This window comes from Gastrolobium bilobum, unplaced genomic scaffold, assembly GCF_033153095.1.
Source record: "Gastrolobium bilobum isolate Gb01-03AN ecotype WA unplaced genomic scaffold, APGP_CSIRO_Gbil_v1 utg26223, whole genome shotgun sequence".
Lineage (NCBI taxonomy): Eukaryota > Viridiplantae > Streptophyta > Magnoliopsida > Fabales > Fabaceae > Gastrolobium > Gastrolobium bilobum.
Genome location: NW_026895900.1, coordinates 34,254 through 103,838, shown reverse-complemented (window position 1 = coordinate 103,838; position 69,585 = coordinate 34,254). Strand labels below are relative to the sequence as shown.

General features: G+C 36.6%; 2 protein-coding genes across 2 annotated transcripts; both read right to left on the bottom strand.

Annotated features, from left to right (window-relative positions):
* Positions 1-15,684: 15,684 nt before the first annotated feature.
* Positions 15,685-38,030, bottom strand: LOC133296752 (nuclear pore complex protein NUP62). Its single transcript, XM_061495813.1, has 6 exons — positions 36,423-38,030; positions 32,219-32,315; positions 31,367-31,445; positions 29,936-30,058; positions 29,752-29,829; positions 15,685-15,792 (listed from the first exon to the last, which is right to left on the bottom strand). The coding sequence occupies exons 1-6, from the start codon at positions 37,942-37,944 to the stop codon at positions 15,685-15,687; spliced, it is 2,007 nt and encodes a 668-aa protein (XP_061351797.1). The 5' UTR covers positions 37,945-38,030.
* Positions 38,031-54,139: 16,109 nt separating this feature from the next.
* On the bottom strand, positions 54,140-64,157 carry LOC133296753 (carotenoid cleavage dioxygenase 7, chloroplastic). The gene is made up of 7 exons (XM_061495814.1): positions 63,401-64,157; positions 61,142-61,270; positions 60,891-61,022; positions 59,157-59,432; positions 58,844-58,926; positions 58,153-58,467; positions 54,140-54,283 (listed from the first exon to the last, which is right to left on the bottom strand). The coding sequence occupies exons 1-7, from the start codon at positions 64,155-64,157 to the stop codon at positions 54,140-54,142; spliced, it is 1,836 nt and encodes a 611-aa protein (XP_061351798.1).
* Between the last annotated feature and the right edge of the window lie 5,428 nt (positions 64,158-69,585).

The window sequence follows — 69,585 nt, the reverse complement described above, 5'->3', positions numbered from 1 at the left end:
AATTCGCTGAAATCGATCGGAAAGCCTATATCAGTTGGAGCACACTGAAACTATTCTTGAAGGCTTACCCATCAGAATATACTCCGTTTGTTATGATGATACACGGACGTGAGTGTGATTGCTCTGTTGCATATCAACAGTGGAGCTAATGGCTCATGAACAACTTCTAGTCAAGCAAAATGATAATCTCCTAACTGAAGGAATAACTGTGAACCTCACCCAACGTTCACCAAGTTCGCTCCAGGAAGTTACTAACGAAGAAGACGACTCTGTTTCTGAAATCAGAAAACAGAGTCGAACAGAGCAATTTTCACAGCCTGCTTTTCCTTCCTCCAATGCTTACACTGATCAAAACAAAGGTCGTGGACGCTCTTTTTACACGCTACAATCGAGGAAGAGGACGTGGAAACAGAGATAATGTTCACTGCCAGTTATGTTTCAAGTTTGGCCATGATGTCACTAACTGTTGGCACCGGTTTGATGAAAACTTTGTGCGTAGCTTTTGCCACCTCCATAACATGTGCCATCCTCAGTTCTTTCAACAGCAGCAACCTCAAAATACACGATCATTTCAGTATGTCAGGCCTTCAAATCAGCAACATGCCTTTGTTACTGCACAACAAGGACTGTTACCTACTCCAAATACCATACCACTGATGGAGTGGTTGCCAGACTCTGGTGCATCTAGCCATGTAACTGGAGGAGCACAAAACATCTCTCACAGCCAACAGCTAATGGGTTCAGACCAAGTTTTGATAGGAAACGGTCAAGGTTTGCCTATTACAGCCATAGGATCCTCTTCTTTTCTTTCTCCTCTTGATGCTACCACTTGTTTACATCTAAACAATTTATTGTTGGTTCCTTCTATAACTAATAATTTGATCAGTGTGAGTAAATTTGCTAGAGACAACTCAGTCTTCTTTGAATTTCATCCTAATGTCTGTTATTGTCCTCCAATTTCGTGCCTGTCTACAGTTACTAATTCTTGTAATTCTCAGTCTGATCATGCTCCAGTTTACAGTAGTGTTGATTGTAAAAATAGTTGTGTCAACACTGAAAATAGGACATTGTGGCACTGTCGTTTAGGACATCCACACTTTGATTCTCTCAAAAATGTATTGAAAACTTGCAATATTCCTTTAAGTAATAAAGTAGCTGGAGAATTATGCTCTTCTTGTTGTGTTGCAAAGGCTCATAGACTACCCTCATCACCTTCTACCTCTCACTATAAATTTCCTTTTGAATTGGTGTTCAGTGACTTATGGGGACCATCACCCTTCAAATCTACTCTTGGTAATAACTACTATATATCATTTGTTGATGTCTGCACACGGTATACTTAGATCTATCCACTTAAACAAAAATCTGATGCTATTTCCATTTTTAAACAGTTCCATGCAATGATTAAAAACCAATTTCAAACACCCCTTAAGTCATTTCAATCAGATTGGGGTGGGGAATTCAAAATTTTTACCCAATATCTAAAACTTCACGGCATCCATCATAGAGTCACTTGTCCTCATACTCATCACCAAAATGGTGTTGTTGAAAGAAAGCATAGGCATATTGTTGAAACAGGTCTTGCATTACTTGCACACTCTTCCCTTCCCATGATCTATTGGGACTATGCCTTTACCACAGCCACATATCTCATAAATAGATTGCCCTCTTCTTTTATTGATTTTACTTTTCCATACACTAAACTGTTCCATAAAAATCCAGATTATACCTCCCTAAAAGTTTTTGGGTGTACATGTTTTCCTTTCCTTCGGCCTTATAATAAGTATAAACTGGAATATCGATTAAAGGAATGTGTGTTTCTTGGTTATTCTTCAAACCATAAAGGTTACTTGTGTCTTAGTCGTGATGGCAGAATTTACATATCCAAGGATGTACTCTTCAATGAACATAGATTTCCTTTTACCTCTTGGAAAAACAATACATCCTCTCCCACTTTACAACCCACCTCTACCTCTGTTCCCCTTACTATTCTTTCACCACATTTATCCTCTCCACCAAATGCCCCATTTCTGCCTCAGCCCTCTTCCCCATTACCCATACAGTCACTGCACACCAATGATTCTCCTCCTTCAAGTCAGCATACACCCCCTCTCCTATTATTGGAGATCAATCCCCTGTTAGACAGCCCGTTGATGTCAGTCTGATTCCTTCTCCATCCTCTCCAGTTCACACTTCATCTAGTTCTTTATCTTCCACATCCTCACCTTCTGAGTATGTCCCATCTGGTTCCCTTCACACCTCTTCTCCTCCTCGTTCTATTATTACCAGGTCCAAAACTATGGCTAGAAATTTGGCTCTTCTCACTCATCTTGAACCAACTTCAGTCAAACAGGCTCTCAATAGTCCTCGTTGGTTAAAGGCTATGGAAATTGAATATGATGCTTTACAATCTAACAAAACTTGGTCTCTTGTTCCTTTACCTGTTGGCAGAGAAGCTGTTGGGTGCAAATGGGTTTTTAAAGTAAAGGAAAATTCAGATGGCAGCCTTAACAAATATAAAGCAAGGTTGGTTGCTAAAGGGTTTCATCAAAGACCTGGTTTGGACTATACAGAAACTTATTCCCCTGTCATCAAGTCTGTAACTGTTCGGACTATGCTCACAATTGCTCTTACCTATGGCTAGACACTAAGACAGCTAGACATCAACAATGCTTTCTTAATTGGAACTCTACAAGAAGAGGTGTACATGCAACAACCTCCTGGGTTTGAAAGTGATGACAAGTCCTTAGTTTGCAGACTACATAAATCCCTCTATGGTCTCAAACAAGCCCCAAGGGCTTGGTTTGACAAACTCCAGGATACTTTGCTCTCATTTGGTTTTCAAGGCAGTAGATGTGATTCTTCTCTCTTCATTTATAATTCTGGTCCTCAACGCATTTATATGCTTGTTTATGTTGATGATATAATCATCACTGGGAATGATGACAACTTCATACAGTCCCTAATCTCTCGGCTCCATTCCATTTTCTCTCTCAAAGATTTGGGTTCCCTGGACTACTTTTTGGGAATTGAAGTCAGAAGACAGTCCCCTTGATCTCTCTTCCTTACTCAAACAAAATACATTAGAGAACTTCTTCACAAAACTAATATGTTTGAAGCTAAGGCTATCTCCAGCCTCATGCCCTCTAGCTGCAAATTATCCAAGTTCGGCTCCAATTACTTTGAGGATCCTGGCTTATATCGATCAGTGGTAGGAGCTCTCCAATATGCTACCATTACAAGACCTGAAATCAGTTTCTCAGTTAATAAAGTGTGCCAGTTCATGAGCCAACCTCTTGTGGATCATTGGAAAATAGTCAAAAGAATTCTCAGATATCTCCAAGGTACTATATCCTTTGGTCTCTCTCTGACTGCAGCTCAAACACCTCACTCTGATGCTCTATTTCACTTGGCAGCCTTTTGTGATGCTGATTGGGGTAGTGATCCTGATGATAGGAGGTCTATCTCTGGTGCTTGTGTATTTCTAGGTCCAAATCTCATCTCTCGGTGGTCTAAGAAGCAGCCTCTTGTAGCAAGATCCACGGCTGAAGCTGAATACCGCAGCATGGCTTTAGTTTTCTCTGAAATTCTGTGGCTGCAATCATTATTCCAAGAATTGAATCTGCCTCTTTCTGTCCCTCAGGTTTACTGTGACAACCTGAGTGCTGTAGCACTTGCTCATAATCCCATTCTTCATGCTCGCACCAAGCATCTTGAGTTGGATCTTCATTTTGTACGTGAGAAGGTTTTACTCAAACAGATCACTGTTGCTCATGTCCCTGCTTCAAACCAGATAGCTGACATATTTACTAAGCCACTCTCTCCAGATCCCTTTGCTCTTTTTCGTGCCAAACTCACAGTCCTGGATTCTGCCTTGCAGCTCCAGCCCTGATGAGTTTGTGGGGGAGTATTAGCGTAGCTTTCTGCTATAGGTCTCATTGTATTAGACTCTAGCTTATATAAATGTGTTAGTGTACTTCTGAGTTAGTTAGAGTGTGACAGCTGTAAGCTAAGTGTGTGACAGTTGTAAGCTTCAATGTTGAGTCATCAGTTTGTAGTTTGTATATATATCATCTTGTATCTGAAACGTATTGTAACTTTTTATTCTTCAATAATACAAATGGGTTCTTTTTCAGATTACTCTCTCTCTCTCTCTCTCTCTCTCAGATCTTCTTCTCTCTTCTTCATGCAACTCTCCGATTTCTAATAGTATCGAATACTAAATCCAAAAAAGGGAAACTACTATTGGACCAAGGAAAAAAGAGTGAGAGAGAGAATATATTTTCAATGAGCCATAAAGATAGAAACTAACAAAGGAGATGACTTTTCATACATCATTATACACAAATTTGAAATCTTATCCCTTTCTATTCTTTATTATTATTATTATTATTATTATTATTATTTAAATTTAAATTTTGTTTTCAATTAAATTTAAATTTTGTTTTCAATGAAATTCAAATTTTATTTTCACTATTTTTCTATATTTTTATTTGAATTAAGAGGTAATTTTTATATAATTAATAAAAATTAATTCTTAAATACATTATTCATAATAATTTGAAGTTTTTAATTAAATTTAATAGTGATTTATATATATATATATATATATATACACTAGAAAAGAAGATTTGTATATTATTGAATCATATAATATTTGTACAAGAGCTCTCTATTTAAAGAGTAGACCTAATGGGCTAAGCCCAAAATACACTTATAGATTATTCTAGCTAATATAAATAAATGAATAAAATTTTAATATTTACAACACTCCCCCTCAAGCTGAGAAATGGATATTTATCATTCACAGCTTGCTAGTAAGCTCTTGAAACCTATCATTACGTAGACCATTAGTCAAGACATCACCCAATTGACGACCAGAAGTTATATATGGAGTAGTAATCAGGCCACTATTGAGTTTCTCTTTGATGAAGTGGCAATCAATCTCAATATGCTTGGTTCGATCATGTTGGACTGGATTGTGGGCTATACAGATGGCTGACTTGTTATCACAGACTAATTTCATAGATCCTTCATATCTCACCTTGAGAACATCAAGAATGATTTTACCATAATAACTCACAGATCCCTTGAGCCATGGCCCGAAATTCCGCTTCAGCACTTGATCTAGCAACCACATTTTGCTTATTACTTCTCCATGTTATTAAATTTCCACAGAGAAACATATAATAGCCCGAAGTAGATCGTCTGTCAGTCACAGATCCAACATAATCAGCATCTGTATAAACCTCTAAGGAGAGATTTCCTCCTCTCTGAAGCAATAGTCCTCTTCCTGGCGTGCCTTTCAGGTATTGGAGAATCCTGTCCACAGCTCGCAAGTGTTTCTCCCTTGGATCATGCATGAATTGACTAACAATACTAACTACATAAGCTAGATCAAGTCTAGTATGAGCTAGATATATCAATATTCTCACTATTCGTTGATATTGTCCTTTGTCAACTGGAAGGCTCTCATTTTCACTTCCTAGTATGTGATTTTGCTCAATTGGAGTATTGAAAGGTTTGCATCCGAGTTTTCTTGCTTCTTTAAGGAGGTCAAGAACATAATTCCATTGACAAATAAAAATGCCTTGTTTTGAATGAGCAACTTTTATCCCAAGGAAATATCTCAGTTTTCCAAGATCTTTAACTTAAAATTCAGCAGTCAGTCTTTTTCTAAAGCACATTTCTCATCTATATCATCTCCTGTTATAATCATATCGTCAACATAAACTAGAGGGATAATGGTCTTACCTTACTGAGAATGTTTAAAGAAAAGGGTATGATATCCTTGACTTTGCTTTTATCCCATTGAAAGCATAACTTTGGCAAATCTTCCAAACCAAGCACGCGGGGATTGTTTCAAGTCATACAACGCCTTTTTCAATCTGCAAACTTTATTATCTCCATTTGTAGAGTTAAATCCTGGTGGGATCTCCATGTAAACTTCTTCTTCTAATTCGTTGTTGAGAAAGGCATTTTTGACATCAAATAGTTTCAAATCCCAATTAAAATGAGCAGCAAAAGATAATAAAATTCTTACAATATTCATTTTGGCCACTGGAGCAAATGTTTCTTCATAGTCAATACCATTGATCAAATAAGCTGCAGTTAATACAGCTTCTCCCCAGTAAGAGTTGGGTACATATGTCTGAAACAATAATGCTCTGGTGACTTCAAGCAAATATCGATTTTTCTTTTCATCAACCTCATTCTGTTGAGGTGTGGACATGTGAGCTCATGAGTCATTCCTTTGTCTTTAATAAACTGGGAAAGACGCTGATTGACATATTTTGTACCATTATCTGATCTCAAGCATTTGATACTTTTACCAAATTGGGTTTCAATCATATAATAAAACTGAATAAACAATTGTGTCACTTCTGCCTTATCTTTCATAAAAAATATCCATGTTATCCGAGTATAATCATCAATAAAAGAGACAAACCATTTAGCACCAGAAACATTAGGGACTTTGGAAGGTCACCAAACATCAGAATGAATAATCGTAAAATGTTTAATACTTTTTATTTCACTAGAAGGAAAGGATACACGATGATGTTTTGCAAACTGGCAGACATCACAATTAAAAGACTCAACAGACTGAGACACGAACAAAGACGAAAACATAGACTTAAGTAAACTAAAAGGAGGATGACCCAAGCGCTTGTGATGAAGCCACTTGAATATAAAATAATATGTTGTGTATTGATCTAATTCAGAGAGTTACAATATATAGAGACTCTAATGGGCTTATAGGAAAGGCCCAGACCTAATACAATCAGAATAATTATAGACTAATCATATCTAATCAGACTAATCATATTTAATCATATCTAACACTCCCCCTCAAGCTGGTGCGTATATATTGTGAGCACCAAGCTTCTTACAAATGGATTGAACCCGAGGACCTCTAAGAGCTTTAGTGAAGAAATCCGCGAGTTGATCAGAGGAGTTGACGAAAGCAGTCTTGATTTCTCCTGATTGAATCTTTTCTCGAATGAAGTGACAATCAATCTCTATATGTTTGGTCCTCTCATGAAAGACAGGATTAGAGGATATATGTAGCGCATCATAATTATCACAGATGAGTGTCATGGGTTGTTTCTGTTCACAAAGATGAAGTTCCTGAATCAACTGCTTTAACCAGATTAACTCACAGGTAGTATTTGTCATTGCACGATACTCAGCTTCTGCACTAAACCGAGCAACTACAGGTTGTTTCTTGCTCTTCCACGAAACTAAGTTTCCTCCAAAGAATACACAATAGCCGGAAGTAGAGCGCCTATACGAGGGTTATCCTGCCCAATCAACATTTGAATAACCACAAATTTCTGTATTTCCCTGATCTGAATACAACAAACCTTTTCCTGGTGCTCCTTTGATGTATCGGAGGATCCTCACAGCAGTATCCCAATGTGAATCACAAGGGGAATCAAGGAACTGACTAGCCGTAGTAACAGCGAAAGAAATATCTGGCCTAGTCATAGTAAGATAATTGAGCTTCCCAATTAGCCTCAGATAACGTCCAGGATCAGATAACGGCTCCCCCTGTCCGGGCAATAACTTGACATTAGGATCCATGGGTGTATCAACTGGTTTACTCCCCAACATACTAGTTTCTTCGAGGATATCCAAGGCATACTTCCTTTGACAAATAGAAATGCCCTGTCTAGATTGCGCCACCTCAATTCCCAAGAAGTAACGCAGCTTCCCAAGGCCCTTTGTTTGAAATGCACTGAATAAATGTTGTTTTAACTGACGAATTCCGTCTTGATCACTTCCGGTGAGAATGATGTCATCAACATAGACTAACAAATAGATGCACTTGTCAGGAGATGTAATCCTATAAAATACAGAATGATCAACTTTACTCGGATTAAGCAAAACGCCTGAACGGCAGAACTGAAGCGACTAAACCATGCTCGAGGAGACTGCTTGAGACCATATAAGGATTTTTGAAAACGACACACTTGTCCAGACGCCCCGAGCAACAAAACCAGGTGGTTGCTCCATGTAAACTTCTTGCAAATCACCATGAAGAAAGGCATTTTTGATGTCAAGTTGAAGGAGTGGCCAGTGACGAACAGCAGCAAGGGCAAGAAATAGGCAGACGGATGCCATCTTGGCAACAGGAGAAAAAGTATCCCTATAGTCAAGACCAAATATCTGAGTGTAACCTTTGGCCACCAAACGAGCCTTGAGGCGATCAACAGTGCCATCAGGACCAAATTTGACAGTGAATACCCATCGACAGCCGAATACTGACTTTCCGGGAGGAGCAAGAACAAGATCCCAGGTGCCATTGGAGTGAAGTGCTTGCATTTCATCAATCATCGCCTGAAGCCAACCCGGATGAGATAGTGCTTCACCTGTGGTTTTAGGAATAGAAACAGACGAAATACTAGAAACAAAAGTAAAATATGGTGAAGAAAGTCTATCATAACTCAAGAAACTATAAAGTGGATGAGGGTTGCGAGTGGATCAAATACCTTTGCGAAGGGCAATGAGAGTAATCTCTGATGGAGGATCCGAAAGGGAAGAGTCGACTGGAGTAGGCGGTGAGTCAGTAAGAGTCAAATCTGCTGGAGGCGCAGGCTGACGACGCTGATAGGTGAGAAAAGGACGGTCCTCAGGGATGGAGGCAAGGGGTAGTTCCTCCGGGATAGAGTCACCTGCAACTGGTCAAGACAAGGAACAGGAAGAATATGATCAACCTGTGTTATCTGAGACGGGATAGAATGAAAAGGTTGTTGATCAAGGAAAGTGACATCAGCAGAAACAATATAACGCTTGAGATCAGGAGAGTAGCAACGATACCCCTTTTGAAAACGAGTGTATCCAACGAAAACACACTTGAAAGCTTTGGATGTTAACTTATCTTTACCTGGAGTAAGATCATGAACAAAGCACGTACATCCAAATACATGTGGAGGTAGAGGATAGGAAGATGCTCCTGGAAATAAAACACTATGGGGAACTTCATTATTAAGTACGGAAGAGGGCATGCGATTGATGAGAAAGCAAGAGGTAATTATAGCATCTGCCCAAAAACGGAGTGGAACATTCATGTGAAATAGTAGGGTACGTGCAGTTTCAACCAGATGTCTATTTTTACGTTCGGCCACTCCATTTTGTTGTGTAGTGTGTGGGCAAGTGGTCTGGTGTATCGTTCCACGTTTCTCCAAAAAATTAGAAAATTCAAAAGACACATTCTCTTGCATTATCACTGCGCAAGATTTGAATAGAAGCACCAAATTGAGTAGTTATTTCAACACAAAATTTTTGATAAATTGAAAATAATTCAGAACGAATTTTCATTAAATAAACCCAAGTACAACGAGAGAAATCATCAATAAAGGTGACAAAATACTGAAAACCCAAAACAGACATTGTTCGACTCGGACCCCAAATGTCAGAATGAACAATAGAAAAAAGAGCATCAGCTCGTTTATTGACTCTATTAGCAAAGGAGGAGCGAGTGTGCTTTCCTTGCTGACAAGACTGACAATTTAAAGACTCAAGACTAGACAAAAAAAGAACCATATGCTGAATCTTGGAGAGGCTTGGATGACCCAAACAACTGTGAATTAGCTCAGGAGACTCTGTGAGAGAACATGCTACTGGAGAAGGTGGTGCAATCAGATAGTAAAGACCTCGTGACTCAATGCCCGCTCCAATCGTCTTCCCCGTACCCGGATCCTGCATAGAGAAGGATTGTTTAGAGAAGGTAACAGTACATGAAAGAGACTGAATCAACTGGCTAACAGAGATTAAATTAAAAAAAATGCCGGGTATATAATAAACAGAGGTCAAAGCTAAAAAGGGAGTTTGGTTGGCTTCCCCAATTCCACGAGCAGGAGCCTTAGTACCATCAGCAAGAGTAACAAAGGGTAAATTATTAGAATAAGAAAGGGAAGTGAAAAGATCCTTATTATCACAAAGGTGATGAGTAGCACTTGAATCTATTATCCAGGGTCCAAGAGATGATTGAGAAAGGCAAGCAACATGATTACCAGTGTCTTGAGTAAGATGCTGAGAGGAAACCTTCTTGAGAAGTGCCTCATATTCGGCACGGGAAAGAGTTACTGATCCAGTAGGAGGTGGTGTAACATCAGTCTGAGCAAAGTTGACAGTCGGTGGTTTCAAGTGAGGGTACTTCCTGTAGCAGCGTTCTTCAAAATGTCCAAGATTCTGGCAATAATTGCAACGAGGCCTCTGTCCGCGGCCACCCTGTCCACGGCCACGTCCGCGACCGCGTTCACTATTCCAAGAATCATTGGAGCGAGAAAAGAATGCAGTGAAATCAGTAGCTAGCACATGTGTGGGAGCTGTTGGTTTGTCCTTAAGATTCAGAAGGCGTTGGAAAGTGTGTGACAGGCTAGGAGTCTCAGCACTGGTTAGAATATTCTCACGAACACTTTCTAACTCCTCAGAAAGACCGGAGAGTTATGACCATAAAGAAGCGCTCCACCTGCTTCTTGTACGCAAAGGCATCTGCAGCATGAGGTAACATAGCCAAGAATTCTTGCATCAAAGAACGTATCTTACCAATATAAGTTTCCATTCGAGACTCTAGAGATTTGCGCAATTCCATTATCTGAGACACAATTGAATAAAACTGTTGAATGTCATTGGTGTAGAGGTTTTTAGCTTCCTCCTATACGTCATAGCAGGTCTCAAAGGAGATGAAAATGTCTATAATCGTCCGATCAATGGACTGCCAAAGGATACTTAGCAGTTAAGCATCAATCTTGTCCCATTCAGATGTCTGGTCTTTTGAAATATCGGCAGACTTAGTTGCGACATATGGACCGTGCCCCTGACCAGTAAACCAGATCTTAACTGAGGTAGACCAGGTCTTGTAAGTAGCAGATCCGGTCAGTTTTTTCATTGTTGTAATGGATGGGGTAGTACTGGAGATGACTCCAGTACTATTTTTGGATGTGCCCCCCATCAAAAACTTAAATAAAGATGACCAGAAACAAATAAAAGGACCAAATAAACACAGATTACCAAATAAAAAATAAAACAGACTCAAATAGAAAATTCCAGCACTATGAACAATGACGATGAACAGTGGGTTATCACTGATATCAAAAAATAAGAATGCACAGCACTTGAAACAATGACCGGAAAGCAAAGAATCACTGATATCTTCTGAACGGACGAGACCCACAACGAATGAAGACCAGATCGGAGAAGAGGGGAGGAAGCCGAGTTGTTCTGTCTTGGAGTGGCCGGAAAAAGCCACCGGAACAGTGCTCACGCGCTGGTGAGAGGCGGTGCTTGAGGACCACGCGGAGAGAAGCTCAGCCGCGCGTGAGGGCGCGTGACTTGGCCACCGGTGATGGGCCTTCTGCAGAGTAGGTCGCCGGAGGAAGGGGGTTCTGATCACGTGCTGACCGAGCTGAAAACTCGCCGAAAAAGTGCTGCGGCGGCCTGAACAGTGGCTGACGGTGGCGGATGGTGGTTCAGGTGACCGTCGGAGGTGCTGACGCGTTTGGAAATTGCTCGGAAGGGACTTACGGTCCTTGATGTCTTGCCGGAAGGATGCACGACAAAGAAAGGATGACTCCTAAGCAGTGGGCTTAGGTTTTAAGGCGAAAACAAGGTTTCTAAGCGGAAGCGAGGGTCCCCAGAACGAAAGAGCTCTGGTACCAACTTGAATATAAAATAAGATGTTGTGTATTGATCTAATTCAGAGAGTTACAATATATAGAGACTCTAATGGGCTTATAGGAAAGGCCCAGACCTAATACAATCAGAATATAATCAGAATAATTATAGACTAATCATATCTAATCATATCTAATCATATCTAACAAAGCCAAATAAGAGAATCTGAAGTAGACTGACGAGTCATCAAAGTATGATCCCTGGTACCTTCTGCTGCAAAGTCTAGAACCAGATAATACAACTCACCCTGCTCCTTAGCAACTCCAATCGTCTTCCCAGTGGTGAGATCCTGAAAAACACAATGAGTAGGGAAAAAGGCTACAGTGCAATTCAAATCTGTAGTAAGCTTATGAGTAGAAAGAAGATTGGTAGAAAGTTGGGGAACATGGAGAGCATTCTTGAGACACAAGGAGGGTTGGATCTTAATGTTACCAGAAACTGCAACTGATGTGTGTGATCGATCAGCTACGACTATAGTACGGATACCAACAGTAGGATTATAAGAAAGAAAAAGGTCAGTGCAGCAAGTCATATGATCAGTAGCACCAGAATCCACAATCAATGAAATTTTGAAATCAGTACAAGAAGCAACAAAAGAATGAGTGCATGTGTTCTTACCACTCATAGACCAAGTAGCAGTACCAGAAGGCTTATTGACAGATTCAAATACGGACCTAAGCCGTTCCATTTCCTCACGACAAATAGTAGTAAACTCACCAGGCATCTGTGAGGTCTCATTCACAAGAGAAATGTCCGAGGGGGCAAAGAAGGACTGACCACGTGAGGTTGACTTACCAAGCTTCTCATGAACCTGTTGCTTTCCATGAAGACGGTAACAAACATCTTTTGCGTGACTTGGTCTTTTACAATAGTTAGACCAGTGCCTCTCTTTACTAGGCTTAGGAGGAAAAGACCTTGGAGGTGGCTTAGCTGAGACAATAGCAGACACATCAATGGGCACAAAATCAGAAGGAGTTGGAGCAGTAACTTCAGATGAGAGCATAATAGTCCTTCGAACACTTTGGTATTCATCATGACAAGCCTGCGACTTTATTCCCCCCCTGACAGTGTGAAAAACTTCAAAAAGAGAAGGTAATTTTTTTTGACCAAGAATTTGAACTCGAATAGGGTCATATTCTGAGTTGAGAAAGAGAAAGTCAAAAATCCTATTGCGTTCAATGGAGGTGGTCAGAGTGGCAACATCCTTGCTACACTCCATCTTCAAACTCTGGTACTAATCAAGCTCAATCCATAACCCAATTCATTATACCATAATACTCTGTTATAGAAAGAGAGCCTTGCTTGGTATAAAAAATCCTACCCTCAGATCATAGCAGGTGGCAACATCTTGCTTCATTGAGTAAGTCTGTCTATGAACATCCCAGGTCTTAAGAGCGGTAGGTAAGAACATGCAATGTTGACTAACCTCAGAAGTCATAGAGTTCCATAGCCATGTCATAATAAGAGTGTCTTCATCATCCCAGTAAGCAAATTTTGCATATATTTTGGCAAGAACAAGTCCTTCAAGATGAGTAATTTTACGACGCCCTTTAAGGATGGTACAAACAAGCTAGGACCATTGCAAATAATTCTTCCCATTACGATGGGAATTCTGATGAAGAGGAGGGACGTCATTTGGAGAAAGAATAACCATCGAGCGTGTACCAGATGATTGACAGGTTGGAATATCTTCAACGTCCGACATAATAAGGGCTGGAGAAATTTTCCGATGGCTGGTGGCGATGAACAGTAAATAAAATAAATTTCTCTTATGTTCTATTTTTTTATGAACAGTACGATCTTTTTTTTGAGTTGTTCCGGTCGTCTAATGAAAAAGAAACCTATGTAAAATGACAGATCTGAGAAAACAGAGTGAAACAGGGGTCCTCACCATGGTTGTCAAACTCGCGAGTAAACTCGCAAACTCGGACGAGTTTACGCTTCTGGTCACCATCAACGTTCCCGTTTCCATGCGAACTCGCTTTTGGCACTCAAATGGTAGAAACGCTGTTTTTTTTTTGGCAAACTCTTAAGCTCGTACGAGTTCAAGGAAATGGAGAGTGACCCATGAACCCGAAAATTTGACCCAAAACCCATCTTATAAATGGGTTTTTTAAACACAAAAAACCCTAATACCTGGTTTCAGCCGCCACGTACTGCTCATTGAGGTCGCGCTACTCTGTCTGCTTCGTCCGATGTGCTTTGTCATGCTGGATCGTCTTCTCCGACGTGCTTCCTCATCGTCTGCAGCTTCTCCGACGTGCTTCATCGTCGTTTGCAGCTTCTCCGAGTATCTTCTCTCTCTGTCGCCGTCGCGATTGGTGTTCTCTGCCTCAGTCTCTTCTCTGTTTCGTTTCTTTCTTCTTCTTTGTTTGCCTCTGTTTCGTTTATTTTTATTTTTCTATGCCTCTGTCTCTCATTTGTTTATAAATTTTTTTTCTATTTTTAATTTTCACCAATCCCTATTTGCCTCTATTTTTTTCTCGTTTCTTTTTTTTTTTTGCTTCCTCTATTTCTCTATTTCTTTGCCTCAATACCTTTTTTAAAAACAAAATTCTTTTTAATTTTTTGCCTCTGTTTCGTACATTTGCTGCCACACGCCACGCCACACCACATGTATATTTGATAAACCAAATGTGGGATAAACAAAATTACATTTTTTTGATAAATCAAATTACCTTTTTTTTCCTCATGTTTGCCTCTTTTGTTTTATATTTATTGGGACAAATAAAATTAGTCGAATAACAATTATTTTGCTTGTTGTTTGAATTAAACTTGCTTATTATATTACTTTATATGCATATATAAATATACATAAATATAATTTATATCCTTTGTTACGATTTTACGATCCGTGTTACGATTCTGCGATTTACGATTTTGGTTCACCCTTCCGAGTTTGTGTAAACTCTCGAGTTTGACAACCTTAGTCCTCACAGTCCAAAAAGTACTCGGAAAAAATTTTCCAGTAGCTGTGGGTTTTGTGGCGGCGAAAGGCAAATAGGGTTTGGTTTTTAAAGGCGAAGATTTGCAGAAGCAGAACCCTCAGAGTCGAGAGCTCTGATACCAACTACAAAAGAAGATTTGCATACTATTGAATCATATAATATCTGTACAAGAGCTCTCTATTTAAAGAGTACTGAAAGACCTAATGGGCTAAAGCCCAAAATACACTTATAGAGTATTCTAGCTAATACAAATAAATAGATAAAATTCCAATATTTACAACACATATATATATGTATACTATAATTTTCTTTAGTATGTAGTAAACTCTTACGTTTCACGATTTTACGTTTCTTCTCACCCATACCGTTTCTACGTAGACTCTACATTTTAACAACATTGATAAAAACAGTTTAACGCTAATTAGATTAACTAACGCAAATTAGATTAACTAATGCAACTTAAATCAATTGACAGTAAGACCACAAAATCTGCCGAGTTAGTGATGTACACTTCCATCACTCAATAAATTCTTACAGAAAATGATTTGATAAATCTGACCATTGACTTGACTTAATTCATCATATTGATCTTGCATGTAAAATTCCATAAAACTTAAACAACTACAAAGCACATGATCAAGCAATTGATATTTTTATTTACAGATGAATCTTAAGACAATTTGTTGGTGTAGCATAAAATGTTCAATCATGACCATATACTTTGTAGTTGTACTGTCGTAGTTGTTTAAGTTATTATATAAAAGATTAACACGAGAACAAAGTATAAAATAATTCAACAGCTGCATATATCAAAATCACTTCCAGCTGCACAGAGAAACCAGATTGAACTTGGAGACTGGACTCAATATCACAAAGATTGGGTTAAGGGCTTAAAATATAGAATATAGAAAATTCAACCACCCCTAAAGGAAAAAAGAAAATAAAATAATCAGCAATAGCATTACAGCAATTCATATTACACAGACTTGGACTAACAACAGGTAGCCTTCAGAGGATCCAGATAATAATCAATCAAAAGAATTTGACGATTCAAAACTTACATTGCATCTCTTGTTGATGCAGCTTCATCATCAAGAAGTATTCCACGCTCATCCTTGTAAATACGTTCAGCTTCTCCCTCCATGCTTTGCAACGCCTTATCAACCTAACACATGGGTGGCAATAAAGAGCTTCAGTCACAACACCAAACACATTTTTTATCAGCAATAGCAAACTGATTAATTCATAAATCATTGTGATGATTTTGATAATGATAGCCTTCATTTATTTATGAAAAATTGTAATTTTTCTATCTGATACTGAAAAACCAAATTTTTTACAGCACAAACGAAAAGTTAGATGAAATGACTATAATCATCTAGTGCATAAATTAGATGTTAGAATAGAACCACAGTAGTAAAAATAGTGATTCAGATCATAGAATGGCATGATTCTATCTGTTCCCGACTCTTGTGATCCCATTCCTACCTATGAATACTTTTTGGTGGGATCGCTCATGAATTGCATGTTAGCATGTAAAATCATCATGAATATGTGTTTCCCAGCTAGTTTCAAGCTTCTGCTGAAATGTGGGTAGATGCCTAAATAACCCAGTTCAGCCCAAAAATTCACCCACTCACAATTACACGACGGCACTTTACATTCACCCACCCATTTGAACCTTGTCCTGTCAAACCCTAATATTCTGTTGCTGCAACCTCATCTGTGCAACAGCTAGGCTACATTACCTCAGCTGTGAAACCTTGTATGGGCTCAAACTGTTATCCGTGGGCTTTACAACTTCACAGTTTCTAGTATGTGCGGGATCCTCTTGAGCTCTGTGAAATCTGGCTGTGGTGTTGTTCTCATTTTCGAGTTTCGGGTGTTACTTCTGATTGTTTAGTGTTGAGAGAATGCCATCTAGTGTTCCTACAGGTTCTAGTACTCTGATAGAACTGGACCGGAAATAAGGGAATAATAGAAAGAAAATGTGGGAATTTTTTTGAATATCCTCCTCTGTTATGGCTTTGGTTATTTAGTGATAGGAGTTGATATTGCAAAAAGGTAGAAGGAAAGAAAAGAATGGGAATGAAAGGGAAAATCTGTTTATTAACAAGAAAATGAAATGAACACACAAGATACACTTCTCTTGCCAAGGGGCATTCTGATACGAATCAAAGCAAAAAACAACACAAATATACTGAATAACCCTTCTAATTAATATTTCTTCAATCACACCAGAACATAGTAGTTAATTGCGCCGCGAGCCGCACTATATGGGCGTTGTGGTGCCTCGCCGCAAAAAACCGTGTCGCGCCGCACTAGAACGCAATAGCGGCTATTGCGATTGTATTTGCGGCCATATTGCTGTCATAAGGCAAAATGTCAATTTTGTCCTAAATTTAAATGTGTAACAGAAAAAATTTAAGGGTTTTTTAGTCTATCCGCGTCTCTTTCTCTCACTTCTGTTATCTCTGCCTTTAAAAAATGTTTCATTATTTCTGTCATATATCTATTCCTCTATTTCCGCAACCGCAACCCGCTATAACGCTATAGCGTTTTTCGGGGTTAGCCGCGACATGCCGCAATCCGCATTTGATAACTATGCACCAAAAAACAGATGGTTCTCCATAGTACTGCTATGGCTCAGAGTGTTTAAAGAAAAATAACAAACAGAAAACAACAATTCAGGGACCTTCTAGACGCCCTGCAAATCTCCTAAGAACTTCCCCCCACAATTCTGACCGCCTTGGTGCCTTTTCTCCTCATGCCTCCCCCCTAATTATAATCCCATCCTAACTAACTTGCAATGCGTATGGCCTCCTCTTCCTCTAACAAAATGTCTGACTCAGCAATAACAGATTGAGTGGGAACAGATTGGGTGGAATCATACCAGTGTTTCCTACCTTTATCTCTCACATACACCTTACTATCTTGGACCTTGCGTAGTTGGTCCCTATCACATTCCCCTTCAACTGAGCGCTCTTAGCCTAACTCAATATTTGTTAAAAACTCCCACTAAAGGAGAGCCAACTCCCTTATATACAGTATCTGATCTGTCAAAAGCAAAAAACCATCTAACTACCTAACTAACAAGTTTATCATAGGCCCTAATTAATGTTGCCCCCCTTTATTCCAAATACAAGTCGTAACAATGCCGCCCCTTTTGAAACAACCTTGTCCTCAAGGTTGAACCATCCAAGTTTTAGCCTTCTCGATATCTTTGTGTGTGACAATACCCGAACTTGAGCAGAAGGTGAGAAGAACGATTGCCGAGGATAACAGCAACAATGCAACGTCAATAGTAATTCGAGGATGACCAAAGAGTAAAATAGCACAGATGTGGAGACATGAGATATTCACTTGTTGTAGAAAATTCTCAACATCGTGCATGGTTATAACAATGATATCTTGTACGATATTTCATAATGGCTGGTCAAATATTGTAACTTCATCAAAAGACCTTAGGAGGCCATGCTCATCACCCTTACTGCCCCTAAATGTCAGCATTCCAACTCCCCAAGTGGATGAATTCCATGATCCACCCTTTCAACTTTGAGCAAGGATAAATTGAAATAACAGTTCCAAAAGGTGAAGATGCTAAAAGACTAACCTTTGCCCTCTCTTCCTGTAATCCATCATATGTCACATCCAAACTAATGGCTCTCTCCTCTCCCATTAGGTCAGCAATGGAATCAATGTATAAAATTTCCTCCTCTAAAAGTTGGAGAAACTTTAGAATTTGATATGATCTTTGTTCTTCACATACTTTGACAATCCATTACTGTAAGTCTCCTACAAGTTCACGAAAATGCCAACAAAGGGACATGGTTGTGCACCTCGTCGCTCTGGAACTTCCAATTGAGAACCATTGGCATCCGTCCACATGTACAATTTTCTTTTATTTGTCACGGCTGCTGATGAACAATACCCACCAGAAATATATACGAAGTGCTCATGAGTTAAAGCCTAAACTACAGCGAGAAGCTCTTGGTTCTTGATTGACCCATAACCCAACCGACATGGTGCAATATGGCCCACTTAAAAAAAAGAACTTGAACAGTAGGATGGTATTATGTGAAAATTGTTAATTACAAATGTACAAGAGCTCTTTATTTATAGAGACTGAATGACCTAATGAGCTAAACCCAAAGAAGATTCTAGAATGAAAAATAAATAAAAATAAATAATTACAATACAATTATTTACAACACTCCTCCTCAAGCTGAGGAATAGATATTTACCATTCTCAGCTTGCTAGTAAGCTCTTAAAATCTATCTGAGGAAAGTCTCTTCGTCAGAATATCAGCTAATTGAGCGATCAACCCGCTATCCAGTTTCTCTTTGATGAAATGATGGTCGACCTCAATATGCTTAGTCCGATCATGTTGAACTAGATTATGAGCTATACAAATGGCTGACTTATTATCACAAAATAGCTTCATAGGTTGTAAAGAACCAATTCAACTCAAAAGCTTAAGCTATTGGGTGAGGCTACATTAATGGTTTTTATATATCTCAACACGCCCCCTCACACGAAAGCCCACTGAGCTTGAAGGGTGGACAATGCACAGGCTCACCTACCTGTACGAAGAAAGAAATTCCACTTGAAAGAAAGTAGGAGACGGTGAGGATCGAACCCGATACACCGAGGCTCTGATACCATGTAAAGAACCAATTCAACCCAAAAGCTTAAGCTATTGGGTGAGGCTACATTAATGGTATTTATATATCTCAACATAGGTCCTTCATATCTTATTTTAAGATCATCAAGTATAATCTTCAACCACAATAATTCACAAATGCCTTGAGCCATAGCTCGAAATTCAGCCTCTACACTTGACCTGGCAACCACATCATGTTTCTTACTCTTCCATGTCACTAAGTTACCACAAAGGAACATACAATAACCAGTAGTAGATCGACGGTCAGTCACGGATCCAGCATAATCGGCATCAATATAAACTTCTAAAGAGAGATTGTCATCTCGCCGAAATAACAATCCTTTACTAGGAGTGGCTTTAAGGTATTGAAGAATTCTCTCTACTGCTTGCATGTGTCTTTCTTTTGGATTATGCATGAACTAACTCACAATACTAACAGCATAAGCTAGGTCTGGTCTAGTATGAGCTAAATATATCAATCTCCTAACTAGCAGCTGATATTGTCCTTTATCAACTGAAGGGCTCTCATCTTCATAACCAATCTTGTGATTCTGCTCAATAGGAGTACTAGATGGTTTACACCCAAGTTTTCCTACTTCTTTAAGAAGATCCAGGACATATTTCCTTTGAATTATAAAAATTCCTTCCTTTGAATGAGCTACCTCTATCCCTAGGAAATATTTCAATCTCCCAAGGTCTTTAATTTCAAATTCAGAGGCTAGTCGTGCTTGTAGAACATGTCTCTCCACAATATCATCCCCTATTATAATAATGTCATCAACATACACAAGGAGCACAATAAAATTCCCATCTTGGAAGTGCTTAAAGAAAAGTGTGGGATCTCCTTGACTCAGTTTGTATCCTAAGGTCATCATAACCTTAGTAAACCTCCCAAACCAAGCACGAGGAGACTGCTTCAATCCATACAAGGCCTTCTTGAATATACAAACTTTATTTTCTCCATCCATAGAGTCAAAACTAGGCGGGATTTTCATGTAAACTTCTTCTAATTCACCATTAAGGAAAGCATTCTTCACATCAAATTGATTTATATCCCAGTTGTTATGGGCAGCAAGGGATAACAAAGCTCTCACAGTATTCATCTCTGCAACTGGGGCAAAAGTTTCTTCATAATACTGGCCATAGGTCTAAGTGTAACCTTTGGCGACTAATCGAGCCTTATATCTCTTAAGAGTACCATCAGAATTGTACTTTAGGGCATAAACTCATATGCACCCTACTGATTTCTTTCCATTGGGTTTATCAACAACCTCCCATGTTTTATTCTTCTCCGAGGCATTCATCTCCTCTTGCATGGCCTCAACCCAATTCTTATTTTTTAATGCATCATGCACTTATTTTGGGATGGAAATGGAATCTAGTGCTGGCATAAAGCTTTTGTGCTGCATAGAAAGGTTAGTACATCAACATCAACCACCTTTATTCCAAATTAATTGGGGTTGGTGGTAGATGAACCCAAATGAGAGATACAAAATGGTTGAAAAAAAAAAGGAAACATAAAGGTAAAAATAAAAATAAATAAATAGAATAGTAATAATATATATATATATATATATATATAAAGAAAAGTAAAAAAGAAGGGGAAAAGAAGAAGAGGGGGAAATGAAGGGAAAAAGACTAAAAAGGAACCATCTAGAACATAGGAATAACAACGAGTCTAACCCTCCACCACGCTTATAGCTTTTCTCCATTCCGTTCTAAGGCATATCGTTCGTCAATCTATATCCCACTCCATTAAATCTTGTTTTACTACCTTCCCCCAAGTAAATTTCGGTCTACCTCTACCTCTTATTGTGTTGAGCTCTTGGTAACAAACTTTTGTTCTTACGGGAGCATCCAGGGGCCTTCTCATTACATGCCCAAACCACCTCAACCTATGTTCTCTCATCTTCTCAGCCACCGCCTACTTTTCGTTGAATATCTTCATTTCTTATCTTATCCATCCTCGTACAACCACACATCCACCTTAACATCCTCATCTCTGCTACTCCCATTTTAGGCTCATGTTGCCTATGTGCTGGCCAGCATTCAGTTCCATATAGCATTGCAGGTCTTACTGTTGTTTTATAGAATTTTCCTTTTAACTTAAGGGGGATTTTGCGGTCACACAAAAACCCAGATGCACTGCGCCATGTCATCCACCCTGCTTTGATTCTATGATTTACATCCTCATCAATCTCTCCACCTCTTTGCAAAATGGAGCCCAGGTATTTAAAAGCGTCTTTCTTGGGTACCTCTTGACCACTTAGATGCACGGGATCTTGGTCTACTTCTCTTACCAGAGAAAACTCACACTTCAGATACTCAGTCTTGCTTCGACTTAATGTGAATCCTTTAGATTCCAACGTGCTTCTCCATAAATCAAGTTTTCTATTAACACCATCCTTGCTCTCATCAATAAGCACAATATCGTCTGCAAAAAGCATACACCATGGCACTTCCTCTTGAATATCTTTTGTGAGTTCATCCATAACTAAGGCAAAGAGATAAGAACTTAGAGCCGACCCTTGGTGTACACCTACCGTGATAGGGAAATAACTTGATGTTCCGTTACAAGCTTTCACACATGTAGTAGCCCCATCATACATATCCTTCATTGCCTTTAAATACTTTGAAGGTACCTTTTTCTTCTCCAGAACCCACCATAGAACTTTCCTTGGAACACTATCGTATGATAGAAAGGTTAGTAGAAGAAACAAATTGAGAGATAGGGTATTGGGTGCAAGATCTTTTTCCTTTACTTACGGCAATGGGTAAGTCATCAGAAGCAATGGGTAAGTCATCAGAGCCAATAATATCATGTTCAGAAACGAGAGATTCAGGACTTACCAATGATTTAGACAATTGAGGTTGTTGGTGAAGCAGTATGGGTTGTTTTCTCCTATGATACCAATCTATGAAGCACCGATACGTGAAAAAAAAAATTCCAACGTATCGGACACGCGTTCCAGACGTAAACGCTTCCGATACCTATTTTGCAGTATCGGATGGGTCAATAGCATTCGATACGGTCAACCGAAATAAATTGGGTTTTTCCCCCAAAAAATCTCTAAATTTGCTGCTCCAAGCTCCTGCTCCACCGTCACGTTCTGAGTTGCTCCACTGTCCTGACCCTCGACCTTTCGGGTTCTGAGGCGCTTTGACCGTCGGGTTCCGAGGTGGTCCACCGTCACGTTCTAAGTTGCTCGCCTGCTCCATCGTCACGTTCTTAGCAGCAGCTTCGAGTCTGTCTCTGGTTTGTCTTCCACTCTTCCTTGTTAGCTGTGAGAAAGAGAGAGGAGAGGAGAGAATACTGTGTGTGAGAGAAAGAGAGAGGGAGAAAGCATTGTGACGGCTAATGAAGAGGTGAAGGGGAAGAAAACTTGGCTTTTTTTACTTTATATTAACCTAATCTGATTATGGGGTTTTCTTTGGGAATGAATTGGGCTTGGGCTACCAAAATTAGACTTGGACTAATATAGTTCATATATATGGATTAAATTTAGGTTCAAAAAAACTTATTATTTTAATGAAAATACAATTTTAATAACTATTATCCATTAATATATTTTAACATATTTTTTATCTAATTATAAACAAAAAAAAAGTAAAGGGTAAAAGTAATATTAATAATTGTATTAAAAATATTTATTTAATATTAAGAATATCGAAACGTATCGAAATATTGGTATTTTCAAGGTAACGTATCGAGGTACCGTATCGGGAACGTATCGGAAATGCCGTATCTGAATCGCTGCTTCATAGATACCAATTCAGGTGTCAAAATTTTCCGTATCTCAGGTCCACTTGAAGGTTTTGACACATCACGAGTAGACACAGGAGGGAGAGGTGTAGGAGTAGACAAGGACGACCCAAACTCAAAGAAGGAAGGGGACGAGTCTTCTGAAGAACTACTCTCCCCCTAAAGATGAGGACCCTGAAAAAAGGACTCAAATTCATGAAAGGTGACATCCATAGAAACAAAAAAAATTCGACTCAGAGGATGATAACACTTGTAACCTTTTTTTATCAGGGGGGCATAACAAAGGAAGACACACTTAAGAGCCCTAGGATCCAACTTACTACAATGTTGTTTATGAACATGGACAAAGGCAACACAACCAAACACTCGTGGCGGAAAACTCTGCAAAATGGGAACAAAAGGAAAGAAGGAAGTCATGAAATGAATAGGACGGTTATTGTTAAGGACCCATGAAGGTAAGCGGTTGATCAAAAAGGCTGCAGCTAACACGACTTCTCCCAAAAAAAACTAGGAACAGATGTCTGGAAAGTAGCGCTCTAGCGGCTTCAAGGATTTTTTCTTTCAGAAACCCTGTTTTGTTGAGGGGTATGAACACATGTGAGCTCATGAATCATACCTCTGTCTAAAACGAATTGCGACAGACGTTGGTTGACATACTCAGTACCATTATTAGATCTTAATCTTTTAATATTCTTACCAATCTGAGTCTCGACCATGTGATAAAATCGGATAAATATAACTGGTACTTCATACTCGTCTTTCATCAAGAATATCCATGTCACCCAAGTACAGTCGTCAATAAAAGAAATAAACCATTTTGCACCTGAAACACTGCAATTTAGAAGGGCCCCAAACATCATAATGAATCAGAGAAAAAGGTTCAATGCTTTTGATAGCACTAGAAGGAAAGGACACTCGATGTTTTGCAAATTCACAAACATCGCAATGAAAGGTCTCAACTGACTGATTTAGAAACAGAGAAGGAAACATTGACTTCAATAAACTAAATGGTGGGTGCTCCAGACGCTTGTGATGGAGCCAAATCATAGACTCTGCCGTAGAAGGATGACGTGTCATCAATAGCTGATTTTTGGTATCATTTGTAGCATGTTCTGGAAGGAGATAAAACAACCCACTTTGCTCCTCAGCAACTCCAATTGTCTTCCTCGTGGTAAGATCTTGAATAACACAATGAGAAGGAAAAAAGGTGATAGAAGAATTTAAATCAGTTGTAAGCTTTTGAGTGGAGATAAGATTAATGGAAAGCTAAGGAACATAGAGAACGTTTTTAAGAAACAAGGAAGGTTGAATTTGAATGTTACCAGAACCAATAACTGATTTATGGGATCCATCAGCTACGGCTATAGTATGACTACCAACAGTAGGATGATAAGAAAGAAAAGACTCAGCAAGACAAGTCATATGACCAGTTGCACCAGAATCCAAAATACATGAGGTTTTAAAATCAATGCAAGAAGCAAGAAGAGATTTAGAACATGTGTTCTTACCCGACAAGATCAAAGAATTGCCATAAGGCTTACGCAAAGTGTCAATAGCAACCTTAAGGTGCTCCAACTCCTCTTGCCGAATATTCACATATGGAGTAACATCATCACACTTCCCATTGAAGCGAAAACACATGTCTCTTGTGCGTCCAGCACTCTTACAATAGGTGCACCAACGACCCATGGACAAATAAAACAAATCAAAGAGAACAACCCAAAAGAAATGGATAATTATCAATGAAGTCAAAAAAAGTCTTCAGGAAGCCCAAACAGCAGAACTACTTCAAGTTTAAGTCCAAACAGAAGCAAAATTATTAGATCTGCGAAAAGAGGAACCAGAAAAGACCAAAAAATACTACTTGAGGCAAAAAAACACACAAACGCACAACCAGACAATGTTGTAGAAGCTCTGAACATCCCAAACATCAACAAAAAAATCAGATCGGATCAAAGGAGGCACGAGTGGCCAAAAAGATCCAATTTTTACGCAAGTAAAGGTCTTTGAACGTCCCAAACAGCAACAACAAAAATCAGATCTAATCAAAGGAGGCACGAGTGGCCAAAAAGTTCCAATTTTTATGACAAATAGAGGTCTTTGAACGTCCCAAACAGCAACAAAAAAATCAGATCTGATCATAGGGGGCGCGAGTGGCCAAAAAGATCCGATTTTTATGACAAGATCAAAGACCCATTGCTGGAAACGTCCGTAGCTTTATAGATCTGGAAAAACGGAGTCAAACAGTGGTCCAAAAGATCCCCGGAAAAAATTTCCAGTGGCAGCGAGAGGCTAACAAATAGGATTCCGCTCTAAAGGCGGCAGTTGCGAAAGCAAAGCCCTCAAAATCGAGAGCTCTGATACCAACTTGAAAAGTAGGATTGTATTATGTGAAAATTGTTAATTACAAATGTACAAGAGCTCTTTATTTATGGAGACTGAATGACCTAATAGGCTAAGGCCCAAAGAAGATTCTAAAATGAAAAATAAATAAAAATAAATAATTACAATACAATTATTTACAACAGGCCCCATGAACGCACTCTACCATTAGAAACTAATGCAAGGGAGTGATATCCTCCACTTGTTGTTTGCATGATTCGAACCTTCGCAAGACTGGGTATCGATCTTGCCTTCCCAGCACTAATCTTATCACCACTCCCATGTTCAAAGTAAGAAATGGCTCCCTAGTTCCACGATCATCCATCCTTTGTCCAAATCATTATGAAAAATCCCCACGAAAAACGGCTATAATGGGGAAAGGTAAAAAAGTTTCTTTAGAAGGAATACTAAATCCACTTGCATAATCTAGGCTTAAACCAGGACCAGGGCCCAACTGACCAATTTCTTAATCTCGACCCCAGCCCTCTTTAACAACCCAAAGAAAAGTTATTGCTCTAGATGCTTCACCACAAACCTAGTAGTTAGAGCAAAGTATTGATAAGCGCAAATTAATGACTACATTAAAGGACCGATGGTGTGCTCCCATTTGTATCCCAACCTTTAAGGCCCGACCCATTAGGTCAAGAAAGCAGCCCCATAATGGTAATTTCGGCGAAACCATCTTCTCAGTCTATTCTTGGTATGCTCCCATTTGTATCCCACCTTTAAGGCCCTGACTGTAACCACAACCTTATGCGCTCGCCTCTTGACACTCAATCTCTTGTCGGTCGTTGGACAAAGGCCTAGATCTAGTGACTTTGGTGGAAGTTCTCTTCAGTCATTGGTATAAATTAGAGAAAATAGTTGGTCGTTTTGGAACCACAACCCCCACTCCCCTTCTCTGAAAAATCTCTGGATACGGAGGTTGTCTGCCTCCCTTGATACTCCATGGAAAATAATTCCAAACCCTAAACTTAGGCACTTGGATCGTGGGTGATCTATCCAAACCTGAACCGCTTCGAGATACGAAGATTCCTCTTGAGATGTGTCTACTGCTTGCGATTTGATAATGGCAAGATGCAACATAAACTTGACGACGGTTGTCGAATTGGGAATGGATAACGAACTCAGTACTATATCTAGTGACCTGATGCTTCTCTTACATTGCGCCTAAGTTTGTTCCATTCAGCGATTTTGCGATTCCACCTACCCCGACAAATAAGTTTGGGCCATCTTCCATCATCCCTTCATCCCACATGCAACTTTGAAAATTGTCGTATGGGTACACATTTTGAATCTCCTCTCCACCTTCCTCATCAATACTAATTTTGAATATACGTGCACCTTTTTGCACGTTCTCGATCCTTCTTCTTTCTCTCTGTTGTACTCTTTTATCAACCCAACAACCAAAATGTGAGGCACATTGTCATCTTCTGATTCCTTCATTCTTGTATCAGTTTCTAGCTTTGAAATTACCTTCGCTTGCATTTTCTCCTCCAAAACAGCGCTATAGAGATCGTGCCCCTTTTTTATTTCGAAGGTTGATGTCTCCTTCTCTAATAGTGCATCTAGGATCTTTAATATTTTCTGCATCATTTCTTTGACTTCTAAAATGCTGGTCCTATTCTTGAGATGCTTTCCCGAATTCTCCAGAGCACCAAGACATACTCCCATGGTGCTTACCCCTTTAAAGATCCAACGGGTCGAACCACTCTTACGGCTCTAGTTATTTAGTGATAGGAGTTGATATTGTAGGAAGGTAGAATGAAAGAAAAGAATGGGAATGAAAAGGAAAATTCGTTTATTAACAAGAAAATGAAATGAACACACAAGAGACACTTCTCTTGCCAAGGGGCATTCCCCTTCAATTGAGCACTCTCAACCTAACTCAAATATTTGTCAAAAGCTCCTACTAAAGGAGAGTCAACTCCCTTATATACAGTATCTTAGCTGTCAAAAGCCAAAAACCATCTAACTACCTAACTAACAAGTTTAACTGCCAACCTATCATAGGCCCTAATTAATGTTGCCCCTTTATTCCAAATACAAGTAGTAACATCCTCCAACTCTAGATCAATGAGTATCCAAAGACTACAAGAGCAGGAATGGTGTACAAAAGAAAACTTCCCCGGGAACTCAAGAGCCTGGTCTCTCCTTCCAAAACAAACTGACCATCTGAATTCATTTACATTCTCTCCCTCTATTTATATCCTACCTCTGCTACGGCAGTTAGAGGTCTAAAAACTAACTCTAACAACGTCTCTGACAACTTTAACTAATAAGGCTACTTAACACAGGTTGCCCCACCTGGCAGCCATCCTTATTTTCTGTGACATATATTTACCTACATCCTTATTTCTGCATATACTTTCCTAATTGGGGGTCTGTTGCTAACATACTAAAAATGGTTCTAGTAGCAATGCTAGTACTAGTGCTCCTACCTATTCTGGTAGTGCAGAAGTGTTAAGCAAGAATGTAATATTTAGACGTTAGTTGTGACTCTGATTTTATTGCTATCATGCCTTTTTGTTTTATTTTATATGAGTAATATATATTGTTGAGTATAATTTAACAAAATAGGTAGGATCTTCCGTCTCATGTTACGATCTCACATTTTATGTTTCTATCTCCCTTGTCAGATTCAAGGTAGGATATACAATTTTGACAAACTTGAATAGAACTAATTAATTCCTGAATATCTTAATCTATAAATTCAATTTTGAGTTTTATCCCTTGTGATTTATTTTCATTTCTGAATTCTAAATTAATGATATTGTTTAACTAGCTAACTACCCCGGTTTCGTATAACTTGTGAGCAGTGGTGCAATTGAATTCAATTGCTGCTGCCCGAGTACCCGCTTTTAAAGTCTATGCAAATCTGCATTTAATATTTGATTATGTTTAGTAGTATAATTTACCAAAAGTAACCATATTATTTTACAAAGTACATTTATACTGGAGTATGTTATTCGGTTTAGATTAACATTTAGGGAAAAACCACTTTTATTTAGAGCAGTCTCTAAGATTTTCATTATAAGTTGTTTCGAACACAAAATAAGCTAATCAAAACACACTTGCAGTCTTAGCAGAGATTGTGGAGATTGTGTTTGTACACCCTTAACTAGTTTATTGTGATACAAGAGTTTGATGGCTGATAGGATACCATTGAGGGTGTAAGCTAGGAAGAAGTGTAGGGGATTATTGGAGTATAACAAGTCTGTTAGTCAGTATATTCTAGAAGAATTTATGAGGTGGCAATGTTGTTAGCAGGAATAAAAGGGGTGGAGTGGTGTGGAGAAGAGGGAGGAAAAGAATTGGGACTTGGGATGGGAAACCAATTTGGGAGAGAATCAGTACCTCTTCAATTGTACTGAACCTGTATCTCAGGGTGCAGGTAGCTTGATTAATCTGTTCTTAGTAGTTGTCATTTATCTTTGTGTATTTCCTTTCTGTAATAGCTGAGACTGTAGTGATGTACTTTCCTTTCCATATTAATACAGAAAATCCAATTTACTGGGCCAAATAGTGTGTTAATCCTTTTATTATTGAGATCTGAAAACCAGTTCCTAACAATGGCAAAAGACAAGTATGAAACTATCTCATTATATGATAAGAAAGGAATGATATTAAGTTCGCAAAGAAGCAACTTTCTAACCCCAATGGCAGAGAACATTATGATACAGACCAATTCAAACTAGTAAAATTAATACACAAAGAGAACTCACACAGTTAAGAAAGGAAGCAATGATGTTAAGTTGGCAAAGAAGCAACTTTCTAACCCCAATGGCAGAGTACATTATGATACAGACCAATTCAAACTAGTAAAATTAACACAGAGAACTCACACATCAACAATACAAGAGATCAGATTACAGATACTGGAAAATGAAAATGAAATGGAATACAGAGAAAATGATAGTGTAGAGCAATTAGAGAGGCTCTACTCTCTCCCAAATCCCATGACCCAATTAAGATTCAAGATACCCTCACACACTTCACATTCCCATCTTATACTCAGCCTAACCTAGAATATTCTATTCTTCCTCCAAAAGCTAGCTATGCCACCTCATTGGTAGAACATAATCCCCTACTACCCACCTTACATACACCTCCATGAGTATATTCCTATCACATTACCATTAGAACAAAGCAGGATTTGTAGGTAGATAACAAGACAAAAACTTTTATATAAATAGAATACAAGCATAATTTTTTTAACACCCCATCATAACAACAGAGAAATTATCTCCTAAAAAAAGCATGAAAAAGAATCGTACACCAAACTAGTCAGACAAAAAACTGGTTCTCGAAATACCTCCAGTTGATGAGTCTCTATCAACTCCAATTGCCGCTCCAAATTTGACTGTGTCTCAACTACTTTTGCCACTTCAATCTAAGTTTATAACACCATAAATAAGCTATAGAAAAGTAATTGCTAAATTTAAGCTGTTTACACGTAGAAAATCATTAAAAAGGATCATTAGTAGTCATAGAGAAACCTCAAGCCTCAATAGAACATCACGATTCTGCAAAATCCTACGATCCCATTCAGCTATTGCATTAGCTTGTTTTCTAAACTTTCCAGTTCGCTCTTGCAACTCAGCATTCCACTCCTTGATAATCTACACAATGAGAAGATTACAAGATTAGGACGGGGGAGAGAGAAACAGAGGAATGTCTTAATTCGGAATTCTGTAAACAATGTCGGCATTAGCAATACCAACCTCTCATCTTTCATTACCTTCGTAAATTAAATTAGAGATTTGAAAGTGATTAAATCTTAGTGTGCTTTATCATAAAAATGACGCATGTTAATCTTATCTTCTTTTAAATTTAAAATTCAAATTCTTTAGAATTAATTATGCATACATTCTTTACAATGTTAAATATTTTTCTCTTTTAATTTATACTTGCTTACATTCTACTTGAATTAATTATGTATATCACTTTATGAATTTCAAAAAAAAGAAATGAACTTCTGCATACTGGAAAGTGGATACAATGGCTATTAAGGGTGTGTGTGCTTTAAAGCATGTTTTGTTTAGCTTAATTTTTGGAGATTTTTTTTTTTCTTTTTTCGAAAAGCGCTCTCAGTAAACTTTTGATCATAAGCAATTTTGAATACAATACGCTAAGCCAAACACACTTACGCTATTTTACTTAAAAAAAACACTTATGCTATGGGTTTGAATATGTAAACATTTTTATAGAAAAACAAAATCTAATATGTTTAAAATGAGTTTATATAATGTTTGCACTTATATTCTATTCTATGAGCCTGTTTGGCACATCTTCTTTTCAGCTAAAGGTTACTTTTAAGTCAAACAAATAATAATAATAATAATATCCAAAAAAAAAAAAAATTAGAGCTTAAAAAGTAAAGCTAAAAGTTGTTTGGTAATTATATAAAGTTGTTCTTATGGATTTGAAGGAGGGAAAATGAAATAATTTGTTATTAGGATGAATTACTAGGGTAAAGGAAAAAATTTATAAATACAAGTTTAGAATAAGGGTAAAACTGTAAAATAAATATGATCACTCCAAAAAACTAGCATACATCTTAAAAAAAAAAAACTTCTCCTTGGAGCTTTTAGCCTTTTTCTTCATTATAAAAAAAAGCTCTTTTTATAATAAGAGCTTTTATAAAATTATGTTTGGTTAAGTTTATGCTATTAAAGAGAAAAGAAGCTAAAATAATACATGTCAAACAGGCACTATATATTCCATTAAGTCAAGTGCTCATCACTAGGTTGTAGGAGCAGTCATTTCTTTAGTATCATTCAATGTAAGAACAGTTCAAGTCCTAACCATGCAAATAAACTTAATTTTCTAAGACAAATGCACTAATCAATAATAACTATAATTTGCTTACAGAAAAAATAAAATATGGAATGTATTACGCATAAAAGAATAAGGAACACATCAAGTACCTCAACCACAGTCTTCCCTGTGATTTCAGATGGCAATTTTGGTGCGGTAGCAACTGAAGTGCTGACAGTTGAAGTAGTTCTATAGGACAAGCAGAAAAAGAAAGTATCAAAAGTACCATTCTATGTTTTAGTAAGCGTAGGAATGATATAAATTGAGGAAATCATTATGATTTAACAACCAAAACGCAGGAAACTAAAAGCAATGCAAAGTGAAATAAGTGCGATTAGTTCTATGAGTAGTAAACTAACAATCAATTATATGATGGTGCAACTTAGGGCACCAAAGTACAAAATATAATGCCAGACTAACTCCTACTAGTGAAAACTATGAGAGAAAAAAACAGAAACACTTGGAAGTTGGAACGCAAATAAGTGTTCTTTATTCATTTAATTATTTTTGGGTACATTAAGTTCTTCATCTTTTGACATAAAAGTATAAGGGATTTAAGTTTCTCCTTTAACATAAGAATAGAATCATTCCTACACTAACATCGAATCTTGTGCCAAATCTTTATACTTTTATATTTTTTTTCAAAACAGGTGGGACCCATCAATTATGTTTCACTCACATGAGATATCAATTCTCCTTTTAAAGGAGAAATGTTTAACCCAAAGTATAATGCATATAATAAGTTGGAATGAAATTAGTATCAATTAACTATTAATATATCATAATCCAGATGCAGAAATTTAAGACAGAAAATCCAGAGTGAGACACAGAAAAGAAGTGAACACAAAAACATAATAAAGAAATACTTTTTTTTTTTGGTAAACATAAAGAAATACTTTAACTACATTTACCAATGGAACAAAAAATTGCTTTAACTTCAACCATATAAAATGAATACATACCCACTTGTGGAAGTCACAACACGTGCAGATGATATCTGAGTTGCACTAGTGCTGGAACTGGAAATTGCAGGAGCAGTAGATGTAGAAGTGCTCACCCCTACAAAATCAGTTTTGCAAAGAACAATCAAACATCAGGTTTGGAAAATGTTTTGTATATTTTTGAAACAGAAAGAATTTACTAGAGAGAAAAGAATTAAGTTTACAAGAACGAGCGCAAGTAATCTTCGAAAATGAAATAAGAAAAAGAAAAAAATTACAAAGATGAATCCCAGCTCTATAATAAATACAAGGACAAGCATCATTAAAATTTGCAATTGATGGATCCCAAAATGATAACACTGAAATCATAGAAAAATGGAGGCACAGCCTCTTTTTACAAACACTAAAGCAATAATAAAACTCCAAAAGACCTCAACTCACCCTCAAAGCCAACAAACCTAGGCTTCAAGAGATCGCCAAATTCCCCACTAAACCAATACTGAATTCATGCCTCCCTCACTCCTCACATTCCCCTCCTTTTGTCCTAACTCTCATAATATTCTAGAACTAACTAACTCTCTTTTTCTCTCTCTATAACAACCCCTATACTAATATTACATTTATCCCTCATAATTCAGGCCCATCAATACTCTCCCTCCAAAACTCACCTTGTCCTCAAGGTGAAGGAAAAGAATAGGTCATGTGGGAAAACATCTACCTAGATCCCATTGCTTGAAGTTTATTGACCTTCTCTCCTCATCAAATTCTTGCAACACCTTAGTGATTCTAGCAGGCAGTAGCATTGAGTGCCCCATAATAGTCTTTAGATGACTTTGCCATGGAACCTTTAACACCAACTTCTTAAAATTAACATATGTCATCCCTAACCCTCGCAACCTTCAATCCCATAATCACATCTTCCCCTCTTAGGGTGACAATGAAAAAATCTCTTAAGGTAAAACAAACAAATCTTAAGCAGTGGGCAAGGTGGATGACACCAGAGAATTAAACCTATTCTCCACAAGTAGTTGTAGCGATTCTACGACCTTTCTCACAGCAAAATTATGAAAGGCCCATGTACCTATTAAAGCCACAACTCTTCGGGCCTTGGATTGCTCCCCACCTTTTCAGCGACCCACTTGACGTCATTCCCACCATGGTATGTGTATGTGTGCTCAGTTTCAGTGTTCCTCCATTAGCTGAGCAGTCGCCTCCGGGGACCAACTCTTCCATTTCCAGCATTGGTTCGCTCGTTCCCAGAAGCATGTCACAAAGATGGGATTTCATGCAAATCTGATCTAGCAAGTATGGAGCACCGCACATGAAGCATAGGTTGCCCCACCGTTGTTCAGCCATCTCCTCCGGTGACAAGCAGCGAAAGCGCAGCCCTCTCCTTTGGTTCACGTTGGCGTTGCTCACTATTTCCCCTTGTGTGAACCTGCCTTTCTCCCGGATCATACATCATCAGCCCCTGCACATAAAGTAAGTCATTGGGCCTTGTTAGGAAAGAACTGAGCCTGTTTCCCCTATTATTAGAACTTGTTTTAGTGGACTTTTGCTGAAATGAATTGGACCCATTTCTAGCGCCCAAGCACATTCCACCAGCATTATGGTTTCCAGATGAATTTACTATTCGGATTGGACACATTTGGTACCCAATTCCTGATCCATTCCTCACCGAACCCATACTAGTGTTCATCTTCCCCAATACCCCTTCTTTTTCCTCCACTCGCATACAAATCAATGGCTGGGTTTCTTTTCCTTCCGCTTCTTTGTCTGCATCTTCTCCTTCTGCAATTTATTCAAAGTCTTCACTATATTCTCCTACTTGCATCATCATCTTTGTCCGCTTCCTCTTCTTCTTTGTCTATTTCGTTTCTTTCTTCTCCTTTTGCTTCTCCGTTTTCTTCTGCTTTTACAACCTCTTCTGTTTTTTGTTCTTCATCTACTCTTTTTTCCTCATCGGCAGCTGCTGTTTTTTCCTTCTTTCCTTCGTTTTCTTCGATTATTTTTTCTTATTGATGACTTTTCTTCTCAAATTCAAGTCTCTGTGTTTCCATTCTCTCAATGGCTTCATCGAAAGCCTTCACCACTTTTAATAGCATTTCTCTAAGCTCAGAATCGCTAATTCCTTCTATTTTTTTCACAAATCTAGACCAAGAAGCACTCCCAGGATTGTAGTGCTTTAATACCAAATTAATGGATCCCAAAATGATAAAACTGAAATTATAGAAACAACGGAGGCATAGCCTCTTTTTACAAACACTAATGCAATAATACTCCAAAAGACCTCAACTCACCCTCAAAGCCAACAAAACCTAGGCTTCAAGAGATCCCCAAATTCCCCATTAAACCAATACCGAATTCATGCCTCCTTCACTCCTCACATTCCCCTCCTTTTATCCTAACTCTCAGAATATTCTAGAACTAACTAACTCTCTTTTTTGCTCTCTCTATAACAACCCCCATACTAATATTACATTTATCCCTCATACTTCAGGCCCATCAGCAAATATTACTACTTTACTTTTGAATTTCTCAACAACTTGCGACGTCTAAATCAAATGTGTCTGGCATGTTAAAGATATAAAAAGTTTTTCAGCTTCAGCTTAAAAGCTCAAACCATAAGATTGAGTAGTTCTTGAACCCAGTAAACAAGTATGGTTAGACAATTTAGGTTTTGATCAATGCCATCACTATCCCTTAAAAAAATATTTCATCAAAAGCAGAGCTGAATTACGGTGCAAGTAGATTTGACCATATGTTGTATCCCTATTTAGAGCCCAATGAGATTTTAATTTCATACTACGGAGTGTGACAAAAATAAAAAACTCATTATTGGAACCCTGCTTCACAGCTTTAACTTTTACAAACAGTGTTTCTCTCCATATTTGTATAAAGTAGTAAAATCCTGGATGAAATGCCATTGAACCCAAGCTGTGAATCTAGGCAGCTATCTGATCCTCTAACTCAACAAACATCCCAAGTACAATATTTTAACCCAATCTTGTTTGAGTTTGCTTAAATCAAAGTAAAACCTGGATCAGTTTCTTCCATCAACTGTTTGCAACAACCCAACAGCCAGTGTTGCCCACAAACTAAATATACCCTACCATATTACTACTCCTTCAACAACCAATCTAGATCACATAGTTTCTGCTTTCATTTCAAAACTGCTCTGCATTATTATATGGAGGAAAATTGAGCTTAACCTTTATCCTGAATCCACAATACACTCTAGCTACCTAGGCAACTTAAGAACTGAAATAAAAAGCTTATCCATACCTGAACAGCAAGTAATTTAAATTAGACAAAAGGAACAACACTCCTCATGAACTCTACAGTTGTGCAAGTAAATTATACAAACCTCTAACTGGAAGAAGAAAAGAGAAAATTAGAACAAATGAACTTAGGTAATAAACTTTTCTTTATATACTTGAGATATTAAGTGGCCCAGTGAGTTGTTGAAGCTAACTAGTTTCACACTTACAGAATATTATATTCAGATTCGGGTAGACAAATAAGCCTCTAACAATGGCAATAAAAATAAAATATCCAATAAAGTTGCAAACAATAAGTGCACAATAACGAAGTACTGCCCCCTCCCCTTCACATACTTCATGACACCAAATAGTTAAAGAAAGACAGAGGAAAGTACTGCAAGAATCAATAGAAATTTTACCAGAAAGTAAAATCAAATAATATAACAATCATCAAGGAATCAAATAAAGTAATCCACACCCCTTCCGAATCTGTCATGCACACTCTTCTTGTAAAACTTCACCTATATTTATATTGACTTATATATACTTCCCCCTCCCCTCCACCCCATACTACATACATCTCCTCAGTCACTCATGCTCACCATTCCTTCCTTTGTTATTACTTTTATGTAAATCTTAAAACTACTAAAACATCAAAATTAACTTCCACGAAAGAAGACAGCTGAAAAATACTTGAAAATTATTTCAAGTGCAAAATCTTCCACTTACACAGTTTTTTTATTTTTTCTTCCGTTTTTTATGAGGTTGGAAAGCAAAAAAGATCTACCACATTTTATATCAAGTTTCATCCAGGCATGAAATTGATTCAAAGCAAAAATTATCATAGATGTAAATTCAGAATCTCCAGTTTAACGATAAAGACAGGTCATCCACATGAAATTCAAAGCAGCAAAAAATGATTTGATGGATATTTCCAGAAAGATTCAAATAGCATAGCTCACCAAATGAAGGAGCAGAAACACTAGTAACTGCAGGCGTTGATGCCTTGGTTGCAAAGGAAAACCCAGTCCCAAAAGAAGCAGAGGAGGCCGTACTTCCTGCTGCACCGAAACCCGCAAAAGATGATCCTCCGCTGGCTGAGGAGGAAACACCAGCAGAGGTGGCGGGAATAGCAGAAGAAGACGACATGGCAGCACTCGCGGGAGCAGAAGATGCAGCAGCACCACCACCACCACCACCAAACGCAGGCATAGAAGACGACAGGGTTGTGCCACCAGTTGATGGAGTTGAAGTAGTGGTGGTCGTCACCGTTGAGAACAGTGGTGCCGAAGCCATTGTGAAAGAGAAAGAACCCGGCTGCTTCGAAGCAGGTGTGCCGGTAACTGCAGACGCTGACGAAGCCAAAGTCGATGCAGAAGCAGCATTGGTGAACCCGAAAGAAGGTTGAGAAACAGAGGAAGTAGGGGTTACGAAGGATAATCCAGATGAGCTAGACGCCGTCATTGCAGGGGCAGTGGTTGGTGTATATGGCTTTGTAAACGCTGAAAACAGCGTAGTTGAGCTCGAAGATGAAGAAGCGCCAGAAGGGAATGCGCTTGAGAACAAAGGAGTCGTAGTTGCAGCTGATGACGAAGCTGACAAAACATTAAGCGCTCCAAACGACGTAGTTGCAGCGGAGGAGGAGGAGGATAATGATGCTCCAGACGATCCCCCAAACCCAAACCCCGTCGTTGCAGCAGAAGAGGTTCCCCCAGACGTACCTCCAAACAGCGTAGTTGCAGAAGTTGTTCCCCCAAACGCCGTAGTTGCAGAAGACGTTCCCCCGAACAGCGTTGTCGCTGATGACGATCCACTAAACTGCGTCGTCGAAGCTGAGGATGCTGCTCCAAACGACGTCGTTGCAGAAGTTGGTCCTCCAAACAGTGGTGTTGAAGAAGACGTTCCCCCGAACGGCGTTATCGCAGAGGACGATCCGCCAAACGGCGTCGTCGAAGCGGAGGATGCTCCTCCAAATAGCGTTGTAGCAGAGGACATTCCTCCTAAAGGCGTGGTCGCAGATGAAGTTCCACCAAACAGCGTCATTGAAGAGGATGTTGCCCCGAACGGTGTCGTTGCAGGGGAGGATGTGGAGAACAAGGGCGAGGCTGAACTCGCGGCACCCAAAATGGAAGAACCGGTACTCACAGCGGTCGTGGCAGAAGCCGAAGATGCAACCGTGGAGGAGCCGAACAGAGACGGAGCTGAGGCGAAGGAAAACGACGGTGCAGAAGATCCGGAGGACGAGGAGGATCCAAAGCCGGTGGCGGCGGTTGTGGTGGGAGCGGAGAAGAGAGAGGTGGAAGAAGTGAAGGAAGCAGAGAAAGGGGTTGGTGAAGTAGATGCTGCAGAGCTAGGGTTTGTGAATCCGAATGAGAATGGGGAAGAGGAAGAAGAAGAAGAAAAGGAGGAGGGGTTTGTAATGGAAAACGGAGATGAAGTTGAAGATTGGGACGAAGAAGAAGTTCCAAAGGAGAAACCCGACATTGTTGCGCCGTCTGTCTCCTCACAGAGAGGACTTTTTTAAATTTTGAAAATGAGGGTTTTCCGATTGCAAGGGATCTCCGGATTTTAGGTTCAGGCAGGGCTTTACTAACTATACTGGAAGCTGAAGATATTTGACTAATTTAAAGAGAGTAATTTAGGTAAGATGATAAGGTTAACTCATTGAAAAATTATATTAAAATGTTTAATAAAATATTATTAAATGAGATGATTAAATCCTTGCAAAAATTTATCCACTAGACTTAAAAAAATTAGTTTCCTATTTCCAAAAAAAAAAATTAATTTCCTTGCATCAAAAACACAAAGTCCTTGTTTCACCGCCTTCTCCTTGCAAACCTAACGCAAGTGTTGAACAAATGTACGTTAGTTATTGGGACATTTATCCTACTGCCACCTTTTTAGAATGAGAGTAAATATTTTTTTTGTTCTTAGCAAATTTTACGATGTCCACTTTAGTTTTTAGTAAATAAAAAAATTATTTGTGGCCCCTAAAAAATTTAAAATGGACCTATTTAGTTGAAATTGTGGTCCCTCACAAATTCAAAAAAAGACCCACATTAGTCCCTCAAAAGGGCTAAAATGGGTCCACTTTGAATTTCTTAGGAACCACGAATAGTCTTTTTATTTGCTAGGGACTAAAATGGGCATGTAAAATTTGATGAGGACTGAAAAGGGTATTTACTCTTAAAATAATTTGTCGAAATGTCCATGCTCGCCAGAAAATTTGTTAGAATGCTACGTCTCTACACTCGCTACAACTACTAGCGAGTTTGGTTATGCCACTGGCGCATTTCCTAAGGACACCAAACTCGCTGCAAGTATAATGGTCAAAGTTGTCAGCCTTTCCTTTTTGCAAAACTGGGACATGTGGCATGCAGATATAAACTCGTTGTAAATGGCAGTGAGTACAGTTTGACATGTTAGAAAAGAACTTGCTACCACTAAGAAGCTAGTATATGTCTACCTATCACGTGTAAGAAACTCGCTAGTAGTCCCAATGAGTTCAATGCAATATAACCTCCCCCCCCCCCCTCCCCATCTTCCCCATTTCATACTTATCTATGCTCATAACATATAATTCCTCAAATTTCTCTTAATTCGAAACATCCCTATGTGTTTGCATTTGTCTATCTTACTTCTTCCTCCTTTTTTTTTTTTACAAAATGAGTGACAGTGATGATTCAAAAATTGTCATTATGTATTATAATGGGAGGAGATATTTTGGCCTCAAGGGTCAGGTTTTTGAAGGAGATACGAAATATTTCGCATGAGCCTCCGGTGTAATAATAATGATCTAAAGAAGACAATATACAAGAAGTTGAGATTACAACGGGTCAATCCAATCTCGGTTGACTGCTAGATGTACCTCATGTAAAGAGAGTTGGGTTCCTGTGGAGATTGTTGAAGATGAAGATGTCGCGTTAGTAGTAGATGCATTTCAAAATGATCGAGACTCCGCATTTATTTAACTGTATGTGAAAGTATACTATGGTGGACTATCTAACAGTTAACATTCCCTCCCTTTAATTCACTACATTGACATTAATAGGGACCCACATTTTAATTCTGAAGATAGGTATGTGATTTCCCCACCGACCCCACCCCAAAAATGTTAATTGAAATGGTTCCTTCCCAATATAAGTATGATCTGATATGGCGTATGGATAGCTCCGACGATGAGGTGGATGAAGGTGTTGTTCTATATAGTGACTCATCAGACACCTATGTCGATGGTGATTTTGATTTATATCCGTCTACCGCAGTGTGTCATTTGTTTCATTCACCAGTCATTGTTGAATGCATAACCTGCCAGTGGCAAGTTAGTAAGTCTAATTAATGAAAAATTTTCGAACATAATTCTCAACTACACAGTTGATTTTCCTACGCATGTGTGCTTATACAGGACATGAGAGTGTTCCATTTTAGTCTTAAACAAGTCATTATACGCATATTAATTGGGCACACCCAGATCAGGAGTTGCTTGCAATGGAGGAAGCGCAACTACCCAATTGCCAGATGGGTCAAGAGCTGTATAAGGACTAGGTGTTTCAATGCAAACACGATGTGTAGATGGTAGTAAAGCAGTTTTTCATGGTGGAATATCACAATGATGATTGTCCATTGAGGGTGGGGTATGTAACACCTCGTGTATACCCGGTTTGTTAAGATGTCATTGTATGAAGCCACGCTTAATTAAATAAAATGCGGAATAACTTTTTACATTCAATTATGACGTCATTATCATTAACCAAGTTGAGTTACTTAATTCATTTCAAAATATTTCCTGTATGTAAATTGCAAAAGACAACTAACTGAAATACCTCAATATATAAATAGCAGTGAGTATCTAAGTCACGGAACTACAACACGCAGTCCGGAAAATATCCTAATACATTAATACAACCCAAAACTAAAAAAATAAGACAAAGAGTCAAGTCAATGTGGCATGGACAATCATCATGCTCACCAAATAAACACATCACCAACAGAGTCTCAACAGCGACAACATAATCATAAAGCTAATAACAGAATAGCAACATGCATATCTAGCATCAAAAGCATAATCATCAAAGCAGACATATCAGCTAAGCTCTGGCCTCCTACCATTAGAGGTCTCAACCTCCGCATTACCTGAACCTGAAATAAGCGCCCCAAACGTGGGGTGAGATCTCTAAACAGAAATCTCAGTAAGGCAAGGGGTCCTCAAGGGTCTTCCACCCCAAGCTCACTTACATATGCAATATAAGTTCGAAAACAGTTAAACAGTATAAGTTCCAAAATTAGTGCAATGCAATAGATAATCATGTCATGTGTGCAATACTATTCTACTGGCCAGAGGAATGCAGGATATACGTCTATCTCTTACAAATAGTGCAAGACGCCACTTGCACTCACCCACAGTCTCACCATCTTGTATGACGCCACATACTCAGGCTTACTGTCTAAGTGGAACAACACATACATATTATAAGTCATTGCACATATCAGCTCAAAAGCATTTCAAGTATAAAAGCATGTAAACACAGCATGCATATAAACCATTCCCCCATGGGGTATGGTGGAACCACACAATGGCTAAACCGAGGACACGAAAGCTTACCTTGCAAGCTAACTATCCAAGCCAAGAGTCCACACAAGCTCAAAGTCCACAACACAGCTCAATCACAATCTGATAATACAGTAGTTCATCATTAATAACCATTACTCAAGGTTACATTAAGTGATTAAAGCTTTCTTACTCATTTTCCTTCATTTCATGTTGTTTCTGCAGGAGGTATTCAAATACTCCACGAGTAGTATTCGAATACTCCAGCTCTCCAGAAAGTATCAGAATACTTTTTCTCAAGTATTCGAATACTACAAAGTATCGAAATATTTTTCCCCCAGTATCCGAATACTACAAGGTATCGGAATACCACATACCCAAGTATTCGAATACTACCCAGTATTCGACTACTTCTTCAAGGTATCCGAATACTTTTCTTCTCAGAAAAGTATCCCCATACTCCAGCAAGGAGTATTCGACTACCTGTGGACAAGTATTCGAATACTACACAAAAAGTATTCAAATACTTCTCCAACAGGATGCAGAATTTCAAACTGAAGTCTGCATATTCCCATTTTAAAGGTTCAAATGCGATTGGGAGTCCAATGACTCCCTAAACACTGAATGGGTTATCGACAAATGAGTTAATGAACATACATACGTTAATCAAATTTCTTTCCTAAGATCATAAGCAGCTAGACTCTAATTTCATTTGTTCAATGATCTTAGGTATGACAACTATAAAAATTTTAGTGTTTATTTCCAGATAATTATTAATACATAATTTTTTGTTGACATGCAGAAATGATAAGGGAGGAGCCCAATGTTAAAATTGCTCTAATCCAGGAAAGGATAGCAACAAATCATGGGTTTCATATATCATTCAGAAAGACGCGGAAGGAAAAACAAAAAGAAATTGTCAAAATTTATGGAGATTAGGATGAGTCTTACGCATTTATGCAAAAAATGGTTGGATTACATGTTGCTATTTTCACTAGGGGCTATTTATAAGTTGGATCTGAATGATCATTTTGTTAAACATTCAAATAGTGTGTTGATGCCTTTAATTATTGCAAGCCGATTATCCAGATAGATGGTATCCACTTATAAGGGAAATATCGAGGGACGCTATTCATTACTACAATTTGTACATTTTGTCTTTTAGCACTAATGGAAAGGCAAGGAGCTTCACAAAATACATAAGCAAATGGTACCTTAGTGATTCGAATAAACAAGTTTGGGAGATCATTGGAGGTCAATTATACCTTAAAAAATTAATTTTCTGCATTCTGTCGAAGAAGTATTCGAATACTTTTCGGTTAGTATTCGAATTCTTTCTGGAAAAATGCAGCAATCGAATACTTCGCGAGACAGCAGCGACCTAGTTTTGTAAAATCGCGATATCGCGAGCTACAGAGCTCCAAATTGAGTGAGGTTTTGACGTATGTGAAGCTAACACATAGGGATACAAACCTATAAATTTTCATATCCATTGGATAAGTGGATTGATCGAAGTTTATGTTTGAAGTCGCAACCTTATTGCTGGAAATCCAGTTTGTTGTAAGAACTTGGCGAAAATCATAACCGAAGTTATATAATTTTGATTGAGACATAAAATATGTCTTTGGAAAGCTTGAGATGTCTAGTTTAACATATTAAAATGTTACAATATTTGGTAAATATTTGCAACTGCATTTTTAAAAATGATAAAGACAGTTTGTGCTTGGGGGCTTTGGGAGAAGCCTGCACTACGCTAAACGAAAAAGAAAACATGTTCAATTTGACATGAAATTGTAAGGTATGATTATTGATGATGTATTTGCCATTAAACCAGATTGTGACTCGCTGGATTTTTTGGTTGTTGGTGACCACGTGATACTGAGTTGGTATTAGAGGACTTTACCGATACAGGTAAGCTTTTGGTCTTCGGTTTTATCCGTTGCTTGTTCTACCAAACCCCATGGGGGATTGGTTTATGTGCATGGTATGTTTTATGAAATAATATTTGTTTCTATTATGAGTATTGGATATGTTTTTGAGCTGAATTATGATATAGTGCATTTGCCATACGTTATGTATGTGAGTTGCTCCACCCTAGACAGTAAACCCCTAGTATGTGGGCAACATACAAGATGGTAACTCCGTGGGTGAGGTATAAGGGAGGAGCCTAATACTGTAGGTTGCAGACATGCGTAATCCCTACCTTTTATTCTTTGGCCGGTTGGATGCATACACACATGACATGAATATATGCAGCATTGTACATTATTTGATATATTGCATGGCATGCTCATTTCATATACTGCATTGTTTATTGCTATAAATGGCCCGATATAGTCATTCCCTTTATCTTGTTATTAATCTGCTTCTTTATATACTGTATGCACTGTTTTAGAACTTATATTATACCAGTAAGTGAGCTTGGGGTGGAGGATCCCTTGAGGACCCCTTATCTTACTGAGATTTCTGTTAGAAATCTCACCCATTTTTGGGGCACATTTTCAGGAAATGACGTTCGTGAGACGGACACTAATAGAGGCAAGAGGCCAGCATAGAGATTTCATTATTGTTATGAGCCATGCATATTATAATTATTCATTCTTCTATGATGAGACTTTCTTATGACTAGACTTGATGGATTATGTTGTTATTTGATGTGAGCATAGGGGTTATCTATGCCACTATTAAATAATCTGTTATTTGTTGACTTGAGTATTTGTATTGTAGCACCATGGATTATGGATGCTTTTGATTTGTTATTTATGAGTACGAGGTATTTCAGATTTTTATTATAGTGTTGCAATTACATAAGGATTGTTATTAAAAGAAACAGTTAATCCATCATGAGGATTAGCCTGATTTATTTGAAGAAAACAGTTATTGCTTCTGTGATTAATTATTGCAAGCTTCACATTAAATCCCATATGTATGCTAATACACCAACTGCAGACGGGGTGTTACAAGAGGCTTGTAACCACTAAATCTCTCGCAATGTCCAGATTACTAAACCATGTTCAGTTATGTAAAAACCGTAAAAGTGAGAATTATGCTAAGTAGGTTTTGGGAACCCCTTAATGACTTAAGATAAAAACTATATGATAGTTAGACAATTGTTTTAATGATTCCGCGTTTAGATTTCAGTTATGATCACATCTTTTTATCATTACGTTTTATTATTGATTTTAAATGCTCACGTAATGAAAAGGAAAAAGTTTACTCGCATTTTTTAAATGAACTGCTGTGAATATAACTGCGCTTAATATCATAATCAATGTTAACAACACCAGTATGTAACGGGCTGTTACAACTGCTACCTTACTATCATAGTGGATGCACATAGAAAACACTGATTTTAGACAATTTGAAATACCCCAAAGGAAGTCACGCAGCCACTCAGCTACCCTACTAACTCTATATGAGGCAATAGGATTTTGCTTCCATGGCCGACCTTGTAATACATGCTTGCTTTGATGATTCCCAAGAAACAACACCCCCCACCAAGTGTGTTCATGTAACACCCTAGTTTGCAACCGGTTAGACATGCATATGGTATAGAAACGTTGCATAATTAAATGCTTAAGTGAAAGACTTAATGTAACAGCCTGTTGTACACCAGAATTGTTAACATTAATTATGATATTAAGCGCAGTTACAATCACAGCAATTTATTTATAAAAATGCGAGTAAACTTTTTCCGTTTATTACGTGAACATTCAAAACAATAAAAGGCGTAATAAATAAAAGCTGTGACCGTAACTGTAAACTCTTTGCAGAATAATTATTTAAACTAATTTTATAACATATTTGACTTCCTACAAGTCACTAATGGATAAACCCACTTAGCTAATTTCTCACTTTTACGTTTTCTACCTAACTGAACATGGTTCGGTCATTAATTTTCAGCGGACAAACTGCATTCTACAAGCCTCCCATATTTTGATATGTTATTCTACACTCAATTACTTTTCTAGGAAGCTATCACACGAGTTATTTAGAGCACGTTTGCTCCGAATATCGTCGTTTGAAGTTGGACAAGCAAAGCTGCCAGTCAACCCCAAAACAGCTCCAAACATCCCTCACTCAACGAATTACTGCAGAAAATACACTCAACATATTGCTCTCAAATTTTTATACAACAAACTAGACACCTCAAGATTTAATTTGATATATCATACACTTAATTTGACCAAGGAATGAAGCGGGAATAAATTTCCCAAACTTGGTCCAGAACTGCCCAATGTGCAGTAGCCACTGAACAGTCCGCGTTCTCTTCCTCTTACAAGCCGACGTCCAACCCAGATTTTTACTAAATTTTACCAAAAGATAGAGGACATCTCAAGCTTCAAAACAGCGTATGGAACGTCCCTATCGGACCTCTATGGAGGGAGATATGCTCTCCCGAAGTTCGCCTAAATTATGTCAATTTCTAGAAAATTCGCCAGAGTTTCCTTTGTTTTTACAAAAATTCCCAAATTTGCAAAGTGATCTAAGACCTCAAATTGTACCTAATAATCATAGGGTGGCACATACAAGGACCAGCAATGCCTTGGGACTCTTACAACCCTTCACAGTTTATATCTAATTACTCAATTCATACCATATTGCTTACTTTATTACACTTGACACATTTCAATCACTAATGTCCATTTGCATGCATTTTCTAAACATACACATAATCATAATCCTAAAATAGACCTATTGCCCTTTCATCATATTACATGCTTCCATATTACATCAGTATCCATGTACAATTTACAATTTCTCCATTACATATTACAACTTACAATTCTTAATCTTTAATTACAACATAAAGAATAACCCTTAAAATGACACATGTAACTAGACTTAGGCAAAATGACATGAACAAATATGACAATGAATCTCCTCCTAAATAGATATGCAATGTTCATGCACTAAGTCTAGCCTAAGCCCAGTGGCTATCAAAATGCAAAATATAAAGTCCTCTAGCTAATCATCATACGGGCTTCTTGCCCGCCGCTCCTGCACCACCGCTACCTCCTGAAATAAAGCCCCCAAGACGGGGTGAGATATACGAATATATCTCAGTAACCCAGAGGTTCCGGAGAATACTCCGCCCAATGGCTCACTTCGATGCATATAAATAACATAAAATAACATCTTGAAAACGGGATAAAGCAAGGGATTTAGAGAAATAGGGGAACATAGAGATACAAAATACGACGAAGCTGGAATGGTCGATGCCAATACCACGCAACGTCCAGCCTATTGGCTCGGCATATAAGCCTACAGGTCTCAACCAAGGCGTGTTCCTAGAACATTAAGGGAGTAACAATCACAGGCATCATTAATCATGTCAAGCTAGACTTTGCTTTGCATTATGAGAAGTATCTTGATGTTATAGAAGGGTATTGTGATGCAAATTGGATCACCAGCTCTAACGACACTAGATCCACAAGTGGATATGTATTCACCCTTGGTAGGGGTGCTGTGTCTTGGAAATCGTCCAAGCAGACTTGCATGGTGTAACACCCCGTATATATCCGATAATGTTATCATATCATCGTATTAAGCTGCGCTTAATTAAAAATGCGGAATATCTTTTTCTTTTCAATTATGACGCCATCACTCATTACCAACTTGATACTTAATCATTTTCAAAACATTGTCTGTATGTAAATTGCAAAAGACAGCTAACTGAAATACCTCATTAAATTAATAACATAAATATGTCTCTAGTCACGAAACTACAACACGTAGACCGAACAACCCTGATAGTTTATACAACTCAGTTAAACTTAAACATAACAGAAATTAAAGTGGCATGGACAAACCTCATGCTCACCCAAATAAGGCACAAGCCCAACAACAGTCTCAACAACAGCAACATACTAAAAGCAAGCTAACAACATAACATCAACATATATATCCAGCATCCAAACATGTCAGCATATAAACAGCAATAATCATCAACTAAGCTCCGACATCCTCCCGTCAGAGACATCAGCCCCCAAGTTACCTGAACCTGAAATAAGCGTCCCCAAACGTGGGGTGAGATCTCTACACAAGAAATCTCAGTAAGACAAGGGGTCATCACAGATCTTCCACCCCAAACTCACTTACATGTGCAATATAAGTTCAAAAACAGTTTATCAACATTATTTCCAAAATAGTGCAAAATGGCAGATAATCATGTCATGTGTGTCAATGCTATAATCTACTGGCCAGAGAAATGTAGGAATACGTTTATTACCCACATAGTACGCGCCCTGCCGTACCTACCCTTAGGATCACATCCCATCGGGTGAACACCACATACATATCATAAGCATTTGCACTTAACAGCTCAAAAGCATTTCAATTATCAAAGCATGTAACACAACATGCTTATAACCATACCCCATGGGACATGGTGGAACCAACAATGGCTAAACCGAATACACGAAAGCTTACCTTGCAAGCTAACAATTCAAGCCAAGAGTCCAACCAATGCTCAAAGTCCAAACACAGCAGAATCACAATCTGATTTGGACCAGCAATCATATCAATAAACATAGCTCATAAGCGTAAACATAAAGACAACGTTTCTCTTTTACGTTTTACGACTTAAGGCTTCTCACAAAACCACAAGCCCTTAATCACTTAGATTCTGACTTGGTTAATTATTACAGAAGTTCAACTTCCTCAAACTAGGGTCCACAAACCCCCAATAGCCTTCTGTATGAACAGTGCAGCTACTGTTCTTCGAAAATCCAGAATATCCGGATATATGTCGGGGACATATCCGGATATCAATATCCGGATATCTTTATGCCAATATACATATATCAATATCCGGATATCCAGATCCCCATATCCGGATATCAATATCTGGATATCCATATCCGGATATTTCGCGATAGAATGCAGTTTTTGCATTTCGCGAAGATATCCATCAAAGGCCCAACTTTTACCAATTAAAAACGTTCAAGACTCCATTTTTAAGCATATACAGGTTCACATACGAGTTGGTTACTTCATGTTAACAAATTACATGCCAAGACTCCAACTTTAACCCATTAAACTCATGATTAAAGGTTGTACCACTTACCCAAAGCTCAAAACAGAGAAATGAGTGCTTTTGGAGCTCACCAAACAGCTCCAAATATTCTGTCTACCAAGGAATACGAAAATGGCACACAAAGATGAGTTCTTTGCACCCAAAGATGACTCTTTGAAGCTCAAAAAGTCATCACCAAAGGCTCTCACCTAGGGGTGTAAATGGGCTGGGCTGGGCTGGGCTTTGGCCATCCTGGCCCAAGCCTACGTCAAAAAAAATTTAGCCTATCTGGCCTACTGGCCTATTAAAGGCTTTATTTGTAGGCCAAGTCCGGCCCATTTTCAAAAATAAGAAAGCCTGACATGGCCTACAGGCCTTGTAGGCCTCCCACTATATATACTAAGCAAAAAAAATAATTGTATAGAGCAAAGAAAGTTCCATTCATGCATGCACTACTTCTCATAAGAAAAAAATGACAAACAAGAAAGAGTCAACATAATACCTCAGCTCTAGAATGTATATCATAGAGGAATAGAGTCAAAGAAATGGGAAAAATAAGAAAAATACAATTACTAGATGCTGAAATAAAGTCTACAAGAGAATGTCATTCATCTAAAAATCTTTAAACCACCATCAAGACAAGGGAAAGAAGAGTATTATTGAAAGATCTTCATCAGTAACATCATAATCCAGCAAGGTACCCATTGTTCCATGGTATTAAGTTGCAACAACATGTAAAATTTGGAGACATTAGACAAGTTTTCCTTTCATAAAATAAAATAGCACAAAAAGTAAGAGATATTGCTATTTGGCACTTTGTGTCTTTGCCACATAAAATAAATATTATTTTATTATTTTATTTTAATAAATTAAATAGGCCAGCCTACAAGGCTGTAGGCCGGGCTTGACAAAATTGGCCTATGGCCTATTTATTAAAAAAGCTATTTTATAAGCCTAAGCCTACTCTACTTTTCTGAAAGGCTGGGCCTGGGCTGGGCTCAATGTAGGCCGGGCCGTAGGCTGGGCTGGGCCAGCCTGGCCCATTTACACCCCTACTCTCACCACACCACTACCAAAACAACAACAAGAACCCACCAAGGCAGTAGCAAGGACTCAGAAATGGTGACTCCTCTCCACACAAGAAAGCTCACACAAGACCAAGGTATTTTGTGAAGAAAACAAGAGCAAAGGTGCTCACTTTGGCTCACCAAGTGGAGAAGAAGGGTGGCAAGGGTGGCTGGAGGTGTTTTAGAAAAATAGAGGCACGTAGGGTGGCAAATCAGACCTACGATCATGTGCCTCTTAAGTATATATAGTCATTTAAGAATAAAACACACAGTATTAGCGCTAAATGCTACGCTTAGCATTTTAATCCCAAACTTAGGATTCAGAACCTACTCAATTTTACAAGATTTATCATATTTTTATTTTATTTTTCGCAACACCTTTCCGGTACACTCTTTTCCATAGCCAGTATCAGTTCTGGCACCAGTTCTCATTATTTTAACTTGAAACTTGAAATCACAGTCCTACATATTATTCTAGGAATATTAATGCGCTTATAATAATTTTCTGGGATACTTTATCGGCACGCATTTATACCGACTAGCAGAATCGGTATCTGTACTTTTCGTTAGAAAAGCGGCTTCCAACATTATTACTCACTTACTACAATCATTAAAGCCTCATAATAATTATTAGGGTCAATTATGGAATTATTTCTTAATTTCACATAATTAATTAATTAACTTCCTTAATTAACGGTGCGGGTTCTTACACATGACAATGTCAACCTTGGAAGCAGAATTTATTGCTTTAGATAAAGCCGGTGAAGAAGCCGAATGACTTCGTAATTTTATTGAGGATGTTCCTAATTGGCCAAAATCGGTACCAGCCGTATGCATACACTGTGATAGCCAAGCCGCTATCGGAAAGGCCAAGAACGTCATGTGTAACGTTAAGTCTAGACATATACGTCATAGACATGATACTGTAAGACAACTACTCTCGAATGGAATCACTACAATTGACTATGTGAAGTCTAAAGAGAACATAGCGAATCCGTTAACCACAGGGATTCCTAGAGAATTGGTTGAGAATTTGTCGAAAGGAATGGGTTAAGGCCTATCAATTGTTGATCATTGCGGTAACTCTACCTTGATGAGTGGAGATCCCACGAACTAGATTCAAAGAGACAACTAAGTGATGATTGACTGTTAAAACACTACGGAGTTTCTATAACTCATACTCATTCCTATGACAAGACAGTATATTTATGAGGGTAAGCATTTAGGCTTTTAATGATTCTTTAATCTGATATGTTCAGATGATGTATTTTGAGTGACATCACAAGCAATCACCTATGTGAGTGTGAAGAGAGGGCCACTTCTATGAGAATTTATAAAGGCCGATTCTCTAGAACACTCGCAGAACCAGACAGGTGTGCCAAGGCCAAAATGGGCACAACAATGAGGACCAACAATGCTAGAGAAGCAATTGTGTGACTTATATTGTCTAGGTATACACTAAAGGTCGACGGTTCAAGTCGCCCAGACCACCGATTGACTGAGTATATCCGATAAGTTTCACTAGGGAAGGTTCAAAGGAAACTCTACCTATCTCGATGCAATTGTTTCTCGTTTAGGAAATTACACTTAGCATTTATATTCTTATGCATTTTAGTCACGATGAATTGACTTTTTATCTATGTGGGGGATTGTTGGAATTTTTATAGACATCCTATGGGTTATGAATAAGAAGTGGGTTAAGGAAGAAAAGAAAAGAGGGAAGTTGAAGGGGTGTGTGGATTTTAAGAAGTCCCACATTGGACAACTAGTAAGAGGTGAGAGAATTTATAAGCTCCCACCTCATACTCCTAAATTTCCCCTTGGGGAACTACACTTTTGTGGAGGGAAGAGGAGCTAGGTGGCATTTGGTCCACCACACACATGTGCGCGCGCGCCACCGTCGCTGTCGGATCGGTTCGGTTCGTACGTGTGTGTGAAATAAAAGTAATTTTTATTAAATTATTTTATTAATTTTTTGTCCAAAATACCTCTGTCCTTATTCGTTACTTCCCTTCAGATTCTTCAACCCAAACGTTTCTTTTCGCCGAGTTTTTTTGAACTTTTTGAACCTAACTGGTTCTTACCTTTCGGTTCAATCCGACGTGTTCATTCATAATTGAACCAAACCGGTCACCGGTTGTACCCGTTCATGGCTGTCAGTCACGGTGGTTCGCTGCCGGCGACGGTTCATCGTGACCGGTCACTGTCTATATATAGACCCTGACCCCTTCAGAAATTTCATCCAGTTTTCTGCACTGTTATTCTGCCAGATTTTTTCCTTCATCCGGTTTTTCATACTTCCTTCCATTTTCCGGTGTAATTCTTCTGGCATCTTGTTGTGTTCATTCGGGCTGTTGACTGGTAGTGCCACCAATCTTCAGACGCAATCCTTTCTATCTTGGGAGACATGTGTCCATCAACCTTTAGCATCAGTGAAGGGGAAAATTGTCTTAAGGAGACACTTTCTGTGGGCTCAGATTTCCTACACTATCCTGCATACATTGATCATTCTGTTCCATTATCTCCAATACTGTGAGTCTGTTCTTAATTTTACTATTGCGCTGTGTTTTGTGATTATTAATCTCGTATGCTTTATACACGGGTTCAAACCTCTTAGTGATTTCTAATATCACCCACTGTCTGAATAACAGTTAATACATTCATGTTATCTTTGCTAGTTGTGGGGTGAAAAAGTCAGCATATTATTTGTTGTAATTCAAATATTAAGAGTTCTTCATTGTTTTCCTTTCCCTATCATCTTTGTTATTGTATTTTCTTCAGCTTATACATGCAGATTTTCAATTTGGACAGGGTGTAAAGGTTGATGAACTTGAGAACAATCATTTTGTCCTTGTTCATGGAGGTGTCTTTAGCTTATACCCAGTAGGATTATTTTCCTACTAGATATCTAGTGTTTCTTAACACCACCATCTTAAGCATCATTATTTTGGGCAATTTCTTAGCTAGCATTTAACCTCTAAATATGGTTTTGTGTTTTGCTATGTTCTGTTTTACAAATAATTTTATGTTCCTCTTGATCATGAAAGTGAACTAAGTTTGGTTTTCTTCTGTTTTACAAATAACCAAATGCATGTCTCTTTGGGTCATGTTGGTTTTGTGTTCTTTTTTCGTTATACAATAATTTCAAGTACGATCATGAAATAATTTATAATCCCAATTATCTTATCATCTCTTTGTTTGATTGACTCTAAGGTCAATTACATATATATTTCATATTAATTAACTCAAAAGTATTGCACCTAATACATATTGCTGTTTGAGCTTTCAGCCCCTGTTAAAGTTTGGTGTTAATGCCAATTCCGTTGGGTATTCCTCCTTGCTGCTACGAGTAAAGGTTTTTTTTTTTTTTTTGGGATTGCAAAGTATCTTGCTTAAAGGATATATATATAAATAATATACATTGTTTTCAAAGGAATCTCATAAGACTAACCAAAATTAAACATTTCTGACTTGTAATTTCTCATGGCAAGCCTTGGAACCTAGCAGCAAGGAGGAATACCCAAAGGGACAGTTCTAAATTAGTGTTGTAGTTGTAGGAATCAAGTTCTAAAAATTGTTATCTAATTTTACATCTAACTATTATCATGTTTTCTATACTATATATTGCTTGTAGATATTGAAATCCTACTATAAAATTGAAGTCCCATTGCATAAAAGGATAAGAGAGTGTTCGATAATTATAAGGACCAAGGTATACTTTTACCTTATACTTTCATTTTTTTTCCTATCATTTTTCTGTTTTTATTACCTATTATTTTTTATTGTATGTTGTATTGTATTTCATGCATTTTCCATAGTTTCCTATTCAATAATGACTTCTATATTGTTTTAAGCACAATATTAACACCAGATTACTTATGTTAATGCAGTTAACCGAGCTAAATTCTCCTAGCCAACTTTCTTCATATCATGCTATTCATCAGCTATATTAGATTATTTATGTTTAAATATATATATAGTTGTATTAACATTAATTACTTTTATGATTAATTTGTAAGAGACTTAATAACTTTGTTTTAGTCATATATTTTGATCTATTAATTTTTAATGTTAGACTTTCTAAATTGATTTTTATTATTTGTATTTATTTTATAATTATATTTTATTTTTTATATATTTAATATTATAATAACAGATTTGATTATAAATAATGAAATTTCTTATAAAGTAAATAATCATCCAAACCACCGCAAATATTTAATTCAAATTATATAATTTTAATGAAGGGTAAAATATTTCTCAGGTCAATGAAGTAAATTATCTCTAATAAACATAAAACGACGTTATTTTGTGCATAGAAATACTTTTCCCTTCGATGAATTCAACAATTCAGTGGCCAATGCTTATAGACCGTCTTTTTAAATATTAAACGATTTATTCTATCATACTACTCTAAGGTGGTTAGTTATATATAGTGGCGGTTTGTTTCTGGTGTCGGTTATTCGACTGGTTTTGAAAACAGTGGTCAAAATATTTAACGACACCACATTCAAAGTTGGTTTTGGAATGGCCACTGTATTGTTTAGAGTCCATTTGAACCGCCAAAATAGACTAAAATAAGTGACTCTAATTCCTGTTTTGGGTGAAGGGTCTTATGTCATATTTGTCATTTTAGATAAATACTTTTTCTATTAATATATGATTAAAAATTAAAAAAAAAAATTCTCTTATCATAGGAAATAGAATTATCTCTACCAATTCTAAAACTATGTCATTTTTTGGCAATTGAGAGAATTAATGGAAGATATTTTAGAAAATTTATTTGTTTTTTTGTTGTATGAATTTTACAAATTTTTTTTTCAAAAATATAAAATAAAATATACCAAAATAACCTTCATTAATTTTCAACCCTCGTGACGTAGTTTTAGGGTTGTTGAAGAAACGATAAACTCTTAAATATTTCCAATATAAAAAAAGTAATTAAATATTTCTTTACATATTCATATAACTACAATCAATTGTAAGATGCTTGAATGGAATTTCTTTTCACTATAAAGAAATCTTAAAATTATTTAATTTTAGATTTCAGCTAGCTGCCCAGAAACCATGAAAACCTAGGGGGAAATTTAAGTGCCTTGGAATTTCAAGTCTTGAGACAAGGGCATTGGCTGCTCCTATCCTTTTTGGGTCCAAGATAACGAGATAACATCTCTGCATTGAAACAGCGTACTGCAAAACAAATAATTAATGTAATCATTAGAAACTTTTATAATTCGTAAAGCACCTACAAAGCCTTCTGCTTACTGAACAAAAACTCTTTTTTTTTTTTTGGAAATACTGAACAAAAACTCTTTTACAAAATAGTCAATCTCCAATTTAAATTATAATTAAACAAGTTTTAAGTGTAGATAAATTTATATGGGTGATATTATATTTACAATTTCTTTTCTCTTACAATTATTTTTATAGTTGTTAGATTAAAATCAAATCAACGATTAGTCGTTGATTTGATTTTGATCCAAAAATCATAAAATTGATTATAAGTATAACTTCCAAATTATGTTTAAAGGGAAACAGAGTTACGGAAACAACTAATTATGAAAACAAAATAATAATAATAATAATAGTAACTTTCGTCATTCTTATTAAATTACTCTTTACAACGTATATTCTTTCACGAAGCTAGACAGTTATCCGAAATTTGTTATTTGTTATTATATTGAATTTTTTAAATAATATTTTATGGGTTCGCTTTTTCTGCATATCTGTAGTAAGTCTAATACGACGTCGTTTTGGGCAGAAATCATAGTGTTTTAGTAATTTTAATTTATTTCAGGATTATTATAATCTCTATAATTATAATTTTTTAATCTTTCAATCCCAAAATGATGTCGTTTTGAAAGTAAATGTAAATAACTTATATGTGTTGGGAGGAGGATACTGAGAAAAGGAAAGGTTTGGAAAGATATGGAGGAAGAGAACACTTTTATTACTACACAACTCTTTTAGTTTTTGGCTTGATTACAAAATGATGGAGGACACACCTATTTATACTAGTGGCACCTCCTTAACCAATGGCTAGGATTATGCTAACACAATTCTCATCTAATGGCTACAAATCATTCTCTAGAATTCTCCACAATTTTCCTAGCCTAGATATTTCCATGGTAGTTTCTAGGTTGAACTATTTTAGATATTTCCATAGAGTGATCTAGAGTGGATTACTCTAGAATTTGGGCTAAACTACTCCTGAAGATTATTCTAGAAGTTGAGCCAAATAATAACTAAGCCCAATGGACCAAAAACTAATTAAATCAAGTTTATTTATTTATTCAACACCCCCTTAAACTTGATTTTGTAAACCAATCATATTTTGTGGAACACATTTGTCCGGTGGCTTTGGGATTGGTGGAAGATAAACAATCTTTATCGGTGTTTGTGGCGTCTCCGGTACATACACGATCTCTGCTAAATTTGACCAAGTAATCCTTGGTTTTTCCCTTTGCTCATTCTCCAAAATATCTTCTTTCTTTTGCTTTTCTGGCACATCAACGAGAGTTTATTTTTCTTTTATTGGAATTATTTCTCCTTTGTTTGTCTTCTTTGTTGGTACTTCCCCTGACTTGTTGCTACTGCTCCTTGGTTTCACTTTCTGTTTAATTTCTTTGTTGTTGTTGCTTCTTCCTGTTGTTGGTGTAGATGCAAGAGTTGTTGGAGGAGTTTGATCATTTCCATCTTGAACTGTTTGCCCTTCTGAGAATACGTCTTCAACTTTTATTTCTTCAGTTGCTATATGCTTTTTCTTGGTTGTCATTCTTTCATCCAATATGAAATTTCTTTGGGGTTCTATCTTTGATTCTGCCAGTGTTAGTACTGCTTCATTCTCCTCTTCTTCCTTACGTTCCTCATCATCGTCACCAACGTCGTCAGGATCACCACTACGCTCGTTGTCACCTTCTCCTCCTCTTTTTTCTTCATATTCTTTCATCAAATCAGATTTATTTATCCACTCAGTAGCTTCTGTATCTTCTTCCATATCATCAATATTATCAACTTCAGCTTCAGTTTCTTCTTGATGTTCTTCTTCTCCCATAGTCTCTGATTTCTCTGACTCCAATTCATTTTGGATATCGAATTCTGATTTTGGATTGCTTGATTCTGAGTCTAGATACCATGTATTCTCTTGTTCTCCTATATTGTCATTGCGTACCATTAACATAGTGCAATCTTCTTGACTCCTTTCCCCCACATAGTTCGTCTTCTCCTCAATTTTCGTTGTAGGAGTTCTACATTCATAAGCATAATGGTCGAACCTTTGACAACTGTAGCATTTGATTTGAGACTTGTCACGTCTTGGTTGCGAGCTACCTCTTCCACGATCTCTTGTTGAGCTTTTTCCTCGATCTTCATTGGCATAATTGTTGTTGAAGCCTATACTTCCACGTCCACGACCTCTTCCTCGACCACGATATCCTCCTCGTCCTCTTGTGTTGCCAAAGTCTTCTTCCTTTTCTTTGAAGTTGAGTTGTGTCTTGAGTAACTGTTCACCAACCCCTTGCTTCTTCTTTTGCTTCTCCTCATATGCTTGTAAGGAGCCCAAGAGTTGCTCTGTTGTCATAGCTTCCAAATCTTTTGTTTCTTCTATGACAGTGACAATATGATCGAATTTTGAATCTAAAGATCGCAAAATTTTCTCCATAATTTTAACATCATCTATCTTTTCACCATTTCTTTTTAATTGATTAGTCACCGTCAAGACTCTAGAAAAATAATCGGAGATACTTTCGGCATCTTTCTTGTGTAAAGTTTCAAACTCACTTCTTAGAGTTTGAAGACGTACCTTCTTGACCGGCTCAGCCCCCTTGTAAGAGGTTTGTAGCTTCTCCCATGCTTCTTTTGTGGTGGCTGCCTCCGAAATCTTCTCAAAAGCATCTTCATCCAATCCTTGATAGATGAGATAGAGAGCTTTCTTGTTTCTCTTTCTTGAATCCTTCAAGCTATCCCTTTGAGTTTGGGATAGAGTGACTCCTTCTTTTGGCTCATCGTAGTCTTTCTCTACCACTTCCCACACATCTTGTGATCCAAGGAGGGCCTTCATCTTGATGTTCCAATTATCATAGTTGCTCTTGGTGAGCATAGGGACTTGGAAAGGAACCATGTTGCTACTAGCCATTTCTCTAGAAAGGATCTTAAGGCTCTTGATACCACTGTGTTGGGAGGAGGATATTTGAGAAAAGGAAAGGTTTGGAAAGATATGGAGGAAGAGAACACTTTTATTACTATACAACTCTTTTAGTTTTTGGCTTGATTACAAAATGATGGAGGACACACCTATTTATACTAGTGGCACCTCCTTAACCAATGGCTAGGATTATGCTAACACAATTCTCATCTAATGGCTACAAATCATTCTCTAGAATTCTCCACAATTTTCCTAGCCTAGATATTTCCATGGTAGTTTCTAGGTTGAACTATTCTAGATATTTCCATAGAGTAATCTAGAGTGGATTACTCTAGAATTTGGGCTAAACTACTCTTGAAGATTATTCTAGAAGTTGGGCCAAATAATAACTAAGCCCAATGGACCAAAAACTAATTAAATCAAGTTTATTTATTTATTCAACAATATGCATTAACTGCAGAAATATTTTTCTGATGTGTTATATATGGGTTTGTTTTTCTAAAGTTAACTACTAGAAAAATCCTGTATAGCAAGGGAATTGCTATGAAAATTCCGTCGCTAATTTCATCCTCGCAACTACTTTCCCTCGCAAAACCGTTTGCGAGGGAAAGTAGTTGCGAGGATGAAATTAGCGACGGAATTTTCATAACAATTCCCTCACTATACAGGATTTTTCTAGTATATTTTAGATAACTTTATCTAATGTTCATCGAAACGACGTGGTTTTGAAGCGGAAATCATGATTTTTTGTAATTTTAATTTATTTCAGAGTTATAATAGTTTTTATCATTCTAATTTTTAATTTTTCAACAAAAAACGACGTCGTTTCGATGAACATTAGACAAAGTTATCTAAAGTAACATTCTATACTTTTTTCTCTTTATATATATAAAGAACCTATAAAATTCGTACTAACCTCAACAACAAGAAGGTAGCCATCATCCTCTTCGTCACCTTTGGGAACAAAAATAGGCTCACCAATGAATCTTCTACTTCCAACACTCCAAGTTTGTACAGAATCACTCATTAAATCTAATTTCAAAACAGTATCGAAAGGAAAACTTGGCAATGTTTTGCGAGATCCTAAGGTAGTTGCAGCATAGAGATATTTGTTTTTCTTGCCAGAAAATTCAGGATTGATAGCAGGAAAGTCTGAGGATTTCTTCCATTTCTGCATGGTCTTTACGTTACATTCTTGGCAATTGTAGTCAGAATCTAATTTTATAGAGACCTGCATTATATTGAATAACATATTGAGCAAAGTGCTATATAAATGCTAGGAAAGCCCAGATATTAACGATGTATAACTCTTAAAATCTGAATATGGCCTTGTTTTATTTCTTTTATTAATTCCAAGAAAAAAGCCGTTAAAATCAAAATGGGTATCATATTAATCCTTTAAACATGATAGCAATATTTGAAATGACTTAAAATTCATTGAATATTTGACGGGAAACTATTGATAATTTTGATGAAAAAATAATGAAGCATGCCTTATATAATTATGACCCGGAAAAGAAAAAAGAAAAAAAGACAGACTAGTTGGAAACGTAACACATACATAGTGATTAGTGAGAGAAGGAATAAAGGAGAGGGAGCATCAATACCTGAATAAGATGAGGCAATAATTCATTTTCACCTTTTACATTCATTATTGATGGGTCTAGCTTCTGGTTTTGCCAATTGTATCCTGAAAATTAACCAAAGGAGAGTTTTTATTAGAAACACTTGTGTGTATGATTAAGAATGTCATTTTTTTATTTTTTTTTTATTTACTTTTATATAAATTCATACCCCATCCAATTCAATCTTAGTCAAACCCAAGCAATTGCCAATTAAATTTACAAGTAGAACCACGAATTTATTTGAATATCTCTTTGCACAGACATGCATATATATCAATGTATATAAACTATATACCAAATAGCTTGCGGAAATTGAACCACTGGTAAGAGCAAGCAGAGGCTAGTATTTGGATTTCCGAATTCCCATGAGCATGTTTAACTTCAAAGGCATTGCCAACATGCATTAGCCATAATTGTGAAGGTGCTTCAACTGGTTTTCTCCAGTCTCTCTCTTTGCCTTTAATTTTGTGTGGGAACCTAGGAAGCAAGTATATGGGCGATGTGCTCTTACTTGGGTTTACTGTTAATGCTGATATCATTGGAGATATCCCACACACTGCTCCCATTGATCCTGAACAATATTTAAGGCAGAGTTAATTCTATGACATATTGAGATAACTTCCCATAAAAAATTCGTTTACTCGTGATTTTGTTTCCATGCACGTACTATCAAGGAGAGTTATATCAAAAGTGGTTACTTAAAATTATTATTATCATATATATATATATATAGGGGCATGATCATCTTACATCGGTGTAAGAATAATAAGTCTTACATTAATCTTAACCATTGATTTTCTGCATCTAACGGTTAAGATTTATTAGGTCTCACTCATTAATTAATTTTTAATTTCCAATAACTCTCAACCGTTAGATGCACGAAAATCAACCGTTAAGATTGGTATAAGATTTATTATTCTTACACCGGTGTAAGTTTATCCTATCCATATATATATATATATATATATATATATAGGAAAAATATTTTCTCATGCTGCATGAGAATTCAATTCTCATGTTGTGAACCTTCTATTTGTGTGCCAAATTTTTTTTTTCTTTTTTTAATAAATGTGGGATCCACTACTAGTTGAGTCACAACATGAGAATTCAATTCTCATGCAACATGAGAAAATCAAACTCCATATATATATATATATATATATATATATATATATATATATATATATATATATGGGGTAAATATTTCTACAGTCACTTTAGATAAGATTATCTACAGCTACCATTTATAACTATGTTCTCTCGGGAGAACATAGTTGCTTTTCAGAATTTGTTTGCTGACGTAGAGAGAAAAAAAACAACTTTAATGTTATAACTATGTTCTCCCGGGAGAACATAGTTATAAATGGTAGCCGTAGATAACCTTATTTAAAGTAGTTGTATAAATACTTTTTCCTATATATATATATATATATATATATATATATATATATATATATATATGATTATTTTACGCTAATATAAATTAAATTGTCAATCTTATTATTTGATCTTATATGAATCTTATGGTTCATATGATTAATAAATTAGAACTGTTAGATCCAAGTAGATTAATTGCTAATATTTGGTTTAAAATTTATTATTATGTCACTAGTATAAAATGATCATTTCCCTATATATATGTATGTGTACATGATCATTTTGCATCAGTATAAATTACTCGTAATTTTTATTGTTGATCCCATTTATATTTAATTTCTCTAATTTATTATTTATGTCAGTTATTGGATAAAAGTAGATTAATGATTAAAAAAATATGTAATACAATATGATTAATTATTTTTAAATAAAAGTTAAGATTCAAGAAATATATATTTTAAAATTACTCTACACAATATATTAATGTGAAAGGATATATGTTCAATTAGAAAAATAGGTTTTCCGCTTGACTTATCTAATTATTGATATCAATAAGGAAAATGATTATTTACTTTGTGATATGCAACGTTCATAAATTTGCTACAAAACAAAGAAGAAAATCTTGTAATAATTAGCACAAATCAATTCTTACCCAGTACATCAAGTTTTATGCGATTGGCAAATACTATGTAGTGGGTCTCCGTGAAAGCCCAATCATGGATCATCAAGTGATCTGGTATTCTGAACTCTTTCTTCTGTACTAAATTGAAATTACTGTCATATTCTGCAGAGTAAAAAAAAAATAGCAAGAATTAACTGCAAAATCAGAACTAGGTAAATAATTAAGTTAAACTTGTAATTAAATAAAAAGGAAATTGAATATTTTCCGTTCTTATTATTTACCACTAAATATAAAAATACTCCGAGGAAGTAACATGTCTTCTGCATTGCACGACACAGTGAGTAGCCTACTCCTGCTAGAATCAACCTTATAATGAGACAAGAGTCTCCTTGGGGGCATCTTAAACACTCCTGTATTCAATGAAACAAAGACAAATAAAATATTTTAATATTTTAGAATATTATTAACCTATTAAGAATATTAAACTGTTGTTGCCTTGTGCAAAGATCCATTAGTAGAATTCAATTTTGTACAACTTATGTAAATTAATTTAAGAGAGTTTGTATTGACTTATCAAAAAAGTTATTTTTATGACTTTTTTATTTTAAAAGTTTTTTTATAAAAGCTACAACTATTTAAATTAAAAAAAATATATATTTGATTTTTGACTTTTTTATTGCATGACACAGTGAATATAGCCTACTCCTGCTAGAATCAACCTTATAATGAGACAAGAGTCTCCTTGGGGGCATCTTCAACACTCCTGTATTCAATGAAACAAAGACAAATAAAATATTTTAATATTTTAGAATGTTATTAACCTATTAAGAATATTAAACTGTTACATTTGTTGCCTTGTGCAAAGATCCATTAGTAGAATTCAATTTTGTACAACTTATGTAAATTAATTTAAGAGCCCGTTTGTATTGACTTATCAAAAAAGTCATTTTTATGACTTCTTTATTTTAAAGGTTTTTTCTATAAAAATTACAGTTATTTAAATTTAAAAAAATATATATTTGATTTTGATTTCTGTATTGCATGACACAGTGAGTAGCCTACTCCTGATAGAATCAACCTTATAATGAGACAAGAGTCTCCTTGGGGGCATCTTAAACACTCCTGTATTCAATGAAACAAAGACAAATAAAATATTTTAATATTTTAGAATATTATTAACCTACTAAGAATATTAAACTGTTACATTTGTTGTCTTGTGCAAAGATCCATTAGTAGAATTCAATTTTGTACAACTTACGTAAATTAATTTAAGAGCCTGTTTGTATTGGCTTATCAAAAAAGTTCTTTTTATAACTTTCTTATTTTAAAAGTATTTTTTATAAAAGTTATAGCTATTTAGATTTAAAAAAAAAATTTAACTTTTGACTTCTACTTTTTTGATAAGGTAAAATTTTTAGTTTAAAAAAAATAGATTTTTGACTTTTTTTATGACTTATGTTTTTTTTAAAAGCAGACATCCAAACAGATTTTTTATAAGAAGTACTTTTTTTTTTAAAAAAATGTAGCTTTTGAAGAAAAAAAACTCATCCAAACAGCTCCGAAAAGAAAAAGCTGTATCTAATTTTCCCTTGGTAAACTACAATGATCCTCAGAATAAACTATTTTAGGAGACACAGCTTGTAAGTACTCCAGCTAACATGTACCTTGGAAAATGTATACCTTGTGCCACTAACTTTGCTAGTAAAAGTGTCATAAAACCATATTTAAAAAAAATGTTGGAAATATATTGGAAGCACTATTATGGGTTGCTTAATTAGAGTCCCACCCAAGTTGTTTATTATTCTTTTGGTAATAAGTATCAAGTTGCTTAGTATTATTCAATATCATAATCACACCGTTTCGTCACCTTTGGCTTGTCTTTTAATATAAGAAACAGGAAAAGAATTCTCTTTGAATGTGCCCATTTTATCATGTCTTGTCCATGTATGTTATTGCATATGATTAAAACTCTTCTGTTCATATATGGAGAAATAAAGAGAGAGTTGTCTATATAAACAAAATTATATTGCTTCTTTATTAACAATATTTCAAGTTTTGTAACATTACTTCTGAAATACATCAATTTGTAATTAACTATAATAGCAAAGCGAATTATCAGTTATATGCAAATAGTTATAAAGTTCTAACTATTTGAATCATGACAATACTCATCACTTAATCTCTTATATATATATATATATATATAATGCATTGATAAATTTTCATTACTGGCTACACTAACTAAAATTAGAAAAATATATGTTACTTACCTATATTTATTCCATCCCATGTTTTTATTTTTAATGTCACATAAATCAACACATCTTTAATTTTATGAAAATAGTTGTTTTATGTTACACACTCATAGAATTTTGTGCTCATTTTTTTTTTTCTTTTTTAAAAAATTATGGTTCCCGTAACTTTGTTTTACCTATAACTTGTATATATGACATAAGTTTAATAAGTCCCTTAATTTTAATATAGAAGTAAGTACTGAAAATTTACTTCAAATGCAGGCTTAAGAGACAATTAATACATACCATACAACATAGGCTTTAATATGCCAGCTGCAACCTCCCAAACGTCAACACCGTGATTCTCATCATGCCCTTCCAAATCACAACTGTCCATCATGTTGTACCTCCCGATCGTATCCAACGTACCAGATTCGATCTCATATGGGTCCCCACCTTCCCACAAACACAGTAGCTTCTCTCCCCACCTTAACACACTAGTGTTTGCCACATTTTTCATGACCTTAGTATTCCCAACCTTTCTCCCACCTTTCAATACAGAAAATGGACCTCTATGTGTAAATCTCCATGTGTTGGTCTTTGGGTCATGCTCCTCCACTTGAGCTTCAGTCTTAATGTACTTAGCCATATATTTGACCTTCTTAGTAACATTATCAAAAGTGAATGCTCTTAGGTATCCATGACCATCTAGTGGATGCACCGTGGACCCATGATCATCAGCGAAAAGCCCTGGTCCGGTTAGATAGTACGTACCGGAGGGAAAATCGGCCGGAATCACGCCATCCAAGATGCGCAGGGTGATGGGTTGAGTTGTTTCAGATCTTTGTGAAACAAAGAGGAATTGGTAGTCCCAAAAGGCAGTTATGGAGTCATCAAGCTCTATACTTGGTTGAACCGGAACGGTCACACGGGTATCGGGTACGGATATGGATATCGCACGAGGAACGGTTGCTGGCAAAAAGGGGGGTGGGTGCACAGGCGGTGGTGGCCTTATGGGTGGAGGAATGTGTGATGGGGTGGTGTGGACTGGTTTGGCCTGCATTTTTGGGAGTTACTTAGGCGTTGGAATTGAGACTAGTGTTGTTGGTGTACGAAGGTGGCAAGGGATATGTGTTATATAAATATGGACATTGAATAGTTGCTATATGCAATTGCATTGTGTATTTCATTTAATTACAGATTTGCCATCCTGGATTTTGCATTTTCGGTTGCATGGTTAATTTGGTTTGTGCTCTATTAATGTTCATGTGGGGTACACGGCATTTTCAAATGTGGTGGACACCAAAATTCTTGCATTTTAAGTGGCAGACATAGTGCATTTGTCTTCTTCTTCTTTTTTTTCCCTTAATATTTAATGGCTCAAGAGAAGAGTACCTTGGTGCTCCATGAGTTAAAAGATTTATTTCTTTCCCATTTTACTATTATTTTTCTATGCCCAAGCTAGTTTTAGTTTGAGAGGAGCAATTTTAATCATCGTGTAAGAGCCGCAATGATAGCCTTCTAATTATGATGGATGTGAAGAAAAGGTGCAATTTGCATTATAATAACTCATTATATATAATATATAGTTAAGTCCACTTTTTTTGCTTTTTTATATTTCGTTGTATTTTAATTTTCAAAACACACAATTTAAAACACATATATAGTATGCGCGCACACACACGAGATATGAATGTTAATTCGACCTTTTTGAATGCAAGGTTCATAAGTATGCTCAAGGAATGCAAGGTTCTTGCATACTGTAAACAACTAATTCAATCCAAAAACTTAAGCTGTTGGGTAGCTACATTAATGATTTTATATAATCTCAACACGCCTCATCACATGAGAGTCCACTGGGCTTGAAGAGTGGATAATGTACATGTCCACCTACCTGTGCGAAAAAAGAAATTCCACTAGAGAAAGTGGGGAGCGGGGAGGATCGAACTCGGTACATCGAAGCTCTGATACTATGTAAAAAACCTTGGGATACACCACCCCAAAATCTAGCTCAGAGGTTGGGAGTATCTGAGGTCTTATAAACTCCACATTAGTTGCTCATACAACCAAATGTGGAACTATTTATCTCAACACATAATTATGTGTCACTTGTGTTAGAATTAATTTTGAAAATAATTATAGTTTTGAATAAAAAATTGGTAATGTGTGTCTTTTCGGTGCCAAATGGGTACTATTTTAAATCACAACCTCTCACGTTTTTATAAATATGAAGGATTCAAGGAAAGATTGGTCACTTTGTTTTTTGATATTATTCCTTTAGTTTTCCCACATTCATTATGTTGTAAGAACCAGCACCGTTAAATTATAATTTTAGAAATTAAATAATAATTAAATAAAAATTATTAAATGGAAGATTTAATTATTTTAAGTAATTTAAGTTAATGCACCTTTTTGATAAAAGGTCAATGTTGTCTGTTTTCCATTAAAAAATACAGTGGACATCACTCGAAACATAAAGATAATTAGTAATTATTATCCCATGAATTTTGTGGAGTTAAAATAACTACAAAATAGTTATGGTAATATTAGTAGGAAATATTAATTATGGGAAGTGAAAAATATTGATACTGCGAGTACCGCGGTAGAAATAGCAGGTGTAGAAAAATACCTGAAATTGAAAATAAATTATAGTTTTATGCATCATAAAATTTATTAGACACGTCGGTCCATAATGATTGGAGATTTAAGCGAGTGATGTGTGTGGATTAGTACCGGTTAAGTTAGTGAGTCTACCCTAAAATAGCAAAAGCTACTCTCTCACTCTCATTTATTATTTCGCCTACGTAGACTCCCTCCTCACACATCTCTCATTGTTGCCATCTTCTCTCCTCCAAGACTCCATTGCTTTCTCTTCAAGAAAAACCACCAAGACACCACTTTTATTCATCTTTCCACCATGGAACCTTGACAAACACTTAAGGGCAAGCTTTAGGGAGGAGAAAAGCTCTTCCTTTGAAAGTGCAAGCTGTTATTTTTTGGAGTTGAAAGCTACCATTTCAACATCTTGTTAGTTTGAAACACTTACACCCACCATTGACCATCAAGAAACCTCCTTTGTGAAGAAAGCACCAAGTTTTACCAAGCCAAGTTTGTGCATCCCTCTTGACAGCAATGGGAAGTGAGTTGTAGACCATAAAGACTCTTCCATTTTACAATTTTGAAGCCTTGGGTATAGGTCTCAACCTTTTCTCTTGAGTTTTTGTGTAAAAGATTGAGTCTTAGACATGTTGAATGAGAAAAATAAGTAACCAAGATGACCACTAGCTTAAACATGCTTAAAAATGGTAGCTTGAACCTTTGTAAATGTTAAAAATAGAACCTTGTTGGATTAAATCATGAAAAATGATGTTTTGGACAAAAAAAATGATATTCTACGATGAATATCCGGATATGAACAGTGACACATACGGATATGTACGGAATATCCGAATATGAACAATAACATATTCGGATATTTTGACAACTGACCTATTTTAGTAAAAATTTTATATCTCGAGCTACAGAGCTCCAAATTGAGTGAAGTTTAGACTTATATGAAACTAACACATAGGGCTACAACCTATAAAATTTAGTAGCCATTGGATAAGTGTTTTGATCACAACTGGAGTTTGAAGTCGCGACTTTGTTGTTGGAAATTTAGTTTGCAGTAGTCACTTTGTGAAAGACATAACTTGAGTTATACAACTCCAATTGAGACATGTAATATGTCGTTGGAAAGCTTGAGATGTCTAGTTTAACATATTAAAATATTAGAGTTTTTGGTAATGAGTTGCAATTGCAGTTTTAAAATGGTAAATAAGGCTTGTTGTCGTATTCACAATTAGAATAGTGTCTTTGGAATGAATTTCAAGGAAATGACTTGTAAACTCTATTATGATAGTAAGTGAGGTTCTAAAAGGCATGGGACCCTAAGGCGTGGACTTAGTTCCTCCCACCTTGAGTTGGCGTCCCTATGTAAAGAATGACTACGTAAAAGATAATATTGGAATGAACGTCATAAACTGGTATATTTGCTAATTGCCATTACATCTTTGAAATAGGTTATGATTTTGTGAGTGCCTATGATTGTGGTCCTTTAGATACTAAGAGTATATTAGAGTATGTTGCTGTAACAGGTAAGCTTCGTGTTCTTAGGGTTAATCCTCGTTTATTCTACCAAACTCCATAGGAGGCTGGTTGTTTGATATGGTATATGTGTTTTATTAGGAACTTGAATTTATGAAATGATGCACTCTTATATATGTATGTGATGTGATGTATTACACACAAGATGGTAATCCCTGAGTGTAGTGTAGAGCTATACAAGATGATAATCCCTGAGTGTGGGTATAAGATAGACACCTTATGCTTTTTATGTATGTAGTAGAAGTGTGTAAATCATATCGTTCTCTGGCCAGTAGACTTGTTAGCACACATGCATGATATATATATATATATATATATATATATATATATATATATTATCGCATCATATGAATTTTATACTTCTCAAACTATTTTTACTATGATCATACCTAAAGTGAACTTGGGGCGAAGTGATCCTTTGAGAACCCCAGATACTGAGATTTGTCAAAATCTTACCCCGTCTGAGGGACATTTTTCAGGTACTGAGATTATTGATATTGATGCATCTCAAGGCAAGAGGTCGGGATAGAGATTTTAACTTGACATGGGACATGCATTGATGTATTTGATATTCATCCGAGACATGATTATTATTCGTCATATTGTGTATGTTGTATATTTGTGAAGAGCATAGAGAGTGTCTATGCCATCTTGATGAGCCTGCGTATATGTATAGATCAAACTATATAGGTTTATGAGATTTTTGTATTTATTTTCATTTTGATCAAAGTATGTAATGATGTATTGATCATGTTGGTTGTCATTTTGATGTATGATGTGTATGTGAGATAGCCTAAGCAACGAGTTGCTAGGTGTCACCATTTATGCATGTAATCATTGTTAAATCTCTTAAGATAGGATGATTTAGGTGTCTAAAAAGGTATGAAATAGCTTAATTAAACCAAATACATGGTTGACACTTGTTGCATGTCTTAGGTAAGGACAAATAAGTACAAGATGAAGTGTTACGGGGCAAGGGGTTAAGTGCTAAACCTTCAATTTGAAGAAAGATATTCCATTTCGCCATTGTCATGGAATATCCGGATATTAGTGATCAAATATCCGGATAATGATATCCGGATAATGATATCCGGATATGGCATATCGGATATGTCCCCGACAAATATCTGGATATTCTGGGCGAACAAAAGTTAAAATAAACGTTTAAAAAATATATGCTTATAGACATTAGAAAACTTAAATATGGAAGGCTTAAATCTACTTCTAAGGAGTGTGGTGCCTTAATAAATGTTAAGGAAGATGAGAGTAACTATAATAAATAATTTAGATGAGATTGAATTCCTTAGAGTGTGTATTGGTTACTATGTCATGGATGACTAGATAATAGAAGAATTTGATAAGGTTGGCATGAAATGGATAATTAATTAGTGGATGGTTAAGTATGATGAATAAAATAATTAATGGATAATTTCGATATTAACGGACCTTACAAATGAACGATTAATGGTGGTCATGATAATATGTAAATATAAGATTAATTATGCAAATGGTAACAATTAGGAAAAAAGAAAAAGTTTATCTGCATTTTTCACTTAATAATTCTAACATTATTTCCGTTGCAAGTAATTAATATTAAGCTGCGCTTAATACCATTATGATGCTAATACACCGGTTACACACTAAATGTTATATTTTATGGTATCAGAGTGCTTTCTAGGGAAAAAAAAGCCTTGTGTGATAGATTGAGAGAAGTTCTTGCTTAGTGATTCAGATTGTTTGACATGATATTATTTTGCTAGATACTGAGTATGAGTTTGGCCGACTCATTCTTTAGTATGGTGATTGTTGAATCATGATAAACACCGGGATACACTTTGACAACTTCCGTGAATAAGTAATATTATATGCTTAATTTGAGCCTCATGAATGTGTTTCTGCTTAAATGATAATAGTTCAGTGATAAAGTGCATAATATACGTATAAAGGTTTTGTTTGTTGCAAATTGGTGTGATCCTATGTTTATGTTCATATTATTGAAACTGTTTGGTTGTGCTTGATTGAATATTGGTGTGAATTTATATTTGTGCTAGGAATAAATGTGTTATCCTAGAAAATAGGAGGAGGTTGTAAGTTACAAAAGTTAGGTGTAACTTTTGTAATTGAGACTGGCTATATATATTATTGTATATTCTCGAGTATGGAAATGTGTGTTTGAACTGTGTAATTATATAATCTATTGTTTGAAGTGTGTTTTATATTGTTGAATATTGCAATAGGCCCATTTTAGGTTTATCTTGTGTTTTTTTCTTAATTTCACCATAAAGTGGAGGCAGTGAGGATCGAACTCATGATCACTTGGTCACCCCAACTGTAATAACATGTTA

Bases quoted from the DNA above. Each gene is read 5' to 3' on its own strand.
- LOC133296752 (XM_061495813.1), bottom strand. From the start codon at position 37,944: ATGTCGGGTTTCTCCTTTGGAACTTCTTCTTCGTCCCAATCTTCAACT. The intron at 32,316-36,422 runs GTGAGCTATGCT...CTGATTTTGTAG, and splicing joins TGTTTCTGCTCCTTCATTTG to GGGTGAGCACTTCTACATCT. The intron at 31,446-32,218 runs GTATGTATTCAT...CTTGTCCTATAG, and splicing joins GTTGTGACTTCCACAAGTGG to AACTACTTCAACTGTCAGCA.
- LOC133296753 (XM_061495814.1), bottom strand. From the start codon at position 64,157: ATGCAGGCCAAACCAGTCCACACCACCCCATCACACATTCCTCCACCC. The intron at 61,271-63,400 runs GTATGTATTAAT...CATTGAATACAG, and splicing joins ATTAAAGCCTATGTTGTATG to GAGTGTTTAAGATGCCCCCA. The intron at 59,433-60,890 runs GTAAGAATTGAT...AATATTGTTCAG, and splicing joins CATAAAACTTGATGTACTGG to GATCAATGGGAGCAGTGTGT.